The sequence below is a fragment of the Rhinoderma darwinii genome, chromosome 2 (assembly GCF_050947455.1).
Source record: "Rhinoderma darwinii isolate aRhiDar2 chromosome 2, aRhiDar2.hap1, whole genome shotgun sequence".
Lineage (NCBI taxonomy): Eukaryota > Metazoa > Chordata > Amphibia > Anura > Rhinodermatidae > Rhinoderma > Rhinoderma darwinii.
The window spans coordinates 263,128,683-263,200,771 of NC_134688.1; the positions used below are offsets into that span (position 1 = coordinate 263,128,683).

At 44.3% G+C, this 72,089-nt stretch overlaps 1 protein-coding gene across 1 annotated transcript; it reads left to right on the forward strand.

The window, feature by feature from the left end:
• The first annotated feature begins 29,178 nt into the window (after positions 1 to 29,178).
• LDLRAP1 (low density lipoprotein receptor adaptor protein 1) lies at positions 29,179 to 51,156 on the forward strand. Its single transcript, XM_075853231.1, has 9 exons — positions 29,179 to 29,374; positions 39,736 to 39,878; positions 41,728 to 41,840; positions 42,842 to 42,956; positions 44,665 to 44,737; positions 46,301 to 46,393; positions 46,857 to 46,975; positions 47,355 to 47,389; positions 49,687 to 51,156. The coding sequence occupies exons 1-9, from the start codon at positions 29,290 to 29,292 to the stop codon at positions 49,829 to 49,831; spliced, it is 921 nt and encodes a 306-aa protein (XP_075709346.1). The 5' UTR covers positions 29,179 to 29,289; the 3' UTR covers positions 49,832 to 51,156.
• Positions 51,157 to 72,089: the final 20,933 nt, after the last annotated feature.

Sequence of the window (72,089 nt, forward strand, 5' to 3'; positions counted from 1 at the left end):
AAATTATATCACTAGATATCCCAGCATCACAGCGAGATGCTCAAAAAACTTGAAGGATCACCTAATGAGGAGCCACTATGACCCTACTAAAGAAAAATATCCTTTTGGGACCAAGGGCCCCAAATGGGGTTGCACCCCTTGCGGACATTGCATCGCGTGTATAACAGTTCTCACTGGTTTGTTTGTGGATCCTCTGTGTTGTCTGGGAGATAGTGCTTGGAACCCAGGGCATCGCTTGGCACAGCGGGTAGAGGCGGTGGGATGGTAAGGCAGAAGTCAGGAAAGGCAGCAGACGTCGTAACGGGTATGTATAGCAATAGGTCAAGGCAGGCGGCAGGCAAGGATAGTCAAGTTCAGCCAGAGGTCAACAACGGGAAATCCAGACAAGGCAGAAGGGAAGGAAACAGAGAACCAGGGTACAGGGAAACTCACAGGGAACTTGGTTGAACAAGCAAGGATTTAGAGTAAGGAGGATCCTTAAATAGGAAGTCTTTTGAATTAAGGTGCGCGCTGGACCTTTAAGAAAGGGCGGAGGGAGGTAAGGGATACACTTACCTGATGCCGCCCAGGGCCAGCAGAGCGTCCGGATCTGGAAAGTGGAGCTCGGGATGAGAATGAGGTAATGGAGGGCGCAGGAACCGGAGCAGAGGCCGTGGGGAAGGCGGGAAACAGCGCAGCAGCCGTTACAGTAACCCCCTTTATGCCCCCTCTTTTTTGGCTTGCTTGGGAACCTTCGTTCAAAGTCCTTGTTGAGAGTTGGGGCGTTGACATTCTCCACAGGCTCCCATGATCTCTCCTCAGGGCCATAATCTTTCCAGTCCACTAGGTACCATAATCTCCCCCATGTTCGTTTGACATCCAGGATCTCTTTTATCTCAAATTCGGCATCAGCCACAGGAGCAGGATGGACAGGAACATTTTTTGATAATCTGTTGTGTATAGTGGGTTTCAGCAGAGAAATGTGGAATGAAATAGAGATTTTCAGAGACTGAGGAAGGCGAAGTCTGAAAGTTACTGGATTGATTTGTTTTGTTAGCTCATAAGGACCCAGAAAACGAGGAGCTAGCTTGTAACAAGGGGTCTTCAGATGTATGTACCGGATGGACAGCCAGACTTTATCCCCAGGAAAGAGCTGCGGCGGTATCCTGTGTCTTTTATCCGCGTCTCTCTTAAACCTGGCTACGGCTTTGTGGATGGAGTCCTTGGCCTTCTGCCATATCCGTACAAAGTCACGGTGCACTGTGTTAGCAGCTGGAACCTCAGCAGGCACAGAGACTGGTAGAGGAATTCCTGGGTGCTGGCCATACACTAAGAAGAAAGGAGAAGAGCGGGTAGATTCCCCCGTATGGTTGTTGTAGGCAAATTCAGCCCATGGAAGTAGACTTGCACAGTCGTCTTGTCGTGGAGACACGAAATTCCTGAGGAAACTTTCAAGTATTTGGTTTATCACTTGACCATTGGATTGAGGATGGTAAGCGGAAGATAAGTCTAGTTTGACCTCCAGCAGTTTGCACAAAGCTCTCCAGAACTTGGATGTGAACTGTTCTCCTCTGTCAGAAACAATATGCTTAGGAAGACCATGAAGGCGAAAGATGTGCTTGATAAACAGCGTTGCCAGTTGGGAAGATGACGGAAGGCCTGAGAGGGGTACAAAATGCGCCATCTTGGAAAAGCGATCCACTACTACCCAGATCACGGTACACCCAGCAGAACTAGGCAGATCGGTGATGAAGTCCATGGCAATGTGCGACCAGGGAGAGTCAGGCACGGGTAGAGGATGCAAAAGGCCAGCAGGTCTTAAATGGCAGACTTTATTCTGAGAGAAGGTGGAGCAGGCTGAAACAAAGTCTTTAGTGTCTTGGGACATGGAAGGCCACCAGTACTGACGGCCAATCAAATTGAGAGTCTTTTTGATGTCAGGGTGCCCAGAAACCCTGGAGGCATGACCCCAGCAAAGAACACAATCCCTTTGTTTAGGGGGTACGTATGTCTTTCCTGTACCACTTCAGCTGGAGCAGCGATCATAATACATTTAGGATCTATAATAAACTGAGGGCTGGGCTCTTGGTCTAGAGTAATCAAGTCATCCAAGGACGGTGGAAGGTCTCAGCCAGCAAGTTCATCATTGATTCGGCCCGCCAGACCCTCCCAGAAGGTAGATACCAAAGCTTCATTATTCCACTGGAGCTCTGTAGCCAGGGTGTGAAATTGAATGGCGTATTGGTCTACAGTGGAGGTTCCTTACCGGAGCTTGAGAAGCGAGGAAGCTGCAGAAGAGGCTCGGCCCGGTTCTTCAAACACCCTTTTAAAAGTGGACAGAAAGTTCTGAATATTATACATGATGGGGTCGTTTCTCTCCCACAAGGGCAATGCCCAAGCCAGCGCTTCACCAGACAGCAGGGACAGGATGTAGGCCACCTTAGCCCGGTCTGAGGAAAAATGATGCGCTATGACTTCGAAATGGATGGTGCATTGATTAACAAATCCCCTGCAGGTCTTGGGGTCTCCCTCATAGCGGACAGGCGTAGGGAAATGTAGTCCTGGACTGTAGACAGGAGCTTGCTATGGTGGTGGTGGGATAGGAAGCGCCGGAGGCGCTAGTTCGTTCAAACGAGTGGACACATTTTGCAGCAGCTGGAAAAGTCGATCTTGGCGGACTCGTTGTCCAGAAAGCTCCTGAGCCATATCAGCCATGTCAGGCAGGGCTGTGTCAAGGGATCCATGGCTTGTTCAAACTATAACGGTTCTCACCAGTTTGTTTGTGGATCCTCTGTGTCGTCTGGGAGATGGTGCTTGGAACCCAGGGCAACGCTTGGCACAGCGGGTAGAGGCGGTCGGATGGTAAGGCAGAAGTCAGGACAGGCAGCAGATGTTGTAATGGGTATGGATAGCAATAGGTCAAGGAATGTTTCCCAAGTTTGTCTATGTGATGGCCTCCTAGTGTGTTCCTGTTCCCTGCATTCCATACTATCCTGGTCGAGCACTGTGCTGTGCCAAAGTCGTGTCGTGCTGTATCCCACGTCTGACCTGCTTCACCTCGCCTGACATCTACCTGCTGCCTAGTCCCAGCCGAGCCTGCCTTACTGCTGTCCGAGCTGCCACAGGTACCTATACGAACTATAGATATTGACCTGCGCCCTGTTGGCCAGCTGCCATACCGCCAAGGCGGTACGGCCCAGTGGAGCCACAGACCCTTCGTGACACTATGTAGTATTGTTCAGTCAATAGAAGTTGTTCATAACTTGCAAGCTGATTTGGACACACTAAGTGTTTGGGCATCCACTTGGCAAATGAGGTCTAATGTAGATAAATGTAAAGTTATGCATCTGGGTACCAACAATCTGCATGCATGATATGTCTTAGGGGAGCTATACTGGGAGAGTCACTTGTTTAGATGGGTGTACTTGTAGATCATACACTAAATAACAGCATGCAATGTCAATCAGCTGCTTCTAAGGCCAGCAAGATATTGTCGTGTATTAAAAGAGGCATGGACTCATGGGACAGAGATATAATATTACCACTTTACAAAGCATTAGTGCGGCCTCATCTAGAATATGTAGTTCAGTTCTAGGCTCCAGTTCATAAAAAGGATGCCCTGGAGTTGGAAAAAATACAAAGAAGAGGAACGAAGCTAATAAGGGCATGTTCCCAGGTCCATAACTCTGCGCCACTGTGCTTAGATTTTCTGCTGAAACATTACTGCTGAAATTAGGCTGATTTGATTAACCAGAAAGGGTCTAAAGAGCACCTGTCAGTAGGTTGGGAGCCACTAAACCACCAGCATGCCGTTATGCAGCTGGGGTTTAGTATTCCAAACTTGCCTACCTCAAAATGGATGCTTCGGAAATAGTTGTAACGCCATCGGTGGGCCCCACATCTGCCAGCAGTCCCCGCCTCTGGGTCTCGTGCCTCTCTTGGCGCTTCCCGTCTTCTGGGGTTCACGGCCGCCGGATCCCTAGTGCAAATTCTAAAGTTACCCAATCACCCCTGCTGTGTCCCAGGATTATTTAAGGCACCTCCTCCATCTCTCAAGTGCCAGAGCAATGTTGTTGCCGACCTTATGTTAGTCTGCAAAGGTTCCTGTAATGTCGGGGTAGGGAGACAGACAGGGGAGCCCTAATCTACCCGCCACTCAGTCCCTGCCTACTTGCACGGCCGGTCCTAGGCGACGGCGTACAACTGGGCGACGGTCCCTACGCTCAATAAGTGAACGACAGACAAACAGACAAAGGTACACAGAAGCTAAAGGAAATGGGACAGTTGCCCACGGCAACACCGTGAGCAACAAGTGTAGTGAACGAGCCGAGTCAAACCAGGAGTGTACGAGGTACCAAACGCAGAGCAGGAGAGTAGTCAGTAAAGCCAGGGTCAAATCGAAGAAGAGGTCAATAGTACTAGCAGGAACAGCAGAGCCAGGAAACCAGACGGAATCACAGGCAAAGGAAAAGCAGGAAGTGAGGGCATAAATAGACCGAGGGCGGGTGCTAGCTCCGTCTGGCCAGGCTGTGATAGGTTTTCCCACTCCTCAGCCTACAAACCTGAGTGGTAGCAGATCGAGTCACTCTATCAGACCTAGGAGCAGATGCAGACTGATTAATCACGGGCATCGACACAGAAGCTGTGTCTGGTAAATCCTTTACAGTTATTTTACTCTGATAGGATCATAGTGACTCCTCACTAAATGATCCTTCAGATTTTTTGAGCGTCTTGCTGTAATGCTGGGATATCTGCTGATGTAGCTTACAAGTGTGGGATGTGTTAGTAGTATTGGCCAATACCGTTTAAATATTTCCCTCATCTGTGGCCATCTAGAATGGTACTCAGTTATGAATCTCACCTGCATTTGTGTGTCTATTCTTTTTTTTGGAAAAAGAAGATCATCTCTGGTTGTATGTTTCGCCCTATGATATGCTTTTTTGATGGATCTCATGCTATAACCACGATTAAGGAAGCGGTTCTTTAGATCTTTTGCCTGCTCCTCAAAGAGTAGATCAGAGGAGCATATTCTCCTGATGCTCAAGAATTGTCCAATCGGGACCGCCTGGATTGTCTGTGGGGGGTGAGAGGATGAAAAGTGCAAAAATGAGTTGACAGATGTCTTTTTGCGAAAAACATCGCTTTGTAGGAAACCATTTGTATCTTTGTCCAATTTGATGTCAAGGAAATCCATGCACTGCTTATCAAATTTGTATGTAAACCTGAGATTAAGATTGTTGTTGTTGAGGTCACCCATAAAGGTGTCCAACTCAGACAATGTACCTTTCCAAATGACCAGGATGTCATCGATGTCTATATAATGTTCCTAGAGTGCAGCTGTTATGAGCATTGTTGTTTGGCTATACAAGAAAGATATCGGAGGATACAGAAATGAAGTGAATGGACTATGAATAATATATATATTCTTTTCTTCCGAGTCATGACTTTGATGTGTAGCTTTGGTTTTCTTATAACATTGTGGAATTTTTATATTTTCTTTGTTAGTTTTCACACTTTAATTACTCATTTTTATCTTATTTATTTTTATTCTTCATTTTTCCTTCTCTCCTTATCGATTGAACTTTTTGTGCTTTGGTGCCTGTGTGCAGGCGTTTTCTGTGTGTGCGCTGACACCACAGCACATCACTGTATTGTGTTGGTCACTTTTTGTGGACTTATTTACTGGGGGTGTGCTCGTGTGTCAGCACAGACTTATGCCTTGTGCGCATGCTGACACATGCGCACACCATACTTCTCTGTTTGTTACGTGCATGTCATCATTTTCTATGACATGCAGTACGCATTAATATATAAGCACAACATAGGGTATTTATTTATTTCACACACGGTCACCTTATTACTATGTTGGTTTTCCCGTCTCACTTCTTTATTTATTTATTATTTATTTCATTTCTTCCTTTGGCATTCCCCTTGTTGGGATTTTGTATATCACATATCGACCCCAGAGTTTTATTTAATATTGGACCGTCCTGTAAAGGATCTGCCAGGCACAGCTTCTGTGTCAACGCCCATAGGTAATCAGTCTGCACCTGCTTCTATGTCTGTGAGACTGACTCCATCTTCCACCACTCAGGATGGCAGGCTTAGGAGTGGGAGAGCCTATCACAGCCTGGCCAGACGGAGCTAGCTTCCGCCCTCTGTATATTTATACCTGCCTTTCCTGTTCCTCCTTGCTTGTGATTCTTCTCGTTTGGTTTCTTGGCCCTGCTGCAGCTTCTTGAACTATTTGACCCTGCTTCATATTGACCCTGGCTTACTGACTACACTCCTGCTCTGCGTTTGGTACCTCGTACACTCCTGGTTTGACTCAGGGACTGAGTGGCGGGTAGAATAGGGCTCACTTTTCTGTTTCCCTACCCCCATCATTACATAATCACAAGCCCATATACCTAGTCTACCCTGGTCCCTGACACTACTATGGACCCCCTTGAGACCCTGGCTCAGCAAATGCAGGGTCTCTCCCTACAGGTCCAGGCCCTGGCTCAGAGGGTCAACCAGCCTGATGCTACCATGGTAGTGCCCCTCACCTCACCTCTTAAACCCCCGCTCAAGTTGCCTGACCGGTTCTCAGGGGACCGGAAGACTTTTCTCTCCTTTCGGGAGAGTTGTAGGCTCTATTTTCGCTTAAAGCCCCACTCCTCAGGTTCTGAGAGCCAGCGGGTGGGTATAATTATGTCCCGGCTCCAGGAAGGGCCCCAAGAATGGGCCTTCTCCTTGGCTCCTGACGCCCCTGAACTTTCCTCCGTTGATCTTTTCTTTTCTGCTCTCGGACTCATTTATGACGAGACTGACAAGACTACCTTTGCCGAGAGTCAGCTGGTGACCTTACGTCAGGGTAAGAGACCTGTTGAGGAATATTGTTCTGACTTTAGGAAGTGGTGCGTAGCTTCTCGGTGGAATGACCCTGCCTTAAGGTGCTAGTTTAGGTTGGGTCTGTCGAACGCCCTGAAAGACCTGCTAGTTAGCTATCCCTCTTCTGACTCCCTAGACCAGGTTATGGCTTTAGCGGTACGACTTGACCGACGTCTCAGGGAACGACAACTTGAACGTTTTTGTGTTTTCTCCTCTGACTCCCCCATGATGCCTCCCGAGGTTCCGTTGCTTCGTTCTTCCATGGAAGACTCGGAGGTACCTATGCAACTCGGGGCCTCCGTGTCCCCCCAAAAAAGTAGAGAGTTCCAGAGGAAGAATGGTCTCTGCTTCTATTGTGGGGATGACAAGCATCAAGTGAACAACTGTCCTAGGCGTAAGAATAAGCAGCCGGAAAACTTCCGCGCCTAAGTGATCATCGGGGAGGTCACTTGGACGCACAGGTATTTCCCATAAATATGAAACGTATTAAAATCTTGCTTCCCTTTCAGGTCTCTTTTGGTGGTAGGTCTGCTACCGGCAGTGCCTTCGTGGATTTAGGGTCTTCTGCTAATATCATGTCTGTGGAATTTGCTATGTCTCTAGCTATGCCTTTGATTGATTTGCCTAAACGTGTCCCGGTAGTGGGTATCGAATCCACTCCTCTTGCTAATGGTTATTTTACACAGCATACCCCTGTTTTTGAACTCCTTGTTGGCTCCATGCATTTGGAGCAGTGCTCTGTACTGTTGATGCAGGGATTATCGTCCGATTTGGTTTTAGGTCTTCCCTGGTTGCAGTTGCATAATCCCACGTTTGACTGGAATACTGGGGATCTTACCAAATGGGGTAATGAATGCTTGACGTCATGTTTTTCTGTTAATTCTATTTCTCCCCCTGAGTAGGTGAACACGCTACCTGAGTTTGTTCAGGACTTCGCTGATGTTTTCTCTAAGGAGGCCTCCGAAGTGTTACCTCCTCATAGAGAATACGATTGCGCTATCGATTTGGTATCAGGAGCTAAGCTCCCTAAGGGTAGGATATTTAATCTCTCTTGTCCCGAACGTGAAGCCATGAGAGAGTATATCCAGGAATGCCTGGCCAAGGGTTACATTCGCCCCTCTACTTCTCCGGTAGGTGCTGGCTTCTTCTTCGTAGGGAAGAAGGATGGTGGTCTTAGGCCATGCATTGACTACCGTAACTTGAATAAGGTCACTGTAAGGAACCAGTATCCCCTTCCTTTGATTCCTGATCTCTTTAATCAGGTTCAGGGGGCCAAATGTTTCTCTAAGTTTGATCTACGGGGGGGCGTATAACCTTATCCGCATCAAAGAGGGGGATGAGTGGAAGACTGCGTTTAACACGCCCGAAGGTCATTTCGAATACCTCGTCATGCCCTTTGCATTGTGTAATGCTCCCGCGGTCTTCCAGAATTTCATAAATGAGATTTTAAGAGATTACCTGGGGGTATTTCTTGTAGTGTACCTTGATGACATACTTGTGTTTTCCAAGGACTGGTCCTCCAACATTGAGCATGTCAGGAAGGTGCTCCAGGTCCTTCGGGAAAACAAACTGTTTGCGAAGACCGAAAAATGTGTGTTTGGGGTGCAGGAGATACCATTTTTGGGTCAAATCCTCACTCCTCATGAATTCCGCATGGACCCCGCCAAGGTCCAGGCTGTGGCGGAATGGGTCCAACCTGCCTCCCTGAAGGCGTTACAGTGCTTCCTGGGGTTCGCTAATTATTACAGGAGATTTATTGCTAACTTCTCGGTCATCGCTAAGCCTCTTACGGATGTCACTCGCAAAGGTGCTGATCTCCTCCACTGGCCTCCTGTGGCTGTACAGGCTTTTGAGGTCCTTAAGAAGTGCTTTATCTCGGTCCCGGTGCTGGTTCAGCCCAACCAAATGGAGCCATTTATCGTGGAAGTTGACGCGTCCGAGGTGGGAGTGGGGGCTGTCTTGTCCCAGGGTACCAGGTCCCTCACCCATCTCCGTCCCTGTGCCTACTTCTCCAGGAAGTTTTCGCCCACTGAGAGTAACTATGATATTGGCAACCGCAAACTCTTAGCGATTAAATGGGCATTTGAAGAGTGGCGCCACTTCCTGGATGGGGCTAGGCACCAGGTAACGGTCCTTACAAACCACAAGAATCTGGTTTTCCTAGAATCTGCCCGGAGGCTAAACCCGAGACAAGCTCGATGGGCGTTGTTTTTTACCAGATTCAACTTTTTGATTACCTATAGGGCTGGGTCTAAAAATATTAAGGCTGATGCACTGTCGCGTAACTTCATGGCCAGCCCTCCTTCGGAGGAAGATCCTGCTTGTATTTTGCCTCCAGGTATAATTATTTCCTCTATTGATTCTGATTTAGTCTCTGAAATTGCTGCTGATCAAGGTTCAGCTCCCGGGAACCTTCCTAAGAACAAGCTGTTTGTTCCCCTGCAATTCCGGCTAAGGGTACTTAGGGAAAATCATGACTCCGCACTATCTGGTCATCCAGGCATCCTGGGTACCAAGCACCTCATTGCCAGAAACTATTGGTGGCCTGGGTTGCCTAAAGTCATTAAAGCCTACGTCGCCGCTTGTGAGGTTTGTGCTAGGTCCAAGACTCCCAGGTCCCGACCAGTGGGCTTACTACGTTCTTTGCCCACTCCCCAGAGACCTTGGACCCATATCTCCATGGATTTTATCACCGATTTGCCTCCATCTCAAGGCAAGTCGGTGGTGTGGGTTGTAGTAGACCGCTTCAGTAAGATGTGCCACTTTGTGCCCCTCAAGAAACTACCCAATGCTAAGACGTTAGCTACCTTGTTTGTCAAACACATCCTGCGTCTCCATGGGGTCCCTGTCCATATTGTTTCTGACAGAGGGGTACAATTTGTTTCATTGTTTTGGAGAGCCTTTTGTAAAAAGTTGGAGATTGATCTGTCCTTCTCCTCTGCCTTCCATCCTGAAACTAATGGCCAAACTGAGAGGACTAATCAGTCTCTAGAACAATATTTAAGGTGTTTTATCTCTGACTGTCAATATGATTGTGTCTCATTCATTCCCCTCGCCGAATTTTCCCTTAATAACTGGGTCAGTAACTCGTCAGGGGTCTCCTCCTTTTTCTGTAATTTTGGGTTTAATCCACGGTTCTCCTCCGTTTCACCTGGTAGTTCCAACAATCCCGAGGTAGAGGTCGTTTATCGAGAACTGTGCACAGTCTGGGCCCAGGTTCAGAAGAACCTAGAGGCGTCCCAGAGCATTAAAAAAACTCAGGCAGATAGAAGACGTTCTGCTAACCCCTTGTTTATGGTCGGGGATCTGGTGTGGCTATCGTCAAAGAACTTGCGCCTTAAAGTCCCGTCCAAGAAGTTTGCTCCCCGGTTTATAGGGCCGTACAAGGTCATTGAAGTCCTCAATCCTGTCTCCTTCTGACTGGAGTTGCCCCCATCTTTTCGAGTACACGACGTGTTTCATGCCTCCCTCCTTAAACGCTGCTCCCCGTCCTTGGCTCCCTCGAGGAAACCTCCTGTCCCCGTTCTCACCCCTGAGGGGGTAGAATTCGAGGTGGCCAAGATTGTGGACAGCAAGATGGTCCAAGGCTCCCTCCAGTACCTGGTCCATTGGAGAGGATACGGGCCTGAGGAGAGGACTTGTGTACCCGCCCGGGATGTTCACGCTGGGGTATTGGTCAGGAGGTTCCACCTTCGTTTCCCCAATAAACCAGGTCCACCTAGAAAGGGTCCGGTGGCCCCTCATAAAAGGGGGGGTACTGTAAAGGATCTACCAGGCACATCTTCTTTGTCAACGCCCATAGGTAATCAGTCTGCACCTGCTTCTATGTCTGTGAGACTGACTCCATCTTCCACCACTCAGGATGGCAGGCTTAGGAGTGGGAGAGCCTATCACAGCCTGGCCAGACGGAGCTAGCTCCCGCCCTCTGTCTATTTATACCTGCCTTTCCTGTTCCTCCTTGCTTGTGATTCTTCTCGTTTGGTTTCATGGCCCTGCTGCAGCTTCTTGAACTATTTGTCCCTGCTTCATATTGACCCTGGCTTACTGACTACTCTCCTGCTCTGCGTTTGGTACCTCGTACACTCCTGGTTTGACTCGGCTTGTTCACTACTCTCCTGCTCTGCGTTTGGTACCTCGTACACTCCTGGTTTGACTCGGCTCGTTCACCACTCTTGTTGCTCACGGTGTTTCCGTGGGCAACTGCCCCATTTCCCTTAGCTTCTGTGTACCCTTGTCTGTTTGTCTGTCGTGCACTTATTGAGCGTAGGGACCGTCGCCCAGTTGTACCCCGTCGCCTAGGGCGGGTCGTTGTAAGTAGGCAGGGACTGAGTGGCGGGTAGATTAGGGCTCACTTGTCTGTTTCCCTACCCCCACCATTACACGTCCTAATTATTTTGCTGGCACTAAGTAATTGTTTTTTTTCTCCTCGTATTCATTCTTTTTCCCCTTTGATTATTCTCGGCTAATATTATATTACACAATTAGCTGTCCCAATAACACATGCATACACACTCATAGGTCATGGCATTTACCATGTCTTTGCCTAAGCATACTCTGCTTTTTCAGCTGCATACGTGGATTCCACTCTGTGGGTCTTGGAGTGGGGATGGTGCGCTGGCCGAGGGGGGGGAGTGGCCTACGCACCTTTCAGCTGCTGTCTCCTATCGGGGTTGGATGTGGGCGGCGCAGTTAGACATCGCCAGCCCACATCCTCTCTGATGACGCGGTTCCGGGGCGGCAGCCATCTTTGTACCCTCGGCTTGTCGCCGTTGTTCCACCTCGGATGGCCCCACACGATTGGACGATACGTTTGCTTACTTATTATAAAAGGGAGGGCCCCGCTAGGATGATGCCACCCCCGGACGAAGGCATCCGCCGAAACGCGCGTTGGGTCTTGGCGTCTCCTCCATGCGGGATTATGAACTTGGGTATGTACCTTCATCTATTTAGGCTGCTGTTTAAATCTTTATAGGGCTGATTGCATTTTTTTTGCTGTAAGGCCCGGATACCTGCTATTTATGTCCTGCTATGCATCTATATACACTTAATGGTGCTGTACAGATAGAATAATATATAATATATGCACATAGAACTTTACCTTGCACTATCCATTTTTTGCATATCAGGCACAGCTAGCATACTTTGGATATGCTGTTATCTCATATGCCTCTATTATGTTTGTTCATACCTTGATGACACTATAAATTATTCTGCATTTGGTTGACGCCTTTTATACATTGTATGACTAAAAATTTTCAATCTTGTTTGTATCTGTCTGTTAATAAAATGAATGTCTATTTATCTATTACGTCTGTATTAGTTTTTTGACCATTTTTGTTTATAGGTTCCCCCACACAGACATACAGTAGATCCCGGAAGATGTCATTTAAAAATTCCTGAAACACAGCTGGAGAGTAATACAGACCAAAGGGCATCACGAGATACTCGTAGTGACCGTCTCGGGTGTTGAATGTGGTCTTCCATTGGTCACCTTTACGGATCCGGATCAGGTTATAAGCCCCGTGTAAATCCAGCTTTGTGAAAATCTTGGCCCCATGAATTCTATCGAAGAGCTCGGTGATTAGTAGCTAGGGGTATTTGTTTTTGACTGTGATTTGGTTTAAACCTCGGTAATCAATACATGAAGTGATCAATCTTTCTTCTTGACGAAGAAGAATCCGGCTCTGGCCGGAGAAGCAGACTTCCTGATGAACCCCCTCTCAAGGTTCTCCTTGTCATAAGCCGACATGGCCTGAGTCTCTGGTAAGCAGAGAGGGTAGACCCGTACACGATGGGTTGAGGCTTCAGGGAGCAGTTCTATAGGACATTCGTAGAAACCATGAAGAGGAAGGACCTCTGCCTTCTTTTTGCTAAAGACATCTGCAAAACTGGTATAATGTGGAGGTAATCCAGAGAGTGACTGAGGCAGTGGAGGCAGAACAGGGTGAACCTGTGGAAGGCAGCGGTGAAGACTATAGGAGGACATCTCAGGAAATCCAGTCGAGGACCGAAGCATGTAGGCGAAGCCAAGGCAGAATAGGGTTGATAGCTTTTGTCAAGACTTAGAAAGTAATCTGTTCCGAGTGAAGGATTCCGACTCGTAGTCTCAGAGGTTTAGTAATGAACAAAATAGGATCAGGCAGTGGCTGCCCATTTAAAGAGGCGACTGCCTGAGGTCCCTCCAGGGAAACCATGGCCAGATCGAGATGATCTACTAAGTCCTGCTGAATAAAATTTGCAGCCACTCCGGAGTCCAGCTAAGTAGGAACAGAGTGTGATCCCTCACCAGAGACAATAGCTATGGGAATAGATAATTTGGGAGTGGATTTGGCTGTTGGCGTCGTTCCACCTAAAGTTGTCTCTCCTATCAACCCTAGGTGCTGGAGTTTCCCAGCCTCAGTGGATATAGACACACGAAATGATCTTTGTGGCCACAATACAGACACAAACCTGCAGAGCATCTGCGCCACTGCTCCTGGTCGGACAATTTGAGTCTGTCCACCTGCATAGTCTCTTCTGGAGGTGCAGCAGAACAGGGCAGTAACGGCCTTTGAAATTTTGGTGCCAGTCGACAAGACTTTTTCTCCCGACGAACTTCCAGATTGCGCTCTTGGATCCTAATATCAATCTGGGTTGCCAGAAGTATTAGGGCATCCAAGGTAGCAGGAAATTCTCGAGCTGCCAGTTCATACTTTATATGAGGAGCAAGACCTTGCCAGAAAGTCGCCACTAAGGCCTCATTATTCCAAGCCAGCTCCGCTGCCAGCATATGGAAGGAGATGGCATACTCCCCTACAGTTGACTCCCCTTGATTGAGTGTCAGCAGTGAGGCAGCTGTCTAGGATGTTCGACCCGATTCCTCGAACACTGTACGGAATGTCTTAAGAATCAGTGGCAGATCTGAGAATTCTTGACCCTCTCATTCCAAGATGGGGTTCCGCCCATCAACCTTGGCCTCATCAGAGGGGAAGAGATGGGCACTTAACTGAAAGTGGATGGTACATCGATTGATAAAGCCTCTTCAGGTCTTGGGATCCCCGTCATAGCGAGGAGGTAGAGGCAACAAAATTGTAAACTCAGGGCAAGCAGGAGGTGCAGTAGGAATATCCGAGTGATTATGTAGTTTACTGCCTGTAGTAGCTGATCCTGACATGTCCGGAGGTCACGCATGTCCGCTTGCATCATCTGAACCGCCATTTTAGGTTGCCCAGTGGCCTCCATGGCCTGTGCGTACTATCATGGATATGGGATATGTGGACCCACTAGGCCGCTCCGCCGTAGCAGAGTAGCAGCTGGCCAATCAACAGTGAATGAATGTCTTTTAGGACAAGAGTACCTGGGTAGAAGATAGGCAGGCACTTGGCGCGATGACACTTGATATGAAGACACTTGACGTGGTGACACTTGATGTGGTGACACTTGGCACAGTTAACACTTGGAACACATGACACTTGCCACAGATAACAAACTCGACTCTGACACTATACTTCATACTGGAACAAACACAATTATTACTGGATACAGAATACAGGAAATGGGATAGGGGAACACTGGGTACAGGATACAACTAAAGGACCATTTTCTAAACGAACATGAGCAGACACAACAAGGATCAGGCACAGAAAGGAGGGCAGGTCAGATTTAAATAGGACAGGGTGCACGGGGATAGGCTAGAGAAGGATATAGTGGTGGGCGCGCTGGCCCTTTAAGAGGTCACCAGGTCGCACACACGCAGTTTACGGGATCAAGCAGCGGCTTGGAGCAGTACATGCCGGCGTCTCCGGGGAGGAGGAGAAGACGCCTCATGCACATATCCTTCACCATTTTCATGGCCGATTAAAACGGATCTGTGTGTCCGTTGTGACATCCGTGTGGTTTTCGTTGTCACTTCGCATCTGTTCTTCCATTTTAAATTAATGTTGTGCTTCCGTTTGTCTTCCGTTTTAAACAGTCCGTTAAAATCCATCTTGTGTGTTGAATGCAGGGAACTTTGACATGCCCTGCCATTGCTTGGAAATAGATCCGTGAAAAATGGACGGCACACGGATGCGTTCTGTGTGCCATCTGTTGTTTTAATGGACCCATAGGCTTCAATGGGTGAGACGGACACTGAACAACAGACAGAAGTAGGACATGTTCTACTTTTGAAGGAGCGGACACACGGAACCGTTAAAACAACGGAAGTGTGCATGACCCCATAAAAATAAATGTGTCAAGGTGCTATCTGTTAAAAAAACGGATAGCACCCTGAAGAAAATAACTGAAGTGGGCATGAGGCTTAAGAGATGCTGGCAGCCGTCCAGGGAAGCCGTCCGGCGGCCACCAGCATTACAGATGATACATAGATGATAAATAGATTAATCGATAGATAGAATAACTTAATGACCAATCTGAACATTTCCAATAGATAGATCTCTATGAAACTGATTTTCTAAAAATAATTGATCATATTCATTTACAGTGTTTTGAAAAATTTGTATAAATAATAATCTAACGTTGAATTGAGACGTGATTAAATAAGATGAAGTGGATAAAAACAGAATAAAACATAGTGGTTGGTCATTATACAGAAATGAATGTTAATGAATTGTAAAATATTACCACTGTCCATTGTAGAGTCCAGGCAAGCCAGATAATGGATCATTATAGTAACCGAGAAAGAGATAATTATAGTGTAAGACTCTGAAATACAGACACCATTGACATGTAGAAGACTGCTCCTATTGTGCAGTTTGGGGAAACAATGGCTTAGTAGAACACAATATTGTATATGTTTTCCTGATGACAGTCCAGTCACATATACCTTTCACCACTGGAATAATAAAGGAAACATTAAGATATAATGGTGACAGAACTGCAGTACGGCTTACAATAACCATGGAATGAGAATATGTCTGCAATGATATCTTGGGGGCAAATTTTATATTGCCATTCTGCACCCAAATCTTCTACTAACTCTGCTACAACTTTACAGCGGATCTGTCATCAGAATATGAGTTTTATTTAGGGGGATAATATTATCATGACAAATCCAACTAGCTAGTATACCAAACTGCAGAAGAAAGCATACAGCGGACTCATAGTCATAAGTACGATGCAATCATGATACCGTCACTCGACTTGATCCAGACGCTCCCCTTGATCCCATCGCTCTCCTTGTCCCCTCAGCAATAATTGACAGCCGCTATCAATCCAAATGTATTGTTATTTTACCTAAAGTCACTATCAGAATTGCTTTATACTTGCTTTTTGTCCAAAAATGCTTCGGCCAGTGTTACTTTGACCCCTTCCCTCAAATGAGCATTACTGTACGTCCTTTTTATCGGTGCATTCCCGCAAATGGGCGTACAGTAACGCCCTGAGGATGAAGCGGACACAGGAGCTGTGCGCGTTTCATCTTCAGCGGGTGTCGGCTGTAATATACAGCCGACATCCAGCTGCAATGGCGGCAAGTACAGTTATCTCCGCCGTTTAACCCCTTAAATACTGCTATCAATAGCGACAGCAGCATTTAAGTGATTGACAGAGGGAGGGGGCTCCCTCTGTACCCCGCGGGGTGCTGATGGTTGCTATGGCAACCAGGAAGCCTAGCAACAGCTTCCTGGTTGCCAGGTACGGGAGCCTATTAGGTCCTGCCCAAGGTTGGACATAATAGACTTAACTGTCAGCTGTAAAATGACAGTTACAATACACTGCACTACATAAGTACATACATAAGCAGTGCAGTGTATTGTACTGGGGATCAGAAGATCAGATCTTCCAGTCTCCTAGTATGCGTAAAAAAAAAGTGAAAAAAAGTTAAAAAAAACAAGTTTTAGATAAAGAAATAAATACAAGTTTTATGTAATAAAAACAATAATCGCCCCGTTTCCCTGATCAAGTCCGTTATAATTAGAAAAAAATGAAAAAAAACAAAAAAAACTATACATAATGTGTATCGCCGCATTCGGATCGGCCTAACCTATAAAAATATCATATTATTTATCCAGGACAGTGAACGCCGTAAAAAAAAAACAATAGGCAAATTTCTTTTTTTGGTCACATTGTTTAAAAAAAAATGAAATAAAAAGTGAACAAAAAGTCGCACATACCCCAACATGGTACCAATAAAAACAACAGTTTTACAAAAAACAAGCCCTCACACAGCTCCGTCGACAAAAAAATAAAAAAGTTATGGCTCTCAGGATATGGTGACACTAAAACATTATTTTATTTAGAAAAAAGTGTTTTTATTGTGTCAAAGTAGTAAAACATATAAAAACTAAATAAATTTGGTATTGCCATAATAGTATAGAAGCAGAATAAAGTAAACATGTTGTTTATACTGCACAGAGAACGCCGTTAAAAATGTATAAAAAACAGTGAGAGAATTTCTGCTTTTGGTCTCCTCACCTCCCAAAAAATTGAATAAAAACTGATCAAAATAATACATGTACCCCAAAATGATACAAATAAAAACTACAGCTCGTCCCATGAAAATCAAGCACTCACACAGCTCATCAACGGAAAAATAAAAAGTTATGACTCTCGGAACGCAATAATGCAAAACGACGTCTCAGACTAATTTATATGTGCAGCAGTTCTTCACCTAAAACCCACGTTGCTAGCCCCCACTGGTAGACCCTGTAAATGCAGCGGAAATTATGCCATTTTGGGGTCTGTGCTACATATGGGGCTAGTGAAGAAGTCAAAGATTAGGATTAGGAGTGCGGATATTTTGTACTATACCACGGACACAAATATCACTGCCTATATGAACGATTAAAATGTAAATATTATTGTAGACATCAAGAATTAAAATAGGGCTAAATAGCCAAGAAACTATTAGAGGCGTAAGCAGGGGCGTAACTAGGAAAGACTGGGCCCCATAGCAAACTTTTGACTGGGGCCCCCCCTCCCCTGGGTGTCACACAACCCCCCCCTTTTAGATAGTGCCTTTTTTACAGCCCCCCTGTAGATAACGCCATACAGTCCCCCCTGTAGATAACGCCATACAGCGCCCCCCCCCCCCTGTAGATAACACCATACAGCCCCCCCTGTAGACTGTATGGCGTTATCTACAGGGGGGACTGTATGGCGTTATCTACAGGGGGGACTGTATGGCGTTATCTACAGGGGGGACTGTATGGCGTTATCTACAGGGGGGACTGTATGGCGTTATCTACAGAGGGGGACTGTATGGCGTTATCTACAGGAGGGACTGTGTGGCGTTATCTACAGGGGGACTGTGTGGCGTTATCTACAGGGGGGACTGTGTGGCGTTATCTACAGGGGGGACTGTGTGGCGTTATCTACAGGGGGGACTGTGTGGCGTTATCTACAGGGGGGACTGTGTGGCGTTATCTACAGGGGGGACTGTGTGGCGTTATCTACAGGGGGGACTGTGTGGCGTTATCTACAGGGGGGACTGTGTGGCGTTATCTACAGGGGGGGTTGTGTGGCGTTATCTACAGGGGGGACTGTATGGCGTTATCTACAGGGGGACTATATGGCGTTATCTACAGGGGGACTGTATGGCGTTATCTACAAAGGGGGCTGTATGGCGCCAACGCCATACAGCCCCCACTGTAGAGAACGCCATACAGCCCCCACTGTAGAGAACGCCATACAGCCCCCCCTGTAGAGAACGCCATACAGCCCCCCCTGTAGGGAACGCCATACAGCCCCCCCTGTAGGGAACGCCATACAGAGCCCCCCTGTAGGGAACGCCATACAGCGCCCCCCCTGCAGGGAACGCCACACAGCGCCCCCCCCCCCTGTAGGGAACGCCATACAGTGCCCCCCCCTGTAGGGAATGCCATACAGCGCCCCCCTCCCTGTAGGGAACGGCATACAGCACCCCCCTGCAGGGAACGCCATACAGGGCCCCCCCTGCAGGGAACGCCATACAGCGCCCCCCCTGTAGGGAACGCCATACAGCGCCCGCCCTGTAGGGAACGCCATACAGCGCCCCCCTCCCTGTAGGGAACGCCATACAGCGCCCCCCTGCAGGGAACGCCATACAGTGCCCCCCCTGCAGGGAACGCCATACAGCGCCCCCCCTGCAGGGAACGCCATACAGCGCCTCCCCCTGCAGGGAACGCCATACAGCGCACCCGCAGGGAACGCCATACAGCACCCCCCCTGCAGGGAACGCCATACAGCGCCCCCCCCTGCAGGGAACGCCACACAGCGCCCCCCTCCCTGTAGGGAACGTCATACAGCCCCCCCCCCCCCCAAAAAAAATGCGACCTATAGTGTGTCCTACAAATAACATGCATCCCCTATCCACAGGATAGGGGATACATGTGTGATCGCTGGCATTGATAGGGAGAACGGGGGACTGAAAGTCCCCTGAAGTTCTCCATGACTAACCTCTGACACAAGCGCGACCGGCGCTCCATTCATTTCTACGGAGCTGCCGACACAGACCCCGGAAGTCCGAGGTTTGTGATGGAGAACTTCAGGGGACTTTCAGTGGATAGGGGATACATGTCTATTGTTTAATGGCAGAGCGGGGAGATACCTCCCTGCTCTGCCGTAGTGTTCAGTGGCGTCCCGCTGTAGCAGTTGCTACGGCTGCTACGGCGGTAGTTACGCCACTGGGCGTAAGCATGATGTCCAGCAAGGGGGGTGCAGATGGGTACTGTTAGGTCTGTGTACCACACGATACATGGAGATGTCTCCCCCTCTTGATTTATGTCATAATCCCCTGGACAATACGTGCCACTAGAGCTGTGTCTGTAATGGCAGGAAGGAGGTGAAGGGAACAAGTGAGCCCTAATCTACCCACCGCCCTGTCCCTGCCTACTTGCAACGACCCGCCCTAGGCGACGGGGTACAACTTGGCGGCGGTCCCTACGCTGTCTAAGTGCAAGGGAGTACAAACAGGGAACACGCAAGGGAATACAGTAGCCCACGGAACGCCGCGAGGAAACGGAGCGGTGAATGAGCCAGTCAGGATCAGGAAGTAGTGGAGTATACAAACGGGAGCACGGAGCAGAAGCAAGCCAGGGGCAGAGCAACGCAGGATAAACGGAACTGAAGCAAGGCAGAAGCACGGCAGAAGCAGGCTGGAGCAAGGCAGCAGTGGGGCCAGGAATCCAAGAAGAATAACAAGCAAGAAGGAAGAGAAAACGGCAGGTATAAATGGACAGGGGGCAGAGCTAACTCTGACTTACCAGGCCGCGATAGGCTCTCCCACTCCTGAGCCTGCCACCCTGATTGGTGGGAGCAGGTGTCAGTCTCAGAGGTCTGGCCTCAGGTGTCGACTGATTAATCCTGGGAGTATACCCAGACGTAGTGCCTGGCACATCCTTTACAGTACTCCCCCTTTTATGAGGGGCCACCGGACCCTTACTAAGAGGACCCGGTTTAGTGGGGAAGAGAAGGTGGAACCTCCTGATCAATACCCCAGCGTGAACATCTCGAGCAGGTACCCAAGTCCTCTCCTCCGGCCCGTATCCTCTCCAATGGACCAGGTACTGGAGGGAGCCCTGGATCATCCTACTGTCCACAATCTTGGCCACCTCGAATTCCACCCCCTCAGGGGTGAGAACGGGAACAGGAGGTTTCCTCGAGGGGGACCAGGACGGGGAGCAGCGTTTCAGGAGGGAGGCATGGAAGACGTCGTGTATGCGAAAGTATGGGGGCAGCTCCAGACGGAAGGATACAGGGTTGAGGACTTCAATGACCTTATAAGGTCCAATAAATCGGGGAGCAAACTTCCTGGACGGGACCTTAAGGCGCAAGTTCCTCGACGACAACCACACCAGATCCCCGACGACAAACCGGGGGTTAGCAGAACGTCTACAATCAGCCTGAATCTTTTGTACGCTCTGGGACGCCTCTAGGTTCTTCTGAACCTGGGCCCAGACTGTGCACAGTTCCCGATGAACGTCCTCTACCTCGGGATTATTGGAACAACCAGGGGAAATGGAGGAGAACCTAGGATTAAACCCGAAATTACAGAAAAACGGGGAGACCCCTGACGAGTTACTGACCCGGTTATTCAGGGAAAATTCGGCGAGGGGAAGGAATGAAACCCAATCAAATTGACAGTCAGAAATGAAACACCTTAAATATTGTTCCAGGGATTGGTTAGTCCTTTCCGTTTGGCCATTAGTTTCGGGATGGAAGGCGGAGGAGAAGGATAGATCAATCTCCAACTTTTTACAAAAAGCTCTCCAAAATAAGGAAACAAATTGTACCCCTCTGTCCGAAACTATATTGACTGGGGCCCCATGGAGACGCAGAATGTGTTTCACAAACAAAGAAGCTAACGTCTTGGCGTTAGGTAGTTTCTTAAGGGGCACAAAGTGGCACATCTTGCTGAAGCGGTCTACTACCACCCACACCACCGACTTGCCCTGAGATGGAGGCAAATCGGTGATAAAATCCATGGAGATATGGGTCCAAGGTCTCTGGGGAATGGGCAAGGAACGTAGTAAGCCCGCAGGTCGGGACCTAGGGGTCTTGGACCTAGCACAGACCTCACAAGCGGCGACGTAAGCCCTAACGTCTTTAGGCAACCCAGGCCACCAATAGTTTCTGGTAATGAGGAGTTTGGTACCCAAGATGCCAGGATGACCAGATAGAGCGGAGTCATGGTTTTCCCTGAGTACCCTTAGCCGGTATTGCAGGGGGACAAACAGTTTGTCCCCAGGGAGGTTCCCGGGAGCTGAACCTTGATTAGCCGCGATGTCAGAGGCTAAGTCAGAATCAGTGGCAGAAACAATTATACCAGGGGGTAAAATACAAGCAGGATCCTTCTCAGAAGGATTAGCCATGAAACTACGTGACAGTGCATCAGCCTTAATATTTTTGGACCCAGCCCTATAGGTAACCAAGAAATTAAATCTGGTAAAGAATAGTGGCAAACGAGCTTGTCTAGGATTAAGCCTCCGGGCAGATTCTAGGAAAACCAGATTCTTGTGGTCAGTAAGGACCGTTACCTGGTGTCTGGCCCCCTCCAAGAAGTGATGCCACTCTTCAAAAGCCCATTTAATGGCTAAAAGTTTGCGGTTGCCAATATCATAGTTACACTCCGTGGGCGAAAACTTCCTAGAGAAGTAAGCACAGGGGCGGAGATGGGTGAGGGAGCTGGTACCCTGGGACAAGACGGCCCCCACTCCCACCTCGGACGCGTCAACCTCCACAATAAATGGCTCCCTTTGGTTGGGCTGAACCAGCACGGGGGCCGAGATAAAGCACTTCTTGAGGGTCTCAAAAGCCTGGACGGCCTCAGGGGGCCAATGGAGGACATCAGCACCCTTGCGAGTGAGGTCCGTAAGAGGCTTAGCGACGACCGAGAAGTTGGCAATAAATCTCCTGTTATAGTTAGCGAACCCCAAAAAACACTGTAGCGCCTTCAGGGAGGCAGGTTGGACCCATTCCGCCACAGCCTGAACCTTGGCAGGGTCCATGCGGAATTCATGAGGAGTGAGGATTTGACCTAAAAATGGTATCTCCTGTACCCCAAACACACATTTTTCGGTCTTCGCAAACAGATTATTTTCCCGAAGGACCTGGAGGACCTTCCTGACATGCTCCACGTGCGAGGACCAGTCCTTGGAAAACACCAGTATGTCATCAAGGTACACTACAAGAAAATTACCCAAGTAATCTCTCAGAATTTCATTAATAAAATTCTGGAAGACGGCAGGGGCATTACACAACCCAAAGGGCATGACTAGGTATTCTAAATGACCTTCGGGCGTGTTGAACGCAGTTTTCCACTCATCCCCTCTTTGATGCGGATAAGGTTATATGCCCCCCGTAGATCGAACTTAGAGAACCATTGGGCCCCCTGAACCTGATTAAAAAGATCCGGAATCAAAGGAAGGGGATACTGGTTCCTTACTGTGACCTTATTCAAGTTCCGATAATCAATGCACGGCCTAAGACCACCATCCTTCTTCCCCACGAAGAAGAAGCCAGCACCTACAGGAGAAGTCGAGGGGCGAATGAAACCCTTGGCCAAGCATTCTTGGATATACTCCCTCATAGCTTTACGTTCAGGACATGAAAGATTAAATATCCTCCCCTTAGGAAGCTTGGCACCAGGCACCAAATCGATGGCGCAATCGTAATCTCTATGAGGGGGCAACACCTCGGAGGCCTCCTTAGAAAACACATCAGCGAAGTCCTGAACAAACTCAGGAAGCGTGTTTACCTCCTCCCGGGGAGAAATAGAGTTAACCGAAAGACATGACATCAGGCAATCACTACCCCATTTGGTGAGATCCCCAGTATTCCAATCAAACGTGGGATTATGCAGCTGCAACCAGGGAAGACCTAATACCAGATCGGACGATAATCCCTGCATCACCAGTACAGAGCACTGCTCCAAATGCATGGAGCCAACACGGAGTTCAAAAACAGGAGTATGCTGAGTAAAATAACCATTAGCAAGAGGAGTGGAGTCGATACCCACTATCGGGATAGGATAAGGTAAATCAATAAAAGGCATTTTTAGAGACATAGCAAATTCCACAGACATGATATTAACAGATGAGCCCGAATCCACGAAGGCACTGCCAGTGGCAGACCGGCCAGCAAACGAGACCTGAAAGGGAAGCAAAATCTTATTGCGTTTAGTATTAACGGGAAATACATGTGCGCCCAAGTGACCTCCCCGATGATCACTTAGGCGCGGAAGTTTTCCGGCTGCTTATTCTTGCGCCTGGGACAGGTGTTCAGTAGATGCTTGTCGTCCCCACAATAGAAGCAGAGACCATTCTTCCTGCGAAACTCTCTACGTTGTCGAGGGGACATGGAGGCCCCGAGTTGCATAGGTACCTCCGAGTCCTCCGTGGAAGAGCGAGGAGACGGGACCTCGGGGGGAATCGCAGGGCAGTCAGAGGGGAAAACATTGAAACGTTCAAGCTGACGTTCCCTGAGACGTCGGTCAAGTCGTACTGCTAGGGCCATAACCTGGTCTAGGGAGTCAGAAGAGGGGTAGCTAACCAGCAGATCCTTCAGGGCGTCAGATAATCCTAACCTAAACTGGCACTTTAGGGCCGGGTCGTTCCACCGAGAAGCTACGCACCACTTTCTAAAATCAGAACAGTATTCCTCAACAGGTCTCCCACCCTGACGTAAGGTCACCAGCTGACTCTCGGCTAAGGCAGTCCTGTCAGTCTCGTCGTAAATGAGACCGAGGGCAGAGAAAAACCGATCAACGGAGGAAAGTTCAGGGGCGTCAGGAGCCAAGGAGAAGGCCCACTCTTGGGGCCCTTCCTGGAGTCGGGATATAATGATACCCACCCGCTGGTTCTCGGAACCTGAGGAGTGAGGTCTTAGGCGGAAATAAAGTCTGCAACTCTCCCGGAAGGAGAGAAAAGTCTTATGGTCCCCTGAGAACCGGTCAGGTAACTTGAGGTTGGGTTCTAAAGGTGAGGTGAGGGGTACTACAAAGGCAGCGTCAGACTGATTGACCCTCTGAGCCAGGGCCTGGACCTGTAGGGAGAGTCCCTGCATCTGCTGGGTCAGGGTCTCAAGGGGGTCCATGATAGCGTCAGCGTAAAAGAAATGGTAGACTAGGTAAGGGCTTGTTATTATGTAATGGCAGGAAGGAGGTGAAGGGAACAAGTGAGCCCTAATCTACCCACCGCCCTGTCCCTGCCTACTTGCAACGACCCGCCCTAGGCGACGGGGAACAACTTGGCGGCGGTCCCTACGCTGTCTAAGTGCAAGGGAGTACAAACAGGGAACACGCAAGGGAATACAGTAGCCCACGGAACGCCGCGAGGAAACGGAGCGGTGAATGAGCCAGTCAGGATCAGGAAGTAGTGGAGTATACAAACGGGAGCACGGAGCAGAAGCAAGCCAGGGGCAGAGCAACGCAGGATAAACGGAACTGAAGCAAGGCAGAAGCACGGCAGAAGCAGGCTGGAGCAAGGCAGCAGTGGGGCCAGGAATCCAAGAAGAATAACAAGCAAGAAGGAAGAGAAAACGGCAGGTATAAATGGACAGGGGGCGGAGCTAACTCTGACTTACCAGGCCGCGATAGGCTCTCCCACTCCTGAGCCTGCCACCCTGATTGGTGGGAGCAGGTGTCAGTCTCAGAGGTCTGGCCTCAGGTGTCGACTGATTAATCCTGGGAGTATACCCAGACGTAGTGCCTGGCAGATCCTTTACAGTGTCCCTACGCGTTTCCGCACCACTTAGTAAACAGGGTGCTTCATCAGGGGTCACAATAATATTGAATTAAAACACCTAATGGCCGGTAAGCACCTGTTGCATGCCTAAAACATTAACGCAGCTCGTGCACGACACTAGTCAGCAGGTCGAACCACGGACACCTTTAGAAGTGTGACTCCTGCACCCAAAAAACTGGCCTGTGCATAAAGGATTGGTTCAAAGTGTACGTCACTAACCATGAATAATTAATTGTATTATTCATTTACCCCATTTTTACATCATCCTATTATGACCTGATTCACTCCACCCAGCTTACATATACCCTAAAGTATCCCGCCCAGCTTACATATACCCTGATGTACACCGCCCAGATTACATATACCCTGATGTACTCCGCCCAGTTTACATATACCCTAATGTACTCCTCACAGCTTATATATACCCTGATGTACTCCTCACAGTTTACATATATCCTGATGTACTCCACCCAGCTTACATATACCCTGATGTACTCCGCCCAGCTTACATATACCCTGATGTACTCCGCCAAGCTTACATATACCCTGATGTACTCCTCACAGCTTACATATACCTTGATGTACTCCGCCCAGCTTACATATACCCTGATGTGCTCCACACAGCTTACATATACCCTGATGTACTCCGCACAGCTTACATATACCCTGATGTACTCCACACAGCTTACATATACCCTGATGTGCTCCACACAGTTTACATATACCCTGATGTGCTCCACACAGCTTACATATACCCTGATGTACTCCGCCCAGCTTACATATACCCTGATGTGCTCCACACAGCTTACATATACCCTGATGTACTCCGCCCAGCTTACATATACCCTGATGTACTCCGCACAGCTTACATATACCCTGATGCAGCTTACATATGCCCCCACATTAAAAACTGAAACACCAGTAAAACACTAAACAAAACTACTACCAAGCAAAATCTGCGCTCCAATCTGCGCTCCAAAAGCCAAATGGAGGTCGTTCTGGGCCTGGCAGTGTGCCCAAATAGCAGTTTATGACCACATATGGGGTATTACGGTACTCTGGAGAACCGCTTAACAATTTATGGGATGTGTGTCTACGGTGGTACAAGCTGGGCACAACACATTGGGCACTGAAATAGCATATCTGTGGAAAACAACAATTTTCAATCTGCAACATCTACTGTGCACTAATGTTTGCAAAACACTTGGGGTCAAAATGCTCACTACACTTCCAGATGAATTCCTTGAGGGGTGTAGTTTCCTAAATAGGGTCACTTCTCGGGAGTTTTCAGTGTACTGGTACCTCAGCGCAATGCAACATGGTGCCAAAAATCTATTTTGTAAAATCTCCACTCCAAAAACGAAATTGTGCTTTTTCCCTTTAGACCCTTGCCATGTGTCTAAATAGCAGTTTACAACCACATATGGGGTATTTCCCTACTCAGTAGAAATTGTGTAACACATTTTGGGGTGTCTTTTCTCCTGTGTAAATGAAAAATTAGGAGCTAAATCTACATATTATTGGAAAAATATATATTTTTTCATTTTCATGGCCCAATTCTAATAAAATCTATAAAACACCTGAGGGATCAAAATTCTAACTACACCTCTAATTTAATTATTTGAGGGGTATAGTCTCCAAAATGGGATCACACCTGGGGAATTTCTACTGTACAAGGTACTTCAGAGGCTCTGCAAATGTGACATGGCCCCCAGAAACCAATTCAGCTAAATCTGAGCTGCAAAATCCAAATGGCGCTCCTTCACACCGGAGCCCTGCCGTGGGTCCAAACAGTAGTTTATTACCACATATGGGGTATTGCTGTAACCAGGAGAAATTGCTTTATAAATGTTGAGGTGTTATTTCTCCTTTATTCCTTGCAAAAATTAAAAAATTCTATGTTTTTCCAGAAAAAAAGACTCTCCGACTCTCAAGACACGTCAGCAACGTTAATGTGTGAGTAAGTGACAGCACATCATGACCTAGCAAGATTACTATGTGCTGAATAAATTAATGGGGAGAAGTGTATGACGCTGATTGGTCACTGATTGGTCAGCGTCATACACTCCTCTGTACAACACCCACTTGGTCAAAAGCAGTTGGGCTTTAAGAAAATCATTAGCATTAATCTAAAATAGGTCATAACTCCGTCAAAATTGATCGTTTTTCTAAATAAAAAACACTGCTGTAATCTACATTACAACGCCGCTCACATGTAGAAGATAGGGCACTTATAATGTGGTGCCTCTTTACTATGCTGCCCTTCATATAAGGGTATGTGCACACACACTAATTACGTCCGTAATTGACGGACGTATTTCGGCCGCAAGTCCAGGACCGAACACAGTGCAAGGAGCCGGGCTCCTAGCATCATACTTATGTACGATGCTAGAAGTCCCTGCCTCGCTGCAGGACAACTGTCCCGTACTGTAAACATGATTATACTACGGGACAGTTGTCCTGCAGCAAGGCAGGGACTTCTAGCGTCGTACATAAGTATGATGCTAGGAGCCCGGCTCCCTGCACTGTGTTCGGTCCGGTACTTGCGGCCGAAATACGTCCGTCATTTACGGACGTAATTAGTGTGTGTGCACATACCCTAACAGATACAGGTCAGATTTCTAGAAACCAAAACGGCACAAAAAAATTAGGCTAAAAGGATCGAAAAAAAAATCCAGCGGACTCCGCTCTATGAGTCCACTGTATTCATGATGAAAGTGCTCCCCTCCACCCCTTTCCAGTGACTGACAGGCTGCTGTGAAGTTTGTCAATCACCGGCTTAAGGAGAGTGCTCCCTTCATGAATACAGCAGATTCATAGCTATGATCCTGGGGCATGTTTTCAGAAAACCTATTAGCCAAACAGCACAAAACGACACTGTAATTTGCTACATAGGGCAGTGTGCTGACAGATGCACTTTAAACTCTATATTAAAACAATGAGAATGTCTACATAAACAGCATTTTGCTTTTTGGCTTTTTGTAGTGTGTTTGGAGTCAACTGTGTTTTTTCAAATTGCAGCATGCTCTATGTATGACAAAATACACAACATAAGTTCTGGACAATAGATTACTTTAGAAGGGTCATTGATCCAGGGATTTATTCTGATTTCCTTATTGGAGTCGGAAAGGAATTGTTCCCTAGGATCAGGAAAATTGGCAGACTAAAGCCAGGATCACACACACAGAGTTTTGATCCAATTTTTGGGTCCGTTTTTTTTAGTCAATCACAGGGGTAGACACTAAGGAAAAGAGATGTGTCAGTCTTTCCTTTATATCTTTTCTTCCTCTCGGATGCAATTCTGAGTTCGGCTCAAAAAAACTGAGCTGAAAACTGCACCAAAAACTGCATGAAAACTGTGTGTGTGTATTCCTGGCCTAATAGGCTGAACTGGACCAAAGTGTTTTCTCGGCCTTACAAACTACAATACTATGATGATAAGTATAAAACACCATGAACTATTTTTAAAAAAGTATTGGAAGAGGAGAACTAACTGGGTTGTGCAGTATAAAAATAGGTACTGTTTTTTTCCAGATAAAGCGCCGCTCATGTCCATAGGCTGTGCTTGGTATTGCAGCTCAAACAGCCATGGACTAGACTGATGTTGTTTCCAGAAAAAGAACAAATCCTTTTTCTAAATCTGGACAACCCCTTTAACAACCAGCCTTCCAATAGGCTGATCAGATCAGGGACAACTTGTCCATCTATGTTCACATTAATAGTGACACTAAATAGTTAACTACAATTGCAGTTGCAATTGTATAGTAGTGGAATGAGGTCTATTTTTCCCTGTCATCAGCCATTCCACTTTAGCTAGAGGCTTACTGTAGTGTTCTCCAAATGGATTAATGACATGATGTCCAGAACATCCCTGCCCTTTGATCACTACTTTATCTCATTCATCTCCAGTTGAGAGCATCCAGTACAGTACACATATTCATACACATCTTTTTCTAAGATGCACTTTATAAACTACAAACTTTAGATATAGTGGCCCTTTAAATATTGTATTCAGTTGTGCACACCCGTGTCATACAAAAGTGTCCGGCTCCGGTGACTACCCACACTATCTCATACAGACAGCAGAAGTCCGCTTCCCACATTCCCAAAAACTAATGGTGAACTGTGAAGAGGGGCGTGCCCTGGTGACGTCATGTGACCATATTTACATAAATATCACCGCCCTCCACGGACGTGATCATTCATCGACTCCAGGGAGGGGGGGGAAACGAAGACGAAAAGTTTTCCACAAGTTGTGAAGTTGGTGCCTGGGCAGTCGTAGCTGCTTCTTAGAAGGATGGACGCGCTCAAGTCTGCGGGAAGGGCGATCATCAGGAGTCCCAGCATTGCCAAGCAGTCGTGGGGAGGAGGGCGGCACAAGAGTAAGTGCAGGGTGCAGTACACAGCGGGAGGGAGGGGGAGACTATATGTGTGATGTATACTTTTGTTTCCTGCCCTTTACACCAAGGCATTTGGCTCTGTTCGGTGAGCCCCTGACAATTCATAACATAGAGATGGCTTGTGTCAGCACTATTGCTGCTGACAGGACGGTATTCTCCTTTAAATGTGAACAGACCGCTAATACTGCGTATATGTACTAGAATATTCTCTATCTGGGTGTGTTATATCTGCCTACACATGTAGCAGTGGTGGTTGGGCTCTTACTAAATGGCCTCGTGGACTATGAAATTCAGTAGTTATACATTGTAGAATATATATTTCTGTGTTTATAGTCTTGCTGTAGTTTCCTCCCTTTCGTGGAACTATATTTGATGCTCCAGCTTGATGCGATCTTGTTTCTGGAATGTAAAGTGGGTGATGCCCATTGGATGGTTGTAGGCTTAGTTATTATTGGCCTACAGCCATGTTTTATGAATTACATACATACATACATACATGTAATGTGTGTTCTCAGCCATTAGTGATAAGTGGCAGCAGAGAGTTAATAAGTTGGGCTAGTCCCACCAATCTCACTGTTTATCCTGTTGAAAACTGCAGGATGAGTGTGGCCAGTCTGTCTCCACTAAAGTGACGTGTAAATTTCTATAAGGTTTTCCTACAGTTTATCCGATAGTGTGCCCTTGCGTGTCTTCAGAATGATTAGGGAAATTAGTTGTTCAGAAAAGTGATTATAATCTTGTATGTTTGGTGCTCGCCCCTGTTGCGGAATTTGGTGCTGAAAGTCCGCAGGTAAATTCTGTACTAAAAAACCACTAACACCATGTTGATGATAAATTGATGTGCTGCTGTCTTTAAAATGTGCGCTACAGATCAATCCATGTGCTGAGAAACTTTGCAGTGTAGATGACATTACGTGGGCTCTCCTAATTTGCTGGTACTTACGCTAGGGATTTACTGCAGAAAAACTTGTGGCAAATCTGTACATAATATGCGTTGTGTACATGTAGCCTTATATGAGCAGGTTTAGCCTGTCATTACCATCTTTAAAACTAATGCCAATCGGCAATACAGCTTGCCGATCCCTCCTCGTTTGTTCCCTTCAATCAGGGCAATGATGGTTATTTTGGGGACGAGCGATCGTTTCTACAATCATTCGTCCCCATGTATTTCCATCATGTTGGCAGCACGTGCGCTCCTTACGCAGGGAGATGTGCTGCCAAATAGCGGCCATTTATTATTTTTTGGTTACATAAGATGAGATCAGCCAATGACCAAGCGTTTGCTCGTTCATCAGCTGATCTTTTCCCAGTTTACACCGGGCAATTGTATTTACTAGACTTTGATGCTAGAAGTCGGGTACAACTAAAATTTTTAGTTTTTAAATCCTATTTTCTTAGGTGTAAAAGTTATTTGTCGTTTTAGTCATGACTGATTAGCAATGTTCTTAGTTTCTCTCCTATTTTTAGTTTTGAATACTCTTTGTGAAGTTAAAAATTCTTTGTTTTCTTTATAGTAGGTGGTTTTATATTTTTCTGATCCAGAGCTCCAGATTCCCTCCTTAGATGTGGATTAAACCACTTGCCACTTCATGACACGCTGCGGGCACTGCCGCAGAGCACAAGGCTGAAAAATATCTAAAACGAGCTGTCACAAGACTATTCCAATATCTTGTCACATGGATAAATTCAGCATAAAACAAATATGATTGTCTCGGTAGTCCCTATTAAAAATCAAGTCCCAGAGAGATCTCCTCCCCTGTTCCGATGAGCACTAAGATGAGCTGTCATACGACAGCACAAAATACGTCTGAAATTACAGAGCTGGTTTCAGGCGAAAACAGCTCCTGAATTTCAGACGTAATTGCTCGTACTTGCTTTTTTCGAGCATCCATTACGGATGTAATTGGAGCTGTTTTTCAAAGGAGTCAATGAAAAACTGCTCCACTTACGTCTCAAGTGTCCTGCACTTCTTTTGACGAGCCTTTTTTTTTTTTTTTTTTTTTTTACGCGCTGTCTTGACGGCGACGCGTAAAATGAAAGGTCGTCGGCACAGTACATAGTAAAACCCATTGAAGGTAATGGGCAGATGTTTGTTGGCGTATTGTAGCCGTTTTTTCAGACGTAATACGCCCAAATTGCGTCTGAAACTTGGTCGTGTGAACATACCCTGGGAGTGAAGAGTCGTCAAGAACGCTCACCACTCCAAGCTGGGAGAGTCCACAGGTCACTACTGCTATTGGCTTCTTGTCGCTTCACTGTCCTTTTCTTACTCCTATGGGTACCTGTATTCGTCAAACTTTGCAGTTTTCACACCGCACCTGTTCGCCTAATTAGAGTTATACGGGAGTTGAAGAAGAAAAATTAGCCTGTTAAAAGCTCTTGCTGCAGAAACCGTGGCAAAAAACGGGTTGAGTTCAATGGGAGGTTTTTTGTTTTTCTTTCCACGAGCGGAAAAAACGCTCGCAGGAAGAAAAAGTGACATCTGACCTCCCAGTGACATAAATGGAAGACAGAGAAAGTGTTTTTTTTCCTGCGGTCGAAAAATGCAGTAAATGGCGTGAAGGCAGGTAAAAATCTACCTCAAAATTCCAGACTGGGTTTTCAGGCAGATTTTTCTGCCTGAAAAAAAAACTCTGAACAGGGCCTAAAATCTCTTAGCAAAATGTAAGTTCACATGTAGCAAATTTGTTGCATATACTTCAACTAAAAATCTAAAATTCATCTGCATGGATCTAGCCGGAATCCATACACCTCACCATTCAAGTCTAATCGCATGTGAACATGCCCTTACATTGCAATTTCTGTTAGCTGGGCCTTGTCACGAGAACCTATTTAATATATTTTTCTGTCAAATAGGTAGCTTGTGTAAGTTGTGAAGATAATAGGGCACATTTATAAATCCTGTCATGAGCACAACACTGCCCAAGTATGACAGGCCTCCTGCTTTCTCTGTAGGAATGGGTGAGGGTATCTTCATATGAGGCCTTTTTTGCAGTTTTGTACAAATCATGTCAGAAAATGTGGCTTTTGCTGAAACACTGAGATCGCTAAAGTCTAAACTCCCCTGTATCTGTTGACAGTGAAGCTAGGTGATCTGAAGGCAATGTGAACTTCACCATATTGCCTCCGCTTTTCTTACATGATGCCCATTGTGTCTGCTAGGGAAGTTTTTTTTTTTTAATTCTCTATAATCACATTTCTTCTGGTAATATATAAATATTGGAGTTTGTTTATGCAGTTCCCTAAAATAATAAATGTGTCTTGTTTGGTTTTTGTGTAATTTTATAGGGAGCAGCGTAGAAGTAAATTACTAGGATCTGGAACCTAAAGACCAGGCTATAGAATAACAAAAGGGCAAAAGCCATTGGATTTTTGGTCATTTAAATTTTTGCAGATACTTCCAAATGGCATAATCTGTTACTGGCTTTTTGTCTGTAGTGCCAGGAATTCCAGGCATCCGTATAGATTTAGACATGGCATATCATTTGGCTTGGGTATGCAGGATGTTTAGTCCGATGGCCAGAATAGCTTTAAGACCGGGGCTAGATGGTGGCTGTTTTAGCTGCCAATCCGTCCCTTACAGCTGGTGGACATATTTCATAAAATGTGCCCAGTTCAAAAGTCCTCTTGTGGTAGGTAATATATTTCTCCCGCTGACTTCTGCAATATAATAAGACTGGCATGTCATAAGCCTGACAGAACCTATTAAAGTCAATGGGTGGCGCTGGTTCCGTTATTCCTTTGTTCTGCTCTTCTGACGGAGCAGAACAAAGGAATGTCCCAACACAGATGTGAACAAAGCCTAGCTTTATTTTTGCCAATTTGTCACATTACAGTTCCTGCCCAGGTGGAAAACAGCCATTTCGGCAATAGTTAGTAAACTTACAAGATACCAAGAAGTCCAGTGGCATCAAGTGCATTGTGTAGATAAGAATACTCTCTCATCTGTACAATGTGCCCAATGCCGCTGGATTCGTCTTTGTAACTTTGAAATTATTTTTGCTAACTGTTGCCAAAATGTCAGGTTTAGAATACTAAACCCCAACTTCATAACATGCTGGTGGTTTAGTACCTCCAAACCTTGTGACCGATTCCCTTTAAAGGCTATGTATACCGTGACTTTTTTTTTTTTTTACTAAAAATGTCTCCGTATGTGCAACTTTTATGAAACTTTTGTATTTTATTTTGTGATACAGCTGCTTTTCTGTTTAGAGCAGCTGTATCTTGCGCTGAGACCTGAATACATTGGGTCAGCACACGACCACCTGTTATCTATCACCTCTTAGGCCTTATTCACACAAGCATGTCTGCTTTGCACGTGTAAAAAAAATTCAGTGTTCATGTGTTGCGGTTCTGTGTGACATCCATGTACGGTGCGTTTCTTTGCTCGCATTTTTTACGTCAGCAAAATAAACTGAAGGAGGTGTTTTTCTTTTTTTAGCAACTGTTGCGTGAATCACTAACGGCACACGGATGTGCTGTCAGTGATGTGCAAAAAAACACAAGTATAGGACATGCAGCGAGTTTCACACAGGGGACACGCTGCGTGAAAAACAATGTCTGAATGGCCCCATTGAATTGCATAGGTCTGTGACGGCCGTTGTTTTAACACGCCTAACACTGACGTGAAATACGCACGTGTGAATGAGGCCTTAGTTATGAACTTGTGATCGGTAACATCTCGATTCTGAGTCAGACATGCAGGACCTGCTGACCTGACTGATTCAGGTCTCGGCGCAAGATACAGCTGCTCTGTGTACAGCATACAAATCAGCTGTATCTCAAAGTAAGAATAACTTTTGATAAAGTATTTAGAAAGTTGTATTAAACACTGATTGAAATAGTTTTTTTTTTTTTTTTTTTTTTTAATTATTAGTGTCTAAGGCCTCTCATCTGCGTTGGGGTTCCGTCTGAGCTTTCTGTCAGAACGGGACCCTGAGCAAGCTCAAACGGAAACCAGAGGCTTCCATCACCATTGATTTCAATGGGGACAGATCCGGTGCCCATGGTTTGCGTTTGTCTGTGCACCGGACCCGTCGTTTTACCAGAAGAAATAGTTTAGTCGACTACGCTATTGCTTCTGGCAAAACGACAGGAAATTGTACAGGACAGTGGAAATTGTACAGGACAGTGGAAATCTCCATCAGAACGGGATCCCAACGCAGATGTGAACGAGGCCTAAGATGTACATAGCCTTTAACGTGATGTTCCGTTTCCTATTTCTCATAATTCTTTTTTATTTTTTATTTTTTTTTTTAATGAATTTATTAGTATTTGCAACTCCCATACATTCCAATGTCTTTTGTGCAGCAATACTCCCGCAACCAAAACATTGTGTTAGATGGCAACGCGGTTTGAACTTTGTTGTTGTCTAGTCTGAGGCTGTAGCAATTGACTTCCTGCTAATGTAAGTAATGCAAGTCCCAATGTGACTTCTGTTTTTAAGTTGGTACTTTGTAATATGGCTAGTTATTCCTGAATAACTTGTGGTATATATTTTTCAAGCTAGGTTTACCTCACGTTCAGCTCAGTATTCTTGAGGCAGGTTCTCTTAACTCCTGCATAAGTCTACTGGCCTTCAAAACCCCTCTATTCAAATCACAAATTACTGTTTCCATTAAATTGGGAAGTAACTGGAGTCCTCTTTTGCCAAGACACTCACTTTAATATCCAAAGAGTCCTCCCTGAAATGTGGCAGGGCCTATCCTCAACCTCTTTAACCCCTTGGAGACAGCCAGTTTTGGCATTGTGGATATGGCCTATTTTTTTTTCAAATCTGACATGTCACTTTGTGGTAATAACTTGCTTTTTCTTATCCAAGCGATTCTGAGATGACATATTGTACGTTGTTAGTGAAAAAATGTGATCAATATATTTGTGAAAAACACACTTAAACGAGAATTTGGAAAAATTTGCACTTTTCTAAATTTAAATGTATCTGCACAAAATAGTTACTAGTTTACATTTCTCACATGTCTACTTTGTTTGCATCGTTTCTTGGACGTCCTTTTATTTTCGTTTGCTGCTAAAGTTCTAAGCCTTGTAACTTCTCACATCTTCAAGAAAACAACATTTTTTTTTTTTTTTTCAAGGTTCAGTTCTGAAGTGGCTTTGAGGGCCCTATATATTACAAAATCCCCATAAATCACCCCATTTTAAAAACTACACCCCTCAAAGTATTCACAACAGCATTCAGAAAGTCTTAACCTGTTAGACGTTTCACAGGATTTAAAGCAAAGTAGGTGAAATTTACAAATAAAATTTTTATTTGCCAAAATTCATCTGTAATACGTTTTTCTTTTTTCCTGTAACGCAGAAGGTTTTACCAGGGAAACACAATTCAATATTTATTGTCCAGATTCTGCAGTTTTTAGAAATATCCCACATGTGGCCCTACTGCGCTAATGGACTGAAACACAGGCCTCAGAAGCAAAGGAGCACCCAGTGAATTTTTAGGCCTCCTATTAGAAAATATTTTGGGCACCATGTCAGGTTTGAAAAGGTCTTGTGGTGCCAAAACGTAGGGAAAACCCTCAAAAATATACCATTTTGGAAACAATAACCCCAAGGAATTCATCTAGTTGTATAGTAAGCATTTTGATCCCACAGTTTTTGCTTTAGAGTGGTTGTCCGAGATTTAATGACTGTTAATATTTGTAATTTATAAATGTAAATACATTTGTAATATACTTACGTTTTCCAAAGTGGCCCGGTTTCCAGATCCTGCCGTGGGGAACGTGACATCACTCTCTGCACTGGCCGCTTTGTTGATCTTGAATTCTTTGCCGGGTATATGACACGTCACTTGTGCCGTGTATGGGCTGTTCTGCTTCACAGCCTATAACGCGCATGCGATGTCACTGCTGTTCTCAGTCCCTGCTGTTCTCGAGCACAGGGGCCGCGCATGCACGTTACAACAGAACAAGCCCATACACAGGCCGATACTTTTGCCAACAATAATAAAATAAAAATAAACTTCTGTTTTATGATGAGGCGCATGTTGTGATGAATTTTGAACCTCTACATGCCTCACAATAATAGTAATTAACCCCATCATTTTCCTCAGTCATAATGGACAACATTGGGTTAATGTGTGAGGTACATGATGGGGGGGTTAATTACTATTAATGTGAGGCACATGGAGGTTTAAAATTCATAATACCTCGTGCCTCGTGTTCACACTGAGTTTTTTGTAGGAGGAAAATTCCTCCTGCAAAAACTGCTCCAGTAGGTTTTTGCACAGTGGTTTGACAAACTCGTCAAAACACTCGTCAAGGTTTTTTTTTTTCCTCTTTCTGACTCATTGAAATGGGGTTTTGGAGGTGGAAACCGCCTCAAAGTTGGGTCATGTTGCTGCTTTTTACCACGATGAGTTTTTTTTACTCGTGGTAAAAAAACTCGTCTGCCTCCAATTGAAATCAATGGGAGGTGTTTTTGAGGAGTTTTTTGGCGCGGTTTCTGCCCCAAAAAAGTGTGAACAGAGCCTAGGTGAAAAAGCAGTTTATTTTATAACAGCGTAAACATGAATGACGCTATAAATGTGTTATGGCCGCGACAATACCAAATGTGTATTTTATGTATCGAGACTTATTTTTATTGTGGCGTCTTTTTTTTATTTTAACATTACTTTATTTATTTTTTAACTTTAATGTACTATCATATATCTATATGCCAGTACGTTAGCCTGTGTACTGATAGTACACAGGCGGCAGTTAGGACACCCCCCCCCCCCTTTCTGATGGACCCTGGGCTGTCTGCCCATATATGGTATGGCCCTCGATCGCGTCACAGGAATTCCCTGTGACGCAATCCAAAGGGCATCCCCCTTCTCATTTTCTCCTGAATGCTGCGGTCAGCTTTGATCGCAGCAGCGGAGATGAAAGGTTTCTCCGATCCTGGTTGTGTAATACAGCCATTGCCCCGCTCCTGACATTAAGTGCGCGCATGGTCAGCATGATGTGATGCGGCTGGCGCTGCACTAATGAGCGGTGGCACTGAAGACAGAACATGGCAGGCGCACTGCAAAACCCCCCCCCCCCCATGTTCTGTCTTCAGTGCCACCGCTCATTAGTGCTTGCATCACCTCATGCTGACTGTGCGCTTCTCAGGAGCGGGGCAATGGCTATATCACACAACCGCAGCCTCTCTCATACATTCATGTATTACATTGCAAAGCTGTGCAGCCGCACAGCTTAGTATCGAAATACATGAAATAACGGTATCAAACTGTTTGAGGGTGCACAATATTGATACAGTATCGAAGTTTCGATGCATCGTGCATTCCTATAAAGGGGTGCAGTGAGCATGTTGAGCCGACGTGTTTTTTTTTTTTCTTCATTAGAAATGCATAGTGGATGGTGTAAAAATAAAAATTTTCCGCTGATATTCTGTTTTAGTGCACAATATGTTGTGGCCAGTTTGTGCCACTGAAGACTAATACCTCATAATAAGTGGGTTCTCCCGAGTATGGCGATGCCATATATGTGGAGGTAAACTGTTTTGGTACACCGTAGGGCTCAGAAGGGAGGCAGCACCATGTGGCTTTTGCTCAGTTTCTGTTTGGGGTTTTGCTGGTATTTCAATTTATAATGTGGGGGTGTGTAAGCTGTGCGGAGAACATCAGGGCACAATAATGCAGTAAATTTATAATACATAGACATGTGGCCAGTGTCGCACTGATAAATGGTGTCCAATCTTATCCGCTTTTGGAACACTCTGCACATTTTGCATCGCCATATTCTGAGAGCCAGAACTCATTTATTTATTTTTCTCCAAGAGAGCTGTGTGAGGGCTTATTTGTTGCGGCAAAATCTGTAGTCTTCATTGGTATCATGTTGGGAAACATGCGTTTCTCTTTGTGGTCACCGTGGGCTATAAATGACATTTTTACTTTATTCTGCGGGTCGTTACAATTACGGCAATACCATATGTGTGTTTTTTTGTTTTTTTTTGTCCCCATATTCAGAGTGCCAAAAGGCTGGGTTAACTGACTTTTTTTGCAGGCAGAAAGTCTGCCTGCACGCCGATTTTCGTGGCCTTGGAGCACCATGGCAAAAAAAACTCAGTAAAATACGCTTTCTCTGCCTCCCATTGATGTCAATTCTAGGTCTGATGTAAATGCCCGAAGATAGGGCATGTCCCTTTTTTTTTCCCCCCAAGCCCTTTTTTCCGCTCGTGGGAAAATGCCTCCGCCTCCCATTGAAAACAATGGGAGGCATTTTCGGCACGTTTTCAGATGTGGTTTCCGCATCAAACGGGTCAAAAAAAACTGAACTGACCCAAACTTTTAGATAACTTTTTTTATTATGTTTTTTGCAAGGGGTGGTAACCAAAAAAAACCCCCGATTCTGCCATTGATTACTAGATTTTTGTGGTGTTTACCATGCGGTGGAAAAATAACATTATAGTGGGCTGTTACAGAGGCGGTGATGCTAAATAGCTTTTTTTTTTTTTTTTTTTTATTTATTCCCCCCCCCCCCATATAAGGACTTGTTATAGGAAAAAAAACACTAAGATGCCGTGATCGCTTTTGATAGTGTCATCTAAGGGGTTAATGGCAGCTCCGTTCCCTGCCATTACAGCACGCTGTCAGCTTTAACATACAGCTGACACCCGGCTGCTGTCGCAGGCTCAGCACGCCATCTTGTTACTGCGGACGGAAGCCTTATAGACACTGCCTCTGAACAGAACCTGACAGGCTTCGGTACTTGGCAGACAGGAGGCCATTGTTAGGCCTCTGGTCTGCCGGAGCAGTCATCGGAAATGTATTCTTTTTTCCTTCAGGACAATCCTTTCTTATATTTATCCTGGTTTAGGTTCCTGATTTTGGTGAGTGTTAATGCATGCTTCACTTTATTTATTTTATCTGCAGTGTGAACAAGACCTACAAGTGGTATATAGGAATCTTTTTTTTTTTTTTTAACCTTTCTTGAATGTGCTAGTTGCTGAATTGAACTTCTGCCTACTCCCCCATGTGCCCCTCCTTTTGGCAAACCTTGTTCTAATAAAATAGAGGATGCTGCATTGCCAGCTAATTACGGTTGCATAATGCACAACCAGTTAAGAATTGTTTCCCGTATTCCAAGGCTAATTAGTTAGGTGGGGGAGGGGTGTCTATGGCACCCTGGCTTAATGTTCCCAAGTATATTAGTTTACCGATAAAGACTACCAAAACAATTTGGTGTTTGATCACAGTACACGTTTTATGGCACAGAACATTCTATTGTCGGTACAGGGATTATGTATGTGTATATGAGTTTATTTCTTTGTTTCCTCAGGGCCACTTGTAGTTATAGGGAAATTAAGAAAGCACTACTCTAACTTCTGTTTTGTTTTTTTTTTAGAGCTCCCAGAAAATTGGACAGATACCAGGGAAACTCTCTTAGAAGGAATGCTGTTTCATCTGAAGTATTTGGGCATGACCTTGGTAGAACAACCAAAAGGGGAAGAATTATCTGCAGCTGCGGTGAAGAGGATTGTAGCTACAGTATGTGTGTAATACTTCCAAATTTCCAATGTTTGGCAAGAGAAAGCAAAAACCCTTGCTTTTACAGCCAAGTATAATTTATTCACGCGATGGGCATGCAGCTACACGAAAATGTGAAACACCTGAAATATCTTCTGAATTTTAAACTTCTCCGTGTGCAATCTTTAACACTTGCGTCGCAATTCACATGGGTTTTTGGTATCCGCTTGCCACCAGGGTGGTACAGTAGTTTATTGGGTATGACTAGAGGCATTATGTACATGGAGTCTTCATTTTGCTCGTGCTCCTTCCCATGCTTTTAATTAGTCTTAAGAAACTGCCCTTAGTTGGGGTATAGAAACTGAAGTCACAGACCTTAATATTTTGAAAGGTAAGGACTTCTTCCCAGTTTGGAATTCCATATTTACAACAATGGGCTCCTCGTGAAAATTTAGTTTTTTTTTTTTTTTTTTTACCTTTTCAATAATTTTTTAGCAGTCTAAATAGTGTAAAGTTAATCTAGTAGTGGGATAAAACCTACCCTGCATGTAGTTATCCATAGCTTAGATTAAAGGGGTTGTCATCATGACACCTTGCTATACTGGAGGAAGCTTGGGATATATGGACAGGGGAGGGGTTGTCATAATAAGACCCTCTAAAACTGGACATTAGTATTTGGCAGATGTCCGAGAGCTGCCTGACAGTCTCTTGACATTACTAGTAGAACCAATGGCAGAAACCTGAATTGGGCAGGTCCTATTGAGGTGTCTGGGAGCTGGCACTATGCTTTAGATAAATGAAATGCATGTTCATACAGGGGAGTTGGGGTGAAAAGGCTGCCAGCAGAACATCACTCGGCTGACCGCTATCTAATAGCCGTCTATAGTTTTCTGAGAGACTCTGGTTACACCCTATCCCAATGAAACAAATTCCAGTACGATGATATTTTGCCAGGTATTGTCTGTTCTGTTCAGCCTCAATTGTTTCTAGCCCCATAGTGTGCACACTTATCTTTGGATGTCAAATGCAATCTTTGATTTTTATTTTTTTACAGTATTGTCATTTATAACTCCTCTACAGCTTAGTCTGAAAAGTTAGGCACGCTTTAATGTGCACTTGAGGAATAATATTGCTGGTTAGTATGACTTGTATGTGGCATTACTTAGCTGTTTTCCTCTCCAAGCTCTCTAATTCTCAGCTGTCTCAAAGCCAGTGGGCAGAGCCTAACTGTTATCATGTTTTCTATACACACCATACAGAAGAATCCTGCTCTCCTATCGCATATACAGAACCTGTAGCAAGATGGAGGGGATTATACAGCAGTAATGAGTAATATAGATGAGAATCCTGCACTGGGGATACATGGAAACCCCCCCCTCGTCTGTTTCTCTCTGCTCCCTCTCCTCCCTATAGACTTGCATGCAGGGTGTGTTGCTTAGTCATGCTCTGCTCCCCTCTCCATATAAGATATAGCCATGCAGTAAAGACGTTCCCCTCCCCCCCCCCCCCCCCCCCTGCAGCTCGCCTCCTCTAAGCAGGGTCAGCCAGGGGGTGGACCGCAGGTTACAGGAAGTGAGACGCCTAGTGGCAGTAACTTCATATACTATTTGCATGGTTAAAACCAAATTTGAACTAAGTAAATTACAAAGTTGTTTTATATCTAGTATACTATTAGATTAGTATAAGTTGTTTGAAATGCTATCCATTTAAGCTTTCTCGCATGCCTAGTGACAGGATTTAAGAGACTTGTGAATAAAGTATTTTGTAGTACTGACTATAGAACTAGTGTGAAAAATATGGTTGAAAATCCTGCTCTCTTTACTCTGTGCTTGCATGTGTAACATCTAGTTCTTTTTCTTACCCTCTTAAGGCCAAAGCAAGTGGTAAGAAACTACAGAAGGTGCTTTTAAAAGTAACTCCCAGAGGAATAATCCTTTATGACAGTGTCACGAACAAGTTGATTGAAAACGTGTCAATTTATAGGTAAGTAAATCAGTCATCTACCCTTCTATTCCAATTGTAGAATTCTATACTACCAACCATCGGCCCTTCCTGTAATGCCTGATTTGTATACAAATCTCCAATTTAAGTTTTTGGGTTTGTTTTTTTTCCCCCAATCTGACATTTATAGCATAAATGTCTGATAGATGCAGGTCCCAGCACAATGCTTTGCACGATTCCCCACCTGAATTCTGCAGCACTGGGTGAAATAGGGTTAGGGGGGCCCCCACCCTCAAGATAGAAGCAGGTCCCACCTCTGGGGCCCGCTTCTCAGACACTTATGGCATTTCCACTTGATTTGCCATAAATGTTTAAGATGGGGAATGTGAATATTGTCTGTGCTTTTGACTTGGGCATTGATCGTATCTAGGCATGTGTTAAAAACGTCAGAACTAATTAAAGGGTTGTCCACGACCAGACCACTGATGACCTATCCACAGGATAGGTGATCAGTGAGGCTCTGACACCTGGACTCTGCACCAATCAGGTGCCTGCAGACACTGGATGTTGTGAAGGGTATTCAGTAGTCCAAGCCAGCAGCATATGGCTCCGACCACTGCATTATGGCTGTTCTGCAGCTCTGCTCCAATTCACTTGAATAGGAGCAGTACTGCAGCTCAGCCGCTCTTCCGGAGCCAGCTGCTTCCGGCATGAATGTCCAGTGCCCGGAGCAGCTGATCGGTGCAGGGTCCAGGTGTCAGACCCCCACCGATCATGCTTATGACATCCTGTGGATAGGTCGTCAGTTGTCCAGTCGTGGACAACTCCTTTTTAAAGCAGAAGCAGTATGTGTGGGGTGTTTTTTTGTTTTTCCGTGTTAATTTGCTGTTCATCCTGCAAGCCCTGACAAACTGTTCAAAGTATTATATTTAGATTCTTTATACTTGAATACCAACTGTGACCAAGCCTAATGTTATGATGATTTTGGCTTATCTTTTTTTTATCAAGCCTTTAAACTCCATTGTATTCCCCTCTTTTTGCAGAATATCATATTGTACAGCTGATAAGTTACATGACAAAGTTTTTGCCTACATTGCACAGAGCCAACAGAACGAAACCTTGGAATGCCATGCACTTCTCTGTACAAAGCGGAAAATGGTAACCTTGGCTTTCTTATCAAATTTTTTATTTTTTTTTCTCTCCTCCTCTGAGTTACAATCTGTTATACATTAGAGTATCTTTCACTAGTTTATTAATGCCCTATCCCTTAACTAATCTAATAGGGGCTATGGTAACTAAAGTAATTTATTTTTCCCAAAAGCATTGATTTGCAAAGTGATGTGCATCTTTCTAAATATGCTCATTTGGCTATACATGCCAAATGGGAGGTTAGTCACCATGCACACGTCCATCCACGTAATTACAGGCACAGCTGGCCGCGAACGGCAGTCTGCATTTGCGGCCCGTGCTCCCATAAAGTGTGGGAGCACGATCTGTAAAATAAAAAATAGGACTTTTTTATTTTTTTTTTTTTTTACAGGAGGCTTCTATAGCACAGACACCTGTCCATAAATATGCAGGAAGGTGTCTGTCGGCCATAGAATTGAATGGGTCTGTAATTACAAACTATTTAAGTTTGTGTGCATGGGGCCTCACTTTTTTTTTTCTTTTTCACTCTGGGCGGTGTAATGTTTTCAGTATGACACTGTCCAATTAGCATCGTCCAGTTCTTCTCTTCCCTGCCCAGCAACGCAGCGTGCTCATATAGTATACAGCATCCATACCCAACTGGTGATGCCTCCTCATTGTTTCACAGCTATAACTGTGATCCTGGTGGCATAAAATGATTCTACTGTTCTAGGTCATCCACAGCCAGAGATATGGCTATTTGAAGTGACACCCCCCCCCCTTACCTCCAGCCACACTCTTTCATATTGTGTTAAGCAGCTTCATGCTGATAGGACCGAGGCTGTGAGGTAGCGCCACCTCAGGAGAATTGCTGGTATTGACACCCACTTGTCTAGTTTGCATAGTTAAAAAAAAAAAAATAATAACTTACTTTTAAAAAACTTTTGTCACACTGATTTGATTAGCTAGGAGATTGGGCATGACTAAACTAGTGACAGATCCTCGCAGGGTATATTCACACATGGCAGGTATGCTGAATATGTTTCTGAAAGAATTCTGCTTTAAGTGCAGCCTAAAGGGTATATTCACAAGTCCATATTACTGCTCCTTGTGTTGTGTAGGTGATCAAACTTTTGGTTGTGTTCACATCACCTGCTTTCCGCTGAGGGGTTCGATCAGCGGTTCCCATCGGGTTGACCATCAGCTTCCGTCTCTCTCACCATTGAACTCAATGGTGACGGAAAACTAGCTAATAGTTTCCGTCAGTCACCGTTGTACAGCTTGTCCCACAAAAAAAAGCCCTCACAGCTGTCGACAGAAAAATAGTCATGGGTCTCAGGATAAGGCGAGACTATAAAAAAATGTTTTAATAAATAACTGTTCAAAAGCAGTAAAACTAATGTATTTCTGTTATTGTATCGACCTGAAGGCTAAAGTTAACATGTATTTTATGCTGCATTATAAATGCGTTAAAAAAAAAAAAAAAACCTGCCCGCAAAAAAACAAGCCCTCAGTGGCTGTGACTGAAAAATTAAGTTCTGGCTCAGAACACGGATGCAACAAAAGCTGTCTCCTCAAGGCAAAAAAATAACTTTGTACCAATGTTTCCTTTTGGTTTATCACTACCATTCCAGCATGCAATGAACAATATTTTTTTTTCAGGAAAATAATTCCTCGCGTACCGAGCACTTTATATTCACCTAATGAGGTTTAAATGAAGTTTTGTCTTTTTAAATAGGCACAAGCCGTTACATTAACAGTGGCACAAGCTTTTAAAGTGGCGTTTGAGTTTTGGCAAGTTTCCAGAGATGGTAAGTGGCTTTTTTAAATGTTTAGTGACATTTTAACTTGACCCTATTAAGAGAACAATAAATTGCTGGGGATTCTGCAAGTTATTGGAAGGTTACTATTTAGCTGCAAAAACCTTCCAATAAGAACTCCACGTTTAGGCCAGGATCACACACACCGTTCTGCTGCAGCTTCTTTATTTTTTATTTCTCTAAAGGTATAAAGAAAAGACTGATTCATCTCCTTTTCTTCTGGGTTTGGCTCAAAACCTTGTTAGAACTAACACCGACTGTCATATCCTATGTCAATCTAATTAAAGGCGCTTGGAGTAATTTGCACCAAATGTGCTAAGACACGCACGCACGCACACCATTTTGAACTAACTAGCTGTCAGAAAATCAAATCTACAACTGCAGCTTTGTTTAGTATTAACGTTAGAAAAAAAAACTATAGCAGCCTCTAAGTGCGCTCTAGCTTTTAAATTACCCCAAAGTATACCGGTCCTTTCAGGTGTCTTTTTAGAATGCGCTGTCATGTGTACTTGAGGAATGATCTGTCAGTTATGTGACTTGTATATGGCATTATTTGGCAGTTCTCCCCCTGCAGACTTTATCTCTGAGTATGTTCACACGCTTAGCAAAAAACATACGAAAATACGGAGCTGGTTTAAAGCGAAAACAGCTCCTGATTTTCAGACCTTTTTGTAGCAACTCGCATTTTTCGCGGTGTATTTTACAGCTGGAGCTGGTTTTCAATGGAGTCCATGAAAAACTCCTACAAAAAACGTCCCAAGAAATGACCTGCACTTAACGCGGCGTCATCTTACACACCGTATTTTGACGCGTAAAATTACGCCTAGTGGGAACAGAACACCGTAAATCCCATTGCAAGCAATGGGCAGATGTTTTGAGGCGTAATTTGAGGCATAAACGGCCCGAATTACATCGGAAACCACTGCGTGAACATACCCTTATACTTAGTTTTTTCCTGAGCTAGTGGGTGGAGCCTAACTTCTGTCTGCCATACACAACACATTGGGAAGAGAAATTCCCTCTCCCAATCTTTATAGCACCCACATGGAAGCCTCCACAACATGGAAGACATTATAAAGCGGTGTAGCTGTGAATCTAGCGCTAGTGTGACATGTAACTTAATAGAAGCTGCAGCAGTGTCTCGGCTCCCTCCTACCTCTCCCCTTCCCTTAGACCTCTATGGACAGCATGTAACTTGATCCTTGAATGAGCTGATAGTCTACCTTGTCTCACGACTGAAAAAAGGCAGTAAATTCAGAGTGAGTGCACTGTTAAGAGGGGGGGTGGCCGGTCTCAAGAGTAAAGAGAGATATAGATATATATAGATATATATATATATATATATATATACACTTTTTTTATTGGGTTTTTTCCCCCGAATGACATATCCACAGGATATGTCATAAGTGTCTGATGCAGGACCCGTCCCATCTGATATTTATGATATCCTGCGAATGTCATAAATGTCCTTTCAGCTATATTTCTCAGTTTACCCCCCCCCCCCCCCCTTTGATTTATTTTTTCATTGTCTTGGTTTTATTTTCCAATATGCAGGTAAAGAGAAGAGGGAAAAATCTGGCTCTGATGGTGAAGGGACAAGTAGTTCTCAGTCAGAAGGTTCATCAAGTAACACCAGTCTTAAAGGAGGTGGGTGTTTTTGGTTTTGGTTTTTTAGAATCTTCTGGACTTGAAGTTGCTTACTGAAAGTTCTCCCCATCCATGTTTGAAGCCTAGCTGGGTTATACAGAGATGATCCAGTAAATTCTGCAGAATCCTTTATGGCAGGCACATTTTCAGTGTTTCATAAGTCCATAGAAGTACAACATCCAAAGAAATGTATGTATGCCTCTTAATTCCGCTAGCTTGATTTTGTGATTAGATGGTGGTAAACATTTCTAGGACTGGCTGGCCTTCCAGAATCATGTGCTTCAAGTGCTCTCATTTTAGTTCAGTGGCATCCTGAAATCTTACCAAACCCCTCTTCACAGCAGTGAGTCAACGTGCACAAAAAAGAAAGTATGGTCGGCTATGAAATGGATTTGCACCAGATTCATAGTGTTGTGTTTTTGTTTTTTTGTTTCTATTTCTAATTAAGCTTTGTTTAATATAGCTACAGGTAATCTGTTAGATTTGGAAGAAGCAACCAAAGCAATGGATGCATTAGATGCTAGTGACAATCATTATGAAGGGGTATTTGAAAGTGCCCCCAACGAGAACAACATAGTGTGGGTGAGTAGAACATGCAGACTGGAACTTTTTTTTTTTTTTTTCTTAAATTATATAAAATCACTCTTGCTGTTTAATGCAAATAGTGCTGGAATTTGGCAAAAGACAAAAGATTAAGACCTTATTCACACGACAGGGTTTCCCAGCCGTGTGACGGCCGTTCATAAAACGGCCATCACACGGCCGCAGTAGGAACAATAAACCCCTAATGTGGCTATTCCCTTTTTTTTTTTTTTAATAAAAACACGCATCAAAGGTATACATAACCTTTACGCATCTATCTTATAATCCTAAGTTTTGAGTACCTTGACTGTTGGTATTGTAAATGTTTCTTGGTGGTTGATTTGCTCATTATATTCTCCCTGCCCCCTCTTCCATGCAGGAACTAGATGATGGACTTGATGAGGCGTTTTCAAGGTAATGTGTTAGCGGCAGCTGAAAATGTTAATGGGATTTCCTCCACTTGTTTAAAAAAGGCATTGTACTTCATATCAAGGTAACATTCTCACATAGGGGTTCTTTCATCCTAAGGCTGAGTTCCTAAACGTTACAAACCCTCACCATGGAACTGGGCTAAAAATTCACACACCCTTGTTACATGCAGTTTTTTCTTTAAAATCCTCAATGCTGTCTTCACTTTTTGTATAGCAATGAGTCTGCACCATTTCTCCTACAGATGGTCTATGCTGTGGTCCTGAAAATCCACAGCATGCCTAGAATCTTAATTATATATTTTTTAATTTACATTCTGTATTTTGTTGCAGAACTTTGGTTCAGTTTCCACAACAAATATGTGATGTGAACATAGCCTTTGTTTAACAGTGGTGATCTGCTTTTACACAGCGTATCTGCCCTTAGTGAACATAGAGTGTATCTGCCCTTGGGAGCCACACTGAATTCCATACGACAAACACTAAATTTGGGTGCAGTTATTCGGCTGGAATGTCCATTGCAGAAAGTTGCACATTTAAAGTCATACTTACATAGCCTTGGCAACGTGTTCCTCTGACATCCTGCAGGCTGGCCTCCTGGAACGCAGCTTCATCTCACATGACCGCTGTGGCCAATCGCAGGAGGCCAGCCTGGGTAAGTAAGCTTTTTTTTTTTTTTTTTTTTTTCCCTGTGGAATTGCAGATTTTCTGCCGCCAAAATAGATATCGCTTTGTTCCAGATTCTAAATCCCCATTAAATTAGATGGGAAAAATCCGCAAAATAAATAGCAGCAATTACACAAATACAATTGACATACTGCGGATTAGTGTTTTGTTTTTCTCTGCCCATTTATGCAGTATGAGATTTGTTCAATTCCCGTCCACTTTGCTGCTATTGCATTATGCTGTGGATTTTCCACAACAAAATCCATTGCAGGTAATCTGCATGCTTACACCAAGTGTGAACTTACCCTAAAGATGTCAGACTTATAGCCTGTTCTTTTTAAACAGGCTAATAAGCTGAGGGCTCCTCACTTACTTGCAATGGAAAAACTTTGTCACTTTCCTATGTGCCATACAAAATTATACATCCCATTTTGCAAACGCTTGTTCACATCTGCATTGCTTTAAAGGGAATGTGTCGCTATAAATATTTTTTTATTTTTTTTTTTTTTTAGTTAAACAATTATTTAAGTGATTACACATTGTTTTAATTTAATTTTTCACAAATCAGGAAGTGTTATAAATTAAAATCTAATTTATAACATTTCCATGTGCTGGTCACTAAAGGGAGCAGTTCCCAAAATTGCAGCATGGTCAATGTGGTAAAGCAGCCTCATTGCTTTATGCTGCAAATTTGGGGTAGACACTCGCTCTAGTGTCCTCACACAATTCCCCCTCCCTTATTCTGGCTAGTTCTAGGAGAAGGAGGGGTTCGAATCTTCAAACCTCCTACACTGTGCCATCTGAGTTGCGGTGTTTTTGATTCCAAGAATGGCAGTCTGCAGAGTTAGGCTGGATTCACACGAGCACATTACGTCCGTAAAGGATGGACATGTTTCGGCCGCAAGTCCCGGACCGAACATACTGCAGGGAGCCGAGCTCCTAGCATCATACTTATGTACGATGCTAGGAGTCCCTGCCTCGCTGTGGGACAACTGTCCCGTACTGGAATCATGTTTTCAGTACTGGACAGTTGTTTCACGGAGAGGCAGGGACTCCTAGCATTGTACAGAAGTAGGATAGGAGCTCGGATCCCTGCAGTGTGTTCGGTCCGGGACTTGCGGCCGAAATACGTCCATCCTTTACGGACGTAATGTGCTCGTGTGAATCCAGCCTTATTCTTGCCTTCAAAAATGTTGAACTCTGATGAACCCAATTCTAATGTCCATAAGAGTGGAAGCTGACTGTAGTGTGAACGTAGCCTAACACTAAATATTTGTAATGTTTTAGGGAGCATACTTTTGAAATCTAAAATTTTCTGTTGGCATGTATTGACAAGTTTATATACTTTTCCCTACTACTTACAATAAAGTCCTTATTACTAGAAAGTCAAATGTAGTATTGCAGCCAGGTTACAGATTTGTCTGCTTTAAAAACTGTTTATACAGTTTCGTTTGCAGCCCAAAAAAAAATCTGCCTCAAAATTCGTGAAGGAATTATAAGTACCTCCCTGCAGCCATGCCTCTGCCTCCATGGAAATCAATCGGGGCTATATTGGTTTGCTTTTTTGCCCAAAAAGTGTGCTTTTGGGTGACGTGAGCTCTTTGTTTTTAACCATAGACTTGCAGAGTCCAGGACCAATCCTCAAGTTCTTGACATCGGCGTGACTGAGAATGATATCCAGCCTGAAGAATGCTTCTCCCCTACTACTTGGGACAGAATGGAGCTGAACCCTGCGGATGGAGATGAACTGTTTATGTTCTGACATTGATAGTCTCCGTTTTCAGTGCAATAGTCCCAACAAGAGCAAATCACTGAATTTGTTCCTCTTGAATATGGGACCATAAAACCAAAGCTTTAACATGTCTTATTTACCACAATATAATACAGGAAAGATTACCAATGAGAGAGATATATATTTTTACATCAAATGGCATGCCATGGCTTACTCATTCTGGAATAACTTTTGTAGTGACGCCTATAAAGCACTGGCATTTAAAGTTTGCACTTTGGGAAATCTCATGTTACAACTTTTCAGTATTTAGGCTGTTCAGTGTCCATTAGACCTGCATACAGTGAGATGATGTGAATGCCAGGCTTACTCATTTCAATTCTATATAGATTATATTTTTCAGTAAGGCAACGGTGTGCAGCCAAACAAAGCCCTGGACCTTCATGCCGTTTTCCTGACTACTGTTGCCTCTTTTAGTGATTTTGAAAACCTTCGACTTCTGACTGGATGTGCATTTCTTCTCCGCTTGTAAGCAGTCCTATGGCGTTTACATTGGTTATTCACCAGCCAACTTTTTTTAGGATGAGCTTCTTAGTCTTCATGTTTATCTTTATGCAGTATTTTGACACCATACATTTCATCTTTTATTCACTTACATTATCACACTTCAATGAGAACTGCACTTATTGTTTGTTTTTTCTATTATGGACAAAAAGGAGAAGAAAAATCTCCCTCTTACTACTTGCATGCTTTATTTTTATTTATTGTTAATACTGTGCTGGGGAGTTCATTATTTTTATTTTGGGGGAGGGGGGATGGATTCTGCATAAACCAAGAAATTAATATTTAATTGCTAATTTACAAAGTGTTACCCAAATATCTATAGACTTAATTCTGTCACCCCTCCCCCAATTGGCTGCCATACTTCTGTGTACATCAGTTTACACGTTCATTGTAGCCACCATTATACAGGAATCTCTCTAGAAATGTTGATGAGGTTAACATTACCTAAATAACTCTGGAAAATTAGTTGGGTAGCAACCGTAACAGACTCTAAAAGCTCAAAACCAATGCCCTTCACCTTTCCCATTTTTGTAACTGACACTATAGCGAACAAGAACACTTCAACTTCCAGCTGTTCATTGGATATTTGTTGGGTTTCATTATAAACTACAAGATAAACAAGTGAGAGTTGGTGTAAAAATTGATGGTAATTTTTCTTTTATGTTAAAATCCTTGATATAAGCATTCTAAATATGTATTGTAATACAGCTTTTTTTATTACTTGAATGTACACCTGTAACATAAGACAATCATTCTAGGATATATTCTGCTTAAAACATAAAATTACAAATGGATGTTTGGCTTTGTGTGGTTTCTTAAACTTTTTTTCTTTTTTTTTTTACTGTCCACTTTGGGACTTTGATTACAAAATGGATTAATGCTTTTTTGGAGGATCTACTGAAACTTTTTTTTTTGTAGGAATAAAATTTGGCATAAATTCCTGGAATAAATGCTGGCGGCATAAGGCCTCTGTCACACATTGCAGACTTTGCAGGTGTGGTGTGTGTTTTTAACCTGACATACGATATTTATATATTTCTCTAGGAGGGTAGCACTATGCAACCTAAAGTTTGAATTCTGCCCTTATTTTTTATTTTTAACTTAATGTTTGACTTCTTACTGGGACATGAGGTCTTTCTCATAGCCCAAAGAATTTTACTAGAAAAATTTTCCCTTTTTTATGATAATAGAAGCCTCTTCCAAGACCAACCCCCCCCCCCCCCCACCCACCACCTTTGCTGCAGCGTGTGGCTGGCATTTGCAGACGTTTCATCCACTCGGATTTCAGCTACAGTATAAACGGCCTTGTCTCTGCTTGTAGATTAGCACCATTCAATGGGATCTGTGTGTGGCTACCTGATATCTCTATTTTATTTCAGCAGGAATTCCACCCACTCTAAACAATGCAGCTTCTGATTTAATGTAGTTTTGTTTCGGTTTTTAAACTAGTCAGGCGCTTTCTGCTGAGATTTGTGATTAATATATAGGTTAACGCCGTGTACGCAGGGTGTACAGAAAAAGCTGTCAATCACTGATTCAGGTAGAGCGGTCATCCGAAATCCTCTGCCAGGTTTTCTTTAAAGTGTACACATAGTCCTCTATGAAAGGTAGCGCAGAAATAGAAGTACGTTGCCTGTAACAACCAATTAGATTGTCAGTACTCTGAGATGTACATGAGGCCTCATGTACAAGAGCGAGTTGCTATAGCTGCATGCTGCCAATTTAAATGCTACTACAATATGGGGAAGCATTGAAATAGTCTACCTGAATTATGCCCTGCAATTGCTGCCTATAGCCCTTGATTATAAAACTATGTAACCTAGTCAGATTGTCCTCTCACTTGAAATATTATGTATATACCTTATTACAAATCTGGAGGTTTAGCATATCGACAATCGCCACATGCTGCTAAAACAGTTTCCATAGTAACATATTACAAATTTTCTAATTTCTCTGGTCGTGTAAATAGCGGCAGTGTTCTGAAAACTGAAATAAAATAGTCTTGGTTTGAAATGTTCAACTATGTGTTTTTGTAATAATGGCACTTAGGCACAACCCGTGCTCTTAGTAATCGCATAGTTATACATGCTCAAAGAATAAGCCTCCATACAACGAAAGCAAGAGGTTTATTTACACTTTAAGGCCCTGTTCACACGGAGTTTTTTGCAGGAGGAAAATTCCTCCTATAAAAACTGACCCTGGAGGTTTTCATGTTTGACGCGGTTTTTCAGGCTGTTTTTGCCGAGGTTTTCACACGCATGAGGCTGGGTTCACACAACCATGTTACGTCCGTAATGTACGGAACGTATTTCAGCCGGAAGACCCGGCCCGACTACAGTGCAGGGAGCCGGGCTCCTAGCATCATAGTGATGTACGACGCTAGGAGTCCCTGCCTCTGCGTGGAACTACTGTCCCGTACTGTAATCATGATTACAGTACAGGACAGTTGTCCTGCAACGAGGCAGGGACTCCTAGCGTCGTACATCACTATGATGCTAGGAGCCCGGCTCCCTGCACTGTCTTCGGTCTGGGTCTTCCGGCTGAAATACGTTCCGTACATTACGGACGTAACATGGTCGTGTGAACCCAGCCTGACATCCTTCTGTCAACGGATCTGTCACCATTGAAATGAATGGTGATGCAAACGGAACTTCACACTTGCCTTTCCGTTGAGGGGTTCCCCTGACTGAAAGCACCGACGGAACCCCTCAGCGGAAACCACGCTGATGTGAACAGGCCCACATTAAAAAAAAAAAAAGTATACATACTTCTTGAATCAATTTCCCAACATCAATGTCCATTCGGTGGTACACCTCTGCTGTCGTCATGTCTGTTCCTGAAATGTTAAAAAAAAATAAAAAAGAGATGACCTACATGAACTGCATAACAAAATTAAAAATAAAAAAATTGAAAAAAAAAATGCACAGCTCCATACATGTATAGCATGTATGGAACATAGGAGCAATTGCACTTACTTGGATTCGATTTGGATGCAGGACTTCGGTTTTCTGTATCCCTGAATTCTGTCCACGATGTTTTTCAGGCTCCACGAGCAGACAGGAAATGACAGCCCCTTGCTGGGCTGGACTAGCAGCAGGAGACGACTCCTGCAAAACACTCGGCAATATACTCGTCAGAAAACACCTCACTAGTTCGAGGTGTTTTTTTGACGTGTCCCCATTGATTTCAATGCGGTTTTGGACGCGGAAACCGCATCAAGAAGGGTCATGTCCCTTCTTTTTGCCGCGAGGTGGTTTTTTACTCGCGGTACAAAAACTCCTCAGTCTCCCATTGAAATCAATGGGAGTCATTTTGGGTTGTTTTTGGCACGTTTTCCGCGTCAAAAAACGTGTCAAACTCCGTGTGAACAGGCCCCAAATATTACATCTGATCAGTCTGAAGAAAACAGGATAAATAAGGACTGCGGTGAATGGATTTACACCTGTTAAAACCCAGCCAGGGCATGAACCGTGCGAACTGCTTTGTTATAGGGTTTATTTTTAATTTCCTACTACACAAGCAGTTTAGCTAGCGTTCAGTGGCTCGTTCACATAATACATTAGTTGTAGGAAGGACTGACTTTGATGCCTGACCTGTCTCCTCATCTTAGTTTTGTAAGGGTATGTTCACGCGCAGTGTTTTCAGATGTAATTTGGGCGTTTTACGCCTGAAAAAACTGCTCCATTACGCTTACAAACATCTGCCCATTGCTTTCAATGGGAATTACAATGTTCTGTTCCCACGAGCCTTTATTTTACACGCCGCTGTCAAAATACGGTGAGTAAAATGACGGCTCGTCAAAAGAAGTGCAGGACACTACTTGGGACGTTTTTGGAGGAGTTTTTCATTGACTCCATTGAAAGTCGGCTCCAAAAAACAGCCGTAAATACTGTGAAAAACGCGAGTTGTTAAAAAAAAAAAAGTGAATCCGGAGCGGTGTTCGTCTGAAAACAGCTCAGTATTTTCAGATGTTTCTGGTCACTGCGTGTGAACATACCCTAATGGTTTATGCGAGAGGCTGCTTTTAGAATTTGAAGGACACAGATACTGCATACAGTACCCAAAGAAATAAATGGAACAATATTGTACCTATAGAACGCCAATCCCCTTCTCACTCAATTTGTTGAAATCCTGACAGCCTGCAGAGAAGTCAGACCTCTCTGTTAAGCCTTAGGGTATGTCCACACATCTGCCCATTGTCTTCAATGGGAAATATGGCGTTCCGTTCCAATGGTGGCGTCTTTTACGCCTAGTTTTCTGAAAAGGTGTGTAAAAAGACATCCATGAAAAAAGTGCATGTCACTTCTTGGGACGTTTCTGGAGCTGTTTTTCATGGTTTCATTTAAAAAAAAAACGCAGCGACAAACACGAGTTGCTCAAAAAAATTTCAAATACAGAGCTCCTGATTTTCACACTGTTTTGCGTTTGTGTGCACATACCCTTATGCACATGATTGGCAGCTGGGCTCTAAACCCTTAGGGTATGTTCACACGCTGAGAGGCAGTTACGTGTGAAAAGACAGACTGTTAACAGCTGCCTCGTTTCACACGTAAAAGCTCCTCGTAATTTACGAGGCGTCTGAGACGCTCGTAAACCTTGAGCCGTGCTTCATTGATTTCAATGAAGAACGGCTCAAATTACGCGGCAAAGAAGTGCCCTGCACTTCTTTGCCGAGGCAGTATATTTACGTGTCGTCGTTTGACAGCTGTCAAACGACGACGCGTAAATTACAGGTCGTCTGCACAGTACGTCGGCAAACCCATTCAAATGAATGGGCAGATGTTTGCCGACGTATTGCAGCCCTATTTTCAGACGTAAAACGAGGCATTATACGCCTCGTATACGTCTGAAATTTGGCCGTGTGAACATACCCTAAGATGCTTTGATCACTGTTAGCCATGGCATCTAAGGGGTTTGACAGAGGGAGGGTTATCATGGCAGCCGGGGGCCTAAGTAAATAGTGACAGACAATAAGTCAATAAGGGTATGTTCACACGCAAACTCAAACGTCAAAATACAGAGCTGTTTTCAAGGGAAAACTGCTCCTGATTTTCAGATGGTTTTTAAGCCACTTGTGTTTTTCACAGGCTGTTTTTGGAGCGGTTTTCAATAGTCTCTGAAAAACTGCTCCCAAGAAGTGACCTGCACTTTTTTGCGGCCGTTATTTTACGAGGCAGTTTCTCAAAGGGGCAACGTAAAAAAAAGGCCTGTTGGAACAGCGCTGTATTTCCCATTGACGTCAATGGCCAGATGTTTGGAGGCGGTCTGCTTCAGTGTTTTTTTTTGGGGGGGGGGGGGGGGTGTTTACGACCTGAAAATAGGCTGTGTGAACATGCCCTGATACTGTGCAATGTTTTAGGCCCCCTAATGTAATATTTAAACAAATATTTTTCATTCCACTAATCGATTTTAATTATGTACACCCTAAAATGGTGTCGTTGAAAAATACAACTCCTCTCGCAAAAGACAAGCTTTCATATGGCTATGTCAACTCAACTGAAAAATACAGAAATGGTTTTCAGAAGACTATGAAAGAAAAAAAATTGCTTGCTCCAAATGAGCGGTTCCTTAACAGGTGAAGGGACTGTGCTGGAGTGACAGTTTCATGATTATGTGATTATACAGAAAGGGGTTTCAAATGTCTCCATATGGGGAGAAAAAGAGGGCCGTATTTTTAAATGGACTTTCAAAAGAAAAATCGCTATACTTGTTGCTCGTGGTAAATGTTCAGTCTTCTACTTTTCCAGAGCAGTGAAACAGACTACCAACAACCCCTGTCCAGTCTTATCTTGCAGTGGGACTCCAATTCCCCCCCCCCCCCTACTTTTTGCTGATGTACATTTGGTAGGTTAGCAAGAAGTAGGGGAATAGATGGCCATATCACTGCAGGATCAGACTACACGGGACTGTATGTAGTCTGTTACCATGGGGATCATAGGTCTAATTAAGAGTAAACGCAAAATGGAAGGAGACTTTAATTAAATGAATTGGCTGCTGCGCGTATGATAATTTTATTGTAAATGAAGGAAGGCTGTACTCCTGATTCTGAGGTTTCCCGTACCCAATCATTCATTGTTTGTTTCTCATGGCTGGTTGTTCTTGGGTAGGATTTGTAGATTCAGGAAGGAATTTACTGTATTCCTTTCCTGCGAACCAAAACTCCCTGCCACATTCCTCTACAAGTATTTCATCAGTGTGCACAGTGGACTACATTTATAAATCTGTTTTTACGGTACTTTTCTGGCTTTAACTGCGCCTTTTCTGAAAGGTCCATCTGAATGTGTGACGTTGCACAAGTTTTTGGGACAGTTCTCACTTGCCAGTCATGTAAATATATTCCAGGAAATGTAATTTACACTACAATAATTTAAGCAAGTGTAAAATATTTTTCTCACTTTTTAAGGTTTTAAAATGTGAGTTGTTTTTTTTTAAAAAAGATTCGTGTGCATTTTAATATATTTCAGTTTTGGCCACATTTTTGAGAATTCTGAGTATACTGGAATAAATGGATTGTTAGGGACAGATTGTGTGAACCATGAACATGGTGACTCAGAAATGGGGCAGGATTTTAAATCACTTGAGTAAGCGGATTTAGATATTAAGGATTTCTTCAAAAAATTTTAAAAAAATAATTAAATGCAGTAGAATAATAAAAATTGGTTGCAAAGGTGAAAGATGAAAGCTAAACTATGATTAGTGCACCAAGAAAAGTAGCTGTTTTTATATATTTTCCAGGCATAAGTCCAGTGGTTGAATAGCATTTGTGCATAGTAAAAGGCACATTTCTGGGAAGAATTTTATAATGTTTAGAACTTAATGAAAAGAGCAAAACCACAAAATGTTGTTGTTTTTGTAGAGGGTGAATATATCAGTAAATCTCTGCACGGCCCTATGCTGCACTCACACAGCTGTAGCCCCATTTTTATAACTGTTTCAAAGCATTTATGAAAAGCTATTTAAAGGGGTAATTTTGGCCAAAGGAAACCGATTCCAAAGCAAATCTTTATTAGGCAGATTCAAAAGATCTAAACTACAAGGGCTCATGTCCATGGCTGTAGTCGGGCCGCGTCACTAGAGCCTCAAATAAAGCACCCATAGGAATCTATGGGCCTATACTGTAAGGCTACATTCACACGGCAGTGGAAAAAAAAATGGCCAATGAAAACTGATCAACTGTCTGTTTTCCATAACCGTTTAGCATCGGTGTTTCTCCAAATTTCCAGTCTGTCCGCAAACAGATGACAAACTGGCATTAAAAGCAGTCTGTTTTTCCATGGCCGTTACAAACCCCCTAAAATCACTGCAGTGCCCATATGGTGCTGCACCCCATTAAAGATAGAGCCACATGACACACTTTCCTGTAGATAGTGCCGGGCAGCCTCCCCCTCCATTGAGGCTCCCTCTAGAAGCTGAATCCCCAGCCAGCGTTGGCAATTCCACTCCAGAAGGGTCCACTGATGTTGCTGTCCATACAGTGCATGAATGAGCGCTAAATCCTCCATCTTATTTTATTTCAGCAAATAAACGCCATGTGTTTTTAATGGTGGTTTTTAATTATTATTATTATTTTGCTCATTCAGTTTTGCTGTTTTTTAAGTCCTATTGGGAAACCTATGAAAAAAATGACATACCATGAACATTCTTTGTTTTGCAAAAAACACCACTGACACTAAAAAAAAATGCAAGCCAAAATGATGTGTATGTAGGCTCTCATATTTTAATATCTGGCTGCAGATTTTTTTTTGCTCGTAAATGCTGTGTGTGAATTCTGCTTTTAAAGGGGTTTTCAGAGTTTTTTTTTTTTTAATGTATTGTTCCTTTTAGATCAAGAAAAGGCACTTGTAATGTGCTTACATTTTTTGATATGCCTTCTAAAACTTTATTGCATTCACGTAACCACTTAGGCCTGTGTTTTGCATGATGGATGACGTCACATAAATCCGTCAAGTCTGTAAATGCACCCCCCCCACCCCAATGTACGAGACATCACCAATCACATGCCATACATTGGGTGCAGGGCTAGATTTCCTAGCTACTATAAATGCGCCGCTGCATGCTCAGCGAGCATCATTTCAATTCACCCGCCATGTACGTCACTTGATCACTCACAAGCCGCACACGGTCTTACATTACTTTAGCCGCTGAACGACTGATAATAGTCAGCAATTTGGATCTGTGTTTTTTTTTTTTCCTGGCAATAAATTCACGCTCAGCTGTGTTAGGCTATGTTCACACATAGTGATTTGTTTTGCAGATTTTGTTGTTGATTTTTGAGCCAAAGCCAGAAGTGGTTTAGAAAGGAATGGAAAATATAAAGGAAGAACTTACATACATCCCAATTTTCAAGTTTCGCAAAGAGGGACGCCAATTTTTTTTCTTGTCACCCCTCTAAAGCTGCCCATACACACCCGGTTCAGCCCACACTATCATGCGCCCATAGTGCCTCCCCACAGTATGTCACCATAGAACCCCCACACTGTATAATGCCACTATAGCTGCTCCCCCACACACAGTATAATACCTCCATAGTGCCTACCACACAGTATAATGCCAAATAGCTGTCCCCATATAGTATAATTCCCCATAGATGCACCCTGGCCCTCATACAGCATAATTCCCCCATAGCTGCCCCCATATAGTATAACGCCCCTATGGCTGCCTCCTTACAGTATAATGGACTTGTCAGAACCCGAACTTTGGTAAAAGTGCGCATGTGTTTAAACAAAATGAGGGTGTGTAAATGCAAAGTAGAAGAGTAGGTGGTGGTGCGCAGGAATACAAAAGTTTGTAACTCGGTTGTGGTCCCCCTACAGCAATGTTTAAACACTTGGGCTTTTCTTCTGTCGATTCCACATGCCCTTTAATTTCCCCCCACTTCTATAGATTTATTTATTTTCAACTACAGATTACAAACTGATTTTGTTCAGAAATGTCGAACATATCTCTAACATTTATGGCCAGCTTAAAGGTTTAATTCCATCTTAGACATTTATGGCTGACCCCTGTCTTGCTAGGTGAGGTGGTTGAACGCTTGATTGGCCATAACTCTCATAGAACAGAATGGAGCGAGACGTGCACATGTGCAGCCACCTCTCCATCCATCCCCACCTGTATACGGCAAAAAAATTTATAAAAATGGTTTGACGTGATTATGATTGTCACAGAAACCGATACAAGCACTACAATCCTTAGGGTATGTGCACATGATAACTGGCTTTTACGTCTGAAATAACAGACTGTTTTCAGGAGAAAACAGCTCCGTCGTTTCAGACGTAAATGCTCCTACTCGCATTTTGCGACGTGTCATTGACGCCCGTAATCTTGAGCTGTTCTTCATTGAATTCAATGAAAAACGGCTCAAATTACGTTTCAAAGAAGTGTCCTGCACTTCTTTGCCGAGGCAGTCATTTTACGCGTCGTCGTTTGACAGCTGTCAAACGACGACGCGTAAATGACAGGTCGTCGGCAAACCCATTCAAATTAATGGGCAGATGTTTGCCAACGTATTGGAGACGTATTTTCAGACGTAAAACGAGGCATAATACGCCTCGTTTACGTCTGAAAATAGGTCGTGTGAACCCAGCCTTAGAGATTCTTCATATAACTCCAAAAAGGCTGGAATCACACATGCAATATTTGGTGCAGTTTTTTTTTTAGCCAAACACTGGGGTGGATATGCAAAGAGAGAAGTAGAAGTCTTTCCTTTTATATTTTTCCTTTCTTTATGATCAACTCCCAGCTTTAGGGCGGATTTACAAGAGCGTGTGCGTTTTGCGCACGCAAAAGGCACTTAACAGCTCCGTGTGTCATCACCATATGATGCGCGGCTGAGTGATTTTCGCGCAGCCACCATCATTATGACACTCTGTATATTTGTAAACAGAAAAGCACGTGGTGCTTTTCTGTTTTCAATCATACTTTTGACTGCTGTTGCGGGAATTACGTGTGCCCCACGGAAGTGCTTCCGTGTGGTGTGCGTGATTTTCACGCACCCATTGACTTCAATGGGTGCGTGATGCGCGAGAAACACAGAAATATAGGACATGTCGTGAGTTTTACCCATATGTCATGTCGTGAGTGTCCGCTGCGTAAAAATCACTGACTGTCTGCTCGGCCCCATAGACTAATATAGGTCCGTGCGAGGCGCGTGAAAATCACGCGCGTTGCACGGACATGTATCACGTTCGTGTAAATCTGCCCTTAGATAAAAGGAACTGCAACAAAAACTGCATCTGTGATTGTGTCCTAGTGACCAGCAGATGTTCACAGCTATTGGGATGTACACTTGTCATGTATGCCACTAAACCTACCGGTGTACACGCTAAACATATCCATAGGGTTACATGAGCTTGACGGATGCCTAAAGAAAAAACTGTGTGGAATAGGTACACGGTTTGGTTTTTTTTAAACATGGGAGGCTATGAGTGGCTGATGCCACTGGCATTCATTTAGTATATACGTCATGAGCTTTTCATGATGTACACATTACACAGATGCCATAATAACCTATGTATGACGGATGCCTACCAGTGGCATCTGTCTCCCATAGACTATTATGGCATATGTTTTATGTAAACGTCATGAAAAGCTCATGACATATATGTTAAACGGATGCCGAAATGGCTAATAGGTTAGGCATCCGTCACAGCCTCCATTTGACATATATGTTTCGAGCTTTTCTCGGCATATGCGCTAAACGTAAAAACGTGATGTGAATGAGGCCTTACACTGGCAGGAGGTTATACTATTCACTCAGTTTTATTTTCTTCATAGCCTTCCCATATTTCTACGTTATTTTCATATTAAAACCAATAATGAAGAATTTCCATTTACTTCGTTATTGGGGAATGGAACCTTGAGGAGATATTTTAACATGAAACAGTGGATGGGGTATATTGCAGCATTAAATAAATAGGATCATAATGATTACAAGAGATTTATATAGCACTATATTCTGAATACTCCGTAAATAATTCTAGCAACAATAATGACACATGAGGAAGGAAGACAGTTTTATAACCAATTTTATTATTCAATATTTATGTTAACAGATTTACATTGTAATGAGCCTTTTAGTTTGCACAATTGTGTTTAGATCTTATATAAAACTCCATGACAGGTATCACAATTTACTTTTTCCTGTACTATAATGCACACGTATATTTATGTCTGTATTCGATGCGCATTTGGATGGTCCTGAATACGGAGCTAACGTTATTCAATACAGCTATTCACGTTTGTAAATTTTGCTTCTATATTTTGGATATGTATAGAGCCTCTTATTTTGATTATCTTCATATTTCCAACTATTTCAGTATAGACGTGAATTAGGTTCAAGTCTTTCTGTCCTTTCCCAAATACTCAATTGTTGCTCTATCTAATCTATCTAATCTATCTAATCTATCTAATCTATCCAATCTATCCCTATTCTATTCACAAATTCTTGCAGCACTCCCAGAATAGGTGAAAATTGAAACCTTGTTTATTTCCGTTTACATAGTGGGACGTTTTAATCCAATTGTGGGACTAAAACGTCGCACTATGTAAGCTGAAATAAAAAAAAATTATTTTTCACATACTCTGGGAATGCTGCAAAAATGTATTTCTATTATTATAGATCCTTGGATCAGGATCATTTGCTGACACTATGATGCTAGGAGCCCGGCTCCCTGTGATGTGTTCGGTCCGGGACTTGCGGCCGAAATACGTACCGTCCTTTACGGACCGAACATGCTCGTGTGAATCCAGCCTTACATGCAGGGCATTGAAAAGTATAGCTGATCATATAAAATATGGACGACAGGTGTCTGCCTGAACAAGAGACACTCTATAAAGTCCATATTGTCTAAAGATAACCTATTTAACAATATATAGAACATAATACATAGCTATGTTATTTTAGTGCTATAAGTTAGTGATCCTTGAATTCTTACTTATTAACACTCTCCAGCTAGAGCAGGAGTGGGGAACGATCATTTGTTCTGGCCCTCCGGCACCCCCACAGTTGACAAAAAGAAAGGGCCACAAGTCTCTATTTCAGCCAGAGAATTAGCCATGTGCATGCACGGAAGACCGCAAAGTTTTCCTATAAGGGTATGTTCACACGGCCTATTTACGGACGTAATTCGGGCGTTTTTGCCCCGAATTACGTCTGAAAATAGCGCCTCAATAGCGCTGACAAACATCTGCCCATTGAAAGCAATGGGCAGACGTTTGTCTGTTCACACGAGGCGTAATTTACGCGCCGCTGTCAAATGACGGCGCGTAAATAGACGCCCGCGTCAAAGAAGTGACCTGTCACTTCTTTGGCCGTAATTGGAGCCGTTATTCATTGACTTCAATGAATAGCAGCGCCAATTACGTCCGTAGTAGACGCGGCGTTCAAGCGCCTGCACATGCCGTTACGGCTGAAATTACGGGGATGTTTTCAGGCTGAAACATCCCCGTAATTTCAGCCGTTACGGACGCCCTCGTGTGAACATACCCTTAGGGGCACAGTTCTGTTAAAGCAGTACATGGGGCCTGCATGAATGCAGCATTCTGCAGTCTGTCATCATATTCATGGGATTGTACCCTCAATGTGAGGCGTCATGCACCTAGCCATCGTCACTCCACGTCAGCTGCAGTGACGTGAGGTCAAATGACTGGACTGGTCCACTCCCAGGCCGGCACGCCTCGACCTCACTCAGACCGCCGCCACCTTATTCACTAATAATGCATGACACTATTTAGCTCCGTCTGCCCTCCTGCTCCTAAAATGTAGAAATTTATCTAAGGTCTCGTGTAGAATTAGGACCTAAATGCATTTGCCGCGAGCCGTGGCCTACTCAGACACAAAAGCAAAATAATCGCGTTGCTGGAGACACACACTGGATATTTACTGCATGCCTCACCAAAGAGAAGCAGTTCCAGCCATCACATTAGGGGTGAGTTAATTAAATGTTGACCAAACATAGCAAGCTATCTTTTAAGTTGATAATTTTGTATGGCCCGCGAATGATGTTATAATTATCAAAATGGCCTTTGGCACAAAGAAAATTCTCCCCATGAGCTGCAGCATTAGGCTTCATGCACACGACCGTGCCCGTAATTAAGTATAGGAGCACGGTCCGTAAGATAAAAAAAAGGACATGCCCTATTTTTTTGGGCATGTTTCTACGGCACGGACACCCTCCCGTAGACATACGGTATGGTGTCCGTTGGCCATAGAAATTAATGGGCCCGTATTTACGGTCCGTAATTGGGGGCGATTTTACGGTAGTGTGCATGGGGCCTTAGATATTGAAAACTAATAGGTGCCCCCTTTTTACATATTTCTTATCTGCCTCAATCCAATCAATGGATCCATTAAATAATCAGTTTAGGATAGGATCAGAATGCTACCCTTTCTAGGTTGCCAAAAAAAAAAAAAAAGTTTCTCATCAATATGTTTCTCTTATCACTTTTTTTTTGATTATTATAAAAGCAGGATGAAAAACGCCTAACCGAAACAGTTAGGCTGGGTTCACACGACCTATTTTCAGGCGTAAACGAGACGTATTATGCCTCGATTTACACCTGAAAATACGGCTCCAATACGTCGGCAAACATCTGCCCATTCATTTGAATGGGTTTGCCGACGTACTGTGCCGACGACCTTTTTATTGAATTCAATGAAGAACAGCTCTAAATTACGGCCGTCAATGATGCCTCGCAAAATGCGAGGACAAAGCAACTACGTCTGCAATTACGGAGCTGTTTTCTCCTGAAAACAGCTCCGTAATTTCAGGCGTAATGGTCGATATCGTGTGCACATACCCTTAGTGATCATGTACCTAATATGGGACACCGGCCACTGCACATACCTGTGCAGCCAATGTCCCTATCCTTGTCTCACCACCGCCGCTGCTGCCGGCCTCTGCAGAGCATTGCACGTAAGCTCTGCTATATCTTAATAGGGACAGACCTATGGCTAATCACCTCTGATTATTTAATCCTGCTCATAACTGCCACACATTGCATGAGCAACAAATTTCTTTGCATCCTGTCCATTTGTAATTATGTTTGTTGTTTGCTATTTTGTATTCGACCTGGTCTCTCTCCAGACTATGCCTTTGGATCATGAATACCTATACGAGTATAGATCATTGGCATGCGCCAAACAATAATGCGTCCACACAAATCATAAAGCAAATATCAATACCTATACCAGACTGTGAAGACTACTAGTATATCCAGAAAATGAAACACACATAGCACAAGTCATGTACCATGACAATATAAAATAAACTTTATTGAAATATACATAACACATTGGCCATCAAAATATAAAAACAATATAGCACACAGTTAAAAAGGAGAGTATGGAGGAGCTGCGTGAATAATCCAATACATATGCTACCATACTAAAAACATCCTGTGATGTGGTAACAAATGCAGATTTGTTACCACATCACAGGATGTTTTTAGTATGGTAGCATATGTATTGGATTATTCACGCAGCTCCTCCATACTCTCCTTTTTAACTGTGTGCTATATTGTTTTTATATTTTGATGGCCAATGTGTTATGTATATTTCAATAAAGTTTATTTTATATTGTCATGGTACATGACTTGTGCTATGTGTGTTTCTATGCCTTTGGATCGCTGCCTGCCCTGCCCTGAACCGTCTTACCGTGTTGCATGGACTCTGCAAGCCCTGACCTCTGATTTGTATGCCCTGCCTTTTATTTTTCGATTCTGGTACCTTAATTTGAAAATACCATCTGCAGGCTGCCAGCGGTTCCTATTGAAGACTACTCTGGGGACTCCTGCGAGGGGCATTTTCAGGTGAAATTTGAAAAATACCATTCCATGGTTCAGTCCTCACCAAATCTAGTATTGACAAAACAAAGAAATAAGGGTAGGCACTGCATAGGTTAATAGTCCTTCAGGCGGAGGGCAAAAACATGCCTCCCCATGTCACATATCGTAAGGGTATGTGCACACGGTAGCAGGCTTTTACGTCTGAAAAGACAGTCTGAAAATAGGTCGTGTGAACCCAGCCTTAGACAAAGAGGGTGCTCAACTTGGGAATCAAAAAGTGAATCCAATGGGGGGGAGAGAGAGACTCATCCAATGAGGTTTTCTTTGTTTCTCAGTAGAAAAAGCGGGTAAAAACAGTGAGTACGGGGGCGTGGCTTAGCGCGCAGCAAGAGCGGTCGCATGTTCTAGGAGCTCCGCAGTGAACCCGCACCATCGTTATCCTGCAAAGATCCTGAGGCTTCCATAACTCACAAATATACCGTCCAGACGCTCGAGACGACCAGGGGCAAACACCGGAGCCAGCATGAGCCCCACTAGAGGTCAGACGGCCGCGGAGAAGCTGCAAAACTTTGCAAGGGGTGAGGGGCAAGATGGGGGACGCACACCTCTGCCTCAGAGATCTAAGGGAGGAGAGGCCTCATGCAGCAAGGAATCAGATACGGAGGCAACCCCGGAGCCCACGCTGTCGGAAATGACTACTCAACTCCTCTCAGCTATAGCAGCATGTAAAACTTCACTTACCGGTAAGCTGGAGGAAGTGAAGATTGACATAGGCCTTATGAGACAGGACATGCAGACCATGAGGGAGCGTCTGACCCACGTGGAGGATAGAGTATCCGGGGTGGAGGACAGAACGGCGTCCTTACCCTAGGCCATTGCTGAATTAGAATCGGCGGCTGAATTTATAGAAACAGAAGACAGATGACATGGAAAATCGACTTAGGCGTAACAACATACGCATAATTGGCCTGCCAGAGAGAGCTGAAGGTCAGATTCCTGGTGATTTCGTCCTGCAGTTGATTAAAGACCTGCTTCCTGATGCGCCATTTTCGCAAGCCTTGGCGGTTGAGAGAGCCCACAGAGTGCCGGGGAGGCCGCCACCACCGGGGGCTCCCCCCAGACCGCTTCTGGCACGTATGCTAAACTGCAATGATCGGGACTTGATTTTGCGTCTGACTCGCAGGTTGCCGGAAATTACATATAACGGGGCGAAAGTCTCCATCTTCCCCGACTTCTCGGCAGAATTGCAAAACAAACGGGCGACATTCTTGGCTGTTAAACGACGTCTACGGGAGCTGGGAGTCCCTTACTCCATGTCTTATCCGGCTAGGCTGCGTATTGTGGACGGAGAGAGAACCATCTTTTTCAATTCTCCGCAGGATGCTGATGATTGGGTGAGAGGCAAGCGTCCGCCACGAAGGAACTAGCTATGCCTGATATCAAGGTTGGTGCCTCGTGGTGAAATATTTGTTGTCGCTGGACTTTCCTGTTAACATATAAGGCCCCAGCTTGAAGAGGATACAGACCGGGCCTGGCAGAGAATGGCTGGCCCTTATGCAAGACCAGTACTGACTTAAGTTATCCTGAAGTATTGGACGTCATGCCCGAAGAAGTTGCTGGTCGTTTAAGTCCTGATGGAAGCATTCATAGTTGATGTTTGGCGCGGGTATTACCCCCGTATATTCAAAATGCCACGTTATACGGCACGCACCGGTAATGTAATATGCATCTCAATGCATTGCCGGTATGGTTGTGTTATTAATAACCTGTTGTTCTGGGTTTTAAGCTGGAATGTGCCTTGGGTGGGGATAGTTATAGCACCATTCATGTACAAATGTAACCGCATAAGGGATGGAATGCATAGATATAGTCATTATTTGAGATGGGATGGAATGTTGATGTATATCAGGCAATATGGATATCTCCTGTATGTGGAAGATAAAGTTCAGAAATGTCTTCTTTAACGGTAATGTCGTGGAATGTGAGGGGCATGGGCAATCCACAGAAGAGAGTGATATTATATAGTTATATACGCAAGATTAACCCTCATATACTGTGCCTTCAGGAGACACACCTGACGCCAGCTAAAATGAAAACGGTTCTCCGACCATGGGTGCAGTGGTCTAGCCACTCATATCACACAACATACTCAAGGGGCGCGTCCATACTAGTGCACAAATCGGTGAGATGGGAAGCAATTCACACTAAGGTGGATAGTGAGGGTAGATATGTCTTTGTGTATGCGCTTATAGAAAATGTACCTCATGTCTTGTTGGGTGTATACATCCCCCCGCCAGCTTCATTACAGGTTCTACATTTGGCGGCCACCTTTGCAGCCACATATCCGACCGCAAGAGTGCTTGGCATGGGAGACTTCAACATGGTGGTGGACAGCAACATGGATAGGTTTAATGCTATTACCGGGCAGGTCCGGACACCCTCCGCGGTATCAGTTCTGGGTTTACTGTTTGAAGAGATGGGCTGGAAGGATCTCTATAGATATAAGTACCCGATGTCTACAGTGTATTCATGTCACTCCCTAGGCAGAAACTCCCTGTCCCGTATAGATTATATGGTGGGAAACTCTTTCATTGTACCGTTGGTGGAATCAATCTCGTATAAATCCAGGGCAGTATCTGATCACTCTCCAATGGTGGCCAGCTTCAGCATCCCAGGCCCTCCACTGCCCAGAAGTTGGAAAATACACCCCTTTTGGCTAACCCTGATAGGCCCACAGGATAGGATCCCTGATCAACTGGAGGTGTTTAACAGGGAACATAGCACTTTTGAAAATTCCAGCATTGCCTGGGATACACTGAAAGCATATCTTAGAGGGTGTCTCCGGTCCACTATTTCATACATTAAAAAAGACTCCTCCAGAACAGAAGTGGAGTTGGAAAAACAATGCGCTGAACTAGAGGGTAAATATACGGCTGACCCCACTGACACAAATAGAGACCAATGGTTGCAAATGGGGAGGAAGTACCTGCTACTGCTGCAGGAAAAGGCACATAGGAAGACATTTTTTGCGAAACAAACATTTCGAACTGGGTAACCAGTCTAGTAAAATGTTGGCCCATTTAATCCATCAAAACTCTAAAAGCCCGGCTATTCTTAAAATTCAAAGTAGTTCTGGGGAATGCTTGACTGACTCCCAAGGCATAGCCGAGGCATTTGTTCAATTTTACAGGGGGCTATATGCCTCACAATCTAGGTATGATAAGTCCGAGCTCCAGTCGTATATGGATGGTATTCAGTTCCCTAAGCTGAGTGCGGAAGGTAGAGAGACCATGGAAGGGGTTGTGACTGAGGATGAAATAAGGGAAGCTTTGAAAGATATGGCTAAGGGAAAAGCATCGGGTCCTGATGGGATCCCTATTGAGGTATACCATAAATATTCAGAGCATCTCATTCCCTCACTAGCAGCTATGTTTTCGTATGCACTTCAGAGAGGGCAGTTACCCGAAAGTATGTATGACGCCATTATTATTGTTCTGCTGAAACCAGATAAAGACCCCGTGGAATGTGGCTCTACCGCCCGATATCATTACTAAACAATGATTACAAATTGCTTACTAAAATATTGGCAAATAGGCTGAACAAAGTTATTTCCCAAGTAATCCATGAGGACCAGACAGGCTTTATGCCTGGGAAATCTACCTCCGATAACATCCGGAGGGTACAGATTATAGCTCAGATAGGGAAAGAGATGAAGGCTGACTGGGCGATGGCGTCTTTAGACGCCGCGAAAGCTTTTGACTCCATCGAATGGGTATATTTGTTGGAAACTTTGGAGAGGTTTGGGTTTGGACCACAGTTCCTTAGATGGATTTCGATTCTATATAAAGCACCGAGGGCAAAAATCCTGGTGAATGGCATACTGTCCCCATATTTCCGGTTACAGAGGGGTCCTCGGCAGGGTTGCCCCCTCTCCCCATTGCTGTTCGCACTTGCTATAGAACCCTTAGCCTTACACATACGCCAACATAATGGATATAAGGGGATTAGTTTGGGGTTAGGGAAGATAGGATTGACCTATATGCAGATGATATGGTTCTTTTTATGTCCCAACCGATGGTGACACTGCCCTTGGCAATCACCACTTTGGAAATCTTTGGGGGGTTTTCTGGCCTCTACGTCAATTGGACCAAGTCCTTTTTTATGCCATTACAGGGGGCGGGAGGGCCGGAAGTGTTGCACAGATTAAGGATGGTCTCCTCATTTAAATACTTAGGAATTGTTATAAATCAAGAGCATAGGAATGATCATGCCAGTAATGTCTTGCCATTGTTAGAATATATAAAGGCTAAATTTTCGGATTTGGAGCACTCTTCCCCTAGCAGTAACGGGTAGAATAAATCTAATAAAAATGGTCATTCTTCCTAAATGTTTCTATATCCTCGAACATGCAGTGACACCAGTGTTCAAAAAGTTTTTCAAACAGATACATGCCCTATTTCCAGGGTTTATATGGGGCTCCAATAGATCGAAGCTCAGTCTTGCTACTCTGCAGCGCCCCAAAACATCAGGGGGGGCGGCCCTGCCAGATCTTTACCTTTATTATCTGGCGGGGCAACTAAGATACCTCAAAGTATGGGTCGCCAATATGGCCTTGCCAGATAGGGAACATCACCTGGCGTTCCATATGCATATGTCCACTCTGTGGCCGGTATTGGAAGGGTCCCTGAACGAAATTAAAAATGTGTTGCCAATCCATAGGGTGGCATCTCAGGTGTGGAGGGCTGCGAAGAGCATATACAGTCACTCTGGAGTACAAATTGACATGCCATTATGGTCTAACCCCCTTCTCCCTCAGATATCAGAGGAACTGGCTCCACAGTTTTGGATTCAAAATAGGATATGTACTATAGGGGACATGTATACGGATAACATCCTCAAATCGTTTTCACAGGTGCAGTCGGAGTTTGCTATACCCAGGACTGCTTTTTACAGATATTTACAACTGCGTCATGCTCTCAATGCCCAATTCCCCCCCACTGACACGACATTCACTCGGCTTCCTCTAATAGGAGTTTTTAGGTCCCAAGGCCCCAGAGGTCTGATATCAGCTATATATACATCTCTCATTACAGCCAAGGTAGCTAGTACACCCCTGATGGTCAAGGATAGATGGACTGCGATACCTGACCTTGCAGAAGAGGACTGGGATGAGATCCTAACCTCTCCATTATACGTGTCGCCAGCTGGCAACAATAGGATGATACAGCTGTTCATAGTCTACCAAAGCTACTTGACACCTGTTAGAATGCATAAAATGGGTAGATATCCGAGCACAGAATGTCACAGATGCCGGCACCCTAGGTCAGACTTTTGGCATATGATATGGGAGTGTCCGGTCATCTCCTCTTTTTGGAAGGAGGTGGTAGGAGTTGCTGCGGAAATCCTGCATATCCCGGTCCCAGTAAGCCCACAAGTGTGTATATTTGGTATCCTCCAGGATGAACAGTGGCCACATTATCTGAAAATATTCCTCCGGGAAATTCTGTTTATAGCACGAAAAGCTATTGCTTTAAGGTGGATGGACCCCCGTCCTCCCACGGTGGCAGGGTGGAAAGCACTGGTGAACGCGGTTATCCCGTATGAGAGAATAATGTATAGACAGAGGGGTTGCATTGATAAATTTCATGGGATATGGGAAGCTTGGTGTGATTCTGCAGGGACACAGTATACTCCGCACAGGTATAGCGACCTGCGTAGGTCATTGACACATGTCTGAACATCTGGGGTGGTGGATCTAAATCATTTATGCAAAGTGTCCTAATTTGTCTTGGCTACTGTTTTCCAATATAGTTGCTTTTGTAATTCTGATGGATTCTAGACTCATGTTAAATGTCTGATTGCCTGTAAACACACCTCCTTATATGTAAAGTTGGAATGTTAAAGATTATCATCCATGTCTGCAATGTATACTGTATTAAGTGTATGGAATGATTGCATTTGTACTACGTTTCTTCAATAAAACGAGTTTAAAAAAAACAAACAGTGAGTACTGCACAGATAACAGTTGTTTCATGTCAATGCGCTTTCTCAGCCTTCAGGTGACACACTGCGTGAGCATGCCCAATATGAGCGTGCACCACGCAGGGATGCCATGGAAACACGTGTACACAATACAAAAAGACAATAACTATGATCCATCTAGCCTCCCTTTGGAGTAACAGTTTGTGGCGATCGCCACCTGTATGTGTTATATCCCCTTTTTCTATCCCTGCAAACCAGGGGCGTAGCTGAAGGCTCATGGGCCCCGATGCAAAAGTTCTTATTGCCCCCCCCCCCCGCAAACTTCTCATGGCCGACAGTCCGCAGCTTTCAGCTGCATCGCTGGGTCTCTTAAGTGACCCAACAATGCAGCACTAGCAGCCGGGGGCGTCACTAAGGCTGGGTTCACACACCCTATTTACGGACGTAATTCGGGCGTTTTAGCATTGAATTACGTCCGAAAATGCGGCTCAAAAGCGTCGAAAAACATCTGCCCATTCGTTCTGTGCCGACGGTCATTTTTTTTACGCGCTGCTGTCGAAAGGCGGCACGTAAAAAAGACGCCCGCGTCAAAGAAGTGCCTGTCACTTCTTCAGACGTAAATGGAGCCGTTTTCCATGGACTCCATGGAAAACCAGCTCCATTTAACGTCCGTAATGGACGCAGCGAAAGACGCCTGCAACATGCCTTTACGGCTGAAATTACGGTGCTGTTTTCTCCTGAAAACAGCCCCGTAATTTCAGCCGTTACGGACGCTGCCGTGTGAACATACCCTCAGGGCTTAAAATGTCTGGGGAAATAGCCCCAATACATATGTGTCCGCCCAAAAAAAAATTTGTGTATAGGAGACAGCATAGCATATCTATAGCACTACGACCCTTTAAACTATGGATAGGATTAGATACATTGGCTCAGCAGACAGTATCACACATAATAGGATTAG

Excerpts from the sequence above, each read along its gene's own strand:
- LDLRAP1 (XM_075853231.1), top strand. The coding sequence starts at position 29,290 with ATGGACGCGCTCAAGTCTGCGGGAAGGGCGATCATCAGGAGTCCCAGC. Across the intron at positions 39,879-41,727 it reads TGAAGAGGATTGTAGCTACA|GCCAAAGCAAGTGGTAAGAA; the intron begins GTATGTGTGTAA and ends TACCCTCTTAAG. Across the intron at positions 47,390-49,686 it reads CTTGATGAGGCGTTTTCAAG|ACTTGCAGAGTCCAGGACCA; the intron begins GTAATGTGTTAG and ends TTTTAACCATAG.